Consider the following 72089-nt stretch of genomic DNA (forward strand, 5'->3'; position numbering starts at 1 on the left):
CGGAGCACATTCGCTCATCACTAGAGTCTACAACTTTTTGCCAATTTACAATGACAGCTTTTCCCATGTATATCAATGGAGAGGGGTCCACGTGTCACCGTTGCTACAGATATCTTCCAGTTGTTTAAAGTGGTTACTGACAGACACTTTAAAGTACTGAAAATGGAGTCATGAGATGCCCTATTCTCCTACAAGGCGATGTCCTAGATGTAGGATCTGCATCGATTAGGCATTTATGGTCAATTTTGCGAATCTACCATCAATTCGTAATGTAGTACATCTTCAACACTATCCTAAGGCAGGAGGTCGGACCAACAAAGAGCGTTGGTGCAGACTATTTATCCAATTAATTCATGTATTCTGATCGCTGATAAGCCAACCTAACCAACATGATTAGAAAGGAACCTCTGCAGATTAATACAGTTATAATCGGTGAGGGTCCAAGGAGTTAAAAGGCCACAGGTATTTTTCTTGCGAAATAGTGTTTATTCCGAATCGACACCGTGAGAAAAATGTCAACAAGGCCCTATTATAAGTGAATTCTAGCTGAGTATTACACTGCACGAACATGGACCACAATGCCTGGACTGACCCTGGGTCTCCCGACTCAAAATTACAGACTGATATGTGTCTACGAGGCTGTATGTTCAGCTCGGGAGAACCAGGGTCAGTCCGGGAACTGTGGTCCGTGTACAAACGGTAAAATAAAGTAGGTAGTCCACTGAGCCCGGCAGCAAAGTACAGTTCAGGGGACTAGGAACACTCACGTGCAGTGCAATCCATTTTTTAGCTACTTCACATTCAGCATAGGGTCCTAAGAATGTTTATAGCGGTCTTATTAAGAAGAGAGCATCTTGTTTAGAACCCCGATGTTTACGTTGGATACCAGCTTGCTCGCTGGTCCTGATCGCTGGAGGGGCTGTCTATGTGACAGCTCACCAGCGATCAGCCTGACATGTCCCAGCGATCCCATCCATGCCGGATCGTTGGTGGGATCGCTGGGACATCATTATGTGTAACGGGGCCTTTAGACTTGTAAACATTTTACTGAGAACAGATAAGGTAAATTTCCTCTATTTTTGTCCGATTGGCTGCGAGGACGGTCCTTCGGTAAGTGAACAGGGCTTTGCCTGCCTAGTTTCTTATTACAAACAGAATATTCGGGGAAGGGCTCCTTTAGCACCAGGTTGACTTACAGATAAGAGACAGATTTGGTCTGAGATTTATGAAGAGCGAGGAAATAATTATTTCTTAGCAAAGAGAAAAATATTCTTTATAGATTTTGTTCAATTTTGATTTATCCTTTTTGGCTATACTACAAAGGAGAGAAAGATTTTAAAGGGGTGGTCCGGTCCAAATCGATAAGTCTGCAGTCAATATATATGACTGCAGACTTAAGAATCCCCCCAAGGCAGGCAGTGCATGCTGAGGAGATTCACCAGTTTCTGATCCAGGACCGGAGGGATATGCATGCGTTATACATACTCCAGGCCAGGGGGGGGCACAGTCTCGCTCTCCATACACTTGTATTGAGGAAAGACCGCGCCCCAACTAGTGATGGACCAATGAGTGGGCGTAGCTGATTAGACAAGCGTATGGAGAGTGAGGTCGTGCCCGCTGGCCGGGAGTATGTATAACTCTGGCCCCGGCTCAACCTGGCGAACTCCCGCAGTGAACTGTGCGTGCACTGGGGGAATTAATAAGTCTGTAGTCCCAGCGTGATTGCAGACTTATCGATTTGGACCGGAGCGCCCCTTTAAGAAACTATTTATTTTTAGTGTATTTTCTAATTTAGTGATCCTTCAGTACAGACTTAAAATTCTTCAAGTGAGCATGTAATTACTCCAGGATACTGCTTAGCAGATCTACGTCACGTATTAACAAAACACACACAGCCCGCAATAATAAACATCGTTGTCCTATCTCAGCGGTGCTCATAATGACCCGCGGAGATTATTTACCTTCCTTTTCTCGCTCGGCCGGTTACAGTAAAACAAATATGTAGCCTTCCACAATAGTCAGACCTTTTCAAGTAGAACGGACCCATATTAGCATCTGTTCATTTATAATGGGCTCATCCTGCATTACAGATCACTCCTAGGTGATATATGGATCGGTGGACACCTCCACATTACACCGCCAGGAGCTCTTATGACCTCCCGGTCTAAATTCATTGACATTACAATGGGGTCAGTCCACCATTTGCAGCTAGAACAGCCTCCTCACTTCTGGAAGGTTTTCTACATTTTGGAGGTATCTTTGGGAATTTTTTGAGGGTTTGTGAGGTCAGCCACTGATGTTGGAGGAGGCTGGGTTCACAATCTCCGATCTACTTCATTCCAAAGACGTTGGATGGGCTAGAGGTCCGGGCTCTGAGTGGTAAATCATGTTCTTCCACAGGAAACTCCACCATCCATATCTTTATGGACCTTGTGCACTGGGGCAACGTCAAAGGGCCTTCACCAAACTGTCTGAATGTCTTGTATGCCAAAAGCATTAAAAGGGCCTGTCACACGTAGCGATATCTCTAGCAATATCGCTATAACTTGTGACGTTATAGCGATATCGCTATGTGTGATACTTACGTCCGACCCGCTCCCCCACTGCTTATCGCTGATCGCGCGAGAACAGGCTGGACCGTTTCTCGTCGTCAGCTTCCTGCGGCGCTTCCTGTGGAGAGACGATCGACGCGTGGACGCGGGCGGGAGGACGTCAGGATCGCCGCGTCTGACAGGTAAGCAGCGACCCCCGTCCCCAGCGATGTCGCTGGTGAGATCTGCCTGTGTGGCAGCTCACTAGCGACCACTTAGCGATGCACCAGCGATCCTGACCGCGTCATATCGCTGGTACATCGCTAAGTGTGACAGTACCTTAAGATTTCCCTTCACTGGAATCTCTGGCAGAGAACGAAGCAGACTTCTCTGATAAGATATATTACAAAATTTCTTATTTTCATGTGTACTATTGATTTATGACATAAAAATCACGTGTGGTGGTTGTAGTGATTCTTCTTTGTATTATTTTTTTGGCATAGCTATTGATTATGGCTATGTAACATTTGATACACATCGATTTACTGCTTATTGTGAGGCCCTATTGCAGGACCGCGCTGGTATCAGTCAGCTCGTTAGAACGACACATTCCGAAAAGTTAGGAAAGGCGGATTGAATGGCGAGAGGCCGGATATTAAACACTGGGATAGAATGAAAAAAAATCTGAATTCATTGATAAAGACGTGTGCGTCCCAACACTTATCCATATATATTAGGGATTTGCAAACTGAGCAACAGTAGAACTTACTGTAGCCGCGAAAAGATTCTGACCATACCTATCAAGCGCTGCTGGTATCAGATCCATCAGCAGAATACTGGTTGTCATGTTATAGATTACTTTTAGCCCATGTTCTGCAGGAGAATTGAGTAGGAATTCTTTTTGTTGGCTGCCCGCTGACATAAACCCCTTTAATTCACTTTTACAAGAATAACCTTTAACCACCGAGACATTGCTATGTTTTAGACCTTTTAACTTAATGTATCAAACTTTTGGGTGTACCTGTCCGTCCTACTTTCTCCACCCACACAGTGAGCGATTAGAGGGGCTCTTTAGGTATAAAATCCTGATTACTTATCCTTTTTTTATATCAGATAAATTTTTATTTAACCAAATTCAAGGTACAAAACAATAGAACAAAAATCACAATGAAAACATTAACAATGGTCATTAGTTTCAGAAATTCCCTCCCCCCCCCCCCCCATTACATACAAGAGCAGCAAATAATGCATGGTGTAACCTAAGTTCAGGGTCATCTTCTCTCCACCCAAGGTGTCATGATTACTTATCCTTACGTTTGGTGCTGCTCCAACATCCTACTAGTCAACCCACGGGGGCCAGATGATAATATCGACCGGAGCTGGACAGTACAACTCTGATTAATGTGTAACTATGGAGAGATCATCAATCATATATTCCCGGAGAATCTTGCTAATAGCTTTCTCTGTATGAGATGTGCTGACTGCATCAGAAAGCCGGACTCTATGGACTCACGCCTCAGATTTGTCTATGGCTGAGATCTTGCACACATGCGCAGCTTGATGTCTTGATACTACGCAAAAAAACGTTGTGCATTTATTGGTCCATGTGAACAGGTGGCAACATTTCAGCTCAAGAACAAGTGAGCTTTCGACAGGTTCACTTGCTTTTGGGCCAAAACATTGCCACCTGTTCACATGGACCCATAAATATACGTTTTTGTATGGAATTTGCTATTGAGTCCTGCCCACTTGCTATGTACATATAGACACATTTATAGCAGAAAGGTTTACTCCAATTATTTTATTTTTTTTTATTGTAAGTGGACGTACCGCTCATCTCTAAAGGAACATATATCCTCCAGGTAGTATGGATTGGGACGTGATATTAAGCACGTTGTGCAGAAATGCAGATGATCTCTGGGGGAACCATTTGGCGGCATATAACAGAAGAGCAGCATATCATTTGCCCACATTAGTTATGCTTGGATAGAAGGAGACGTTCAATTCCTTTAATGATACTTTCCCTTTGTAACAGAGGTTCTCATATATACGACACAGCCATCTCATTGTGTCCCACCGCAGAAATGCCTATCAGGCTGTAGCTCCACCATGGAGCCACTTTAATCACGATATTCGTGAACATTATCATTTTTTCCCCTCTAAATGTCTGTATACCAAATCTCTGCATCTACCAATGGAGGCGATTCGGGTCACATCAGGGGGCAGCTGAAAAAAAAAGGTTCTATGTCTACAACATAGAAAAGAAATAAATCTGGAGGGGACAAAAAGCGCAATAGGGTCTTATCTGGGTAGACCGGGTAGCGTGCTCACCTGATAGGGTTGTGTGCACGCAATCACTGAAAGAGGCATAAACTACAGCAGACACACGAGAAAGGAATCAAAGGTGCCACCAGACTGGTGTGGGTTCATCTGCGCTGCTGTCGGTTGATTAGAAGACAGAAATTAAAAAATCAATTGCTGAGGTTTATTGGTCAACGTGTTACGAACTTCTTGATCAGGACAAGAGGTTACTGTAGTTTTGTCCTGATGAAGAAGTTTTAAACTTCGAAATGCGTTGACCAACAAACCGCAGCAACTGGTTTTTTGATTCCCGTCTTCTAATCAGCTCACGGCAGCACAGGTGAACCCACACCATTGCAGGACCTTTGATTGTCTAAAAAAAATAAAGGAAGAGATCAGATCAACTGCAGTTTCTTCCAGATTTCTGCGTGTTGCCTTCTGCATACGGGGAGCACATAATAGATCTTATACCATCGCAGGGGCTTGGATGCTCCTTACCTTATAATGTAACGCAAAAAAGGGGAGTGCGGGAATTCTGGAATTGATGACCTAAGATAGGTCATCAATAGATATAAAATTGGTGGAAGATCGACACTCGGCACCCAGATCAATCAGGTTTTTGCACATCCAGCTGCAGCGGGAGCTGCGAATAGTCCAAAGCTGCAATAGCTCAGCTAACAGCAGCGAAACATGCGGGTGCGGGGACTCAAACATGTCACACGAGCACCCGAGAAACTCTGTGCATACCCGAGCACCCTAGGCAAACTCCAGTAACGAGCACGTGCGCTCATCACTGCTGATCACTTGGAGTGCTGGGTGTTGGACCTATCATAAGAATAGGTTATCATTATAGAAGTCCTGGAAATCCCATATTAGACATTTATAACACATCCACCTCTGGAATCTGACCCCATTTCAAGAATGGGGGTCCTCAGCACTGACATGAACCAGTGGTGAGGGGACTAGGATTATGGTAACAGGTGAGCACAAACTGGACCGTCCATATCCACAAAAGGTAAAACCTATGGATCCTTGTACAGGACACAGGTCAGGGGGATCAAACTATTCTTCCCAAATATGTGGCGTTTGGATACTTGTCCTTGAGAAGAGGCCACTGGACGATGAAACGGTCTGCCACGTGGTATAGGATTTTTCCTGACAACGATAGCGATTCTACGCGACATAAACTTTCCACGTAGATGATGAGGACTTTCTTTATGCCCAAAATGCCAAGAAGAAGAGCAGAGAAGCACACAGGGATACACGTTCCTGGTCCGTTGCATAAGATCTAGAAGAGAAACGCAAGTCACACAGAATTTAACGAGTGACAAATGACAAGTTGTTTATGTATCAGTCACACCAATTATTACATAAAGACGATTGATGTCCTTGGCATGATACCACTGATATAATTAGTGATGTGCCACCCATTGGCGCACACACAAGTCAAGAGTCCATACAAGTTTATCGTGCTTATATTAAGTGACCCCATGATTGGTTTACATGAAAAAAAAACAAAACCGGTATCGGTGCAATTACCGCCGAGACTATGCCAAATCTCATCTGGGCTGTGCTGCATTATACGTGAAGGGCTCTAAGCCTGTAGATACACTCTTGTTGTATGACCCATGACACCCCTACTAAGACTCCTGGTCAGGACGTCCTCATTTACCTGGGGTCACAGGAGCTCCCACTAGGTACAGTCCTTCTTTTAAAGGGAATGCGTCATCAGCTCATGTATTTTCAAATAGCATCAGCTCTGATCGAAGGAGAACGAGATGATTGGGTGACTCAATGCAAAAACTGCCTGACCCTTGTCTTGTGAGGCCCATATCAGGTAGTCAGTCGGCCACGCTGAAATCTGAGGTGTCAGCCAGTTTAAATCTAATGGAGTATGGGGGACTTAATAGCCAAAATCAATAGTAGTCAGAAATTAAGAAATTTTATAATATATCTTAACATAGGTATCGGTCTTCAATGAACACAGATTTTGCCATTACATAGATTGGAGATGATAGTTGGTGCTTATAAATTTCTATGTAGAACTGTGATTATCACTTTAAGAGACATTTCAGCAGAATATTGGTGTCTGCGGATATATAAAAGCCCCAAATACAAGATTTTACAGCTGAATTGAGAGTGAAATATCAGTCAAGGAGGAGAAAGAAGCAGAGGTCTCTGATCAGATGTATTTACAAGGTTGCTGATTTTCATGTGAGTTATTGATATACAGAATACAAATTACAACAATGGTTAGTCTTTAAGTGCACTGGTACAAAGAGGATCAATTTAGTCAGCTACAAATGAAACAAGTGTTTGCTCCCTTTATCGGTCACCGGATCGTTCTCAAGATTACTGAAGATGGCATTGGCAGTAATAAAAAAACATATAATAATAATAAAAACAGAATTAAGATACCATGTCGTGTTAATTCTGTCTGAGGATTTTTAACACTGATTTTACCCATTGCAAAAGCACAAATTGAAATCTTCAACAGATCCATAACAAATTCTGCATGTTTCTGCAAGATGAAAGGAGCACAACGACCGAAATGAGAAAGTATTTTTTGGGGGGTTAAAATGCTGTAAGGATCCTATCACTGATTATCATGGCTGTCTGTTTTTCACTCTCCCCCTGGATTTAATATTGAGCCCTCGGTACACCTTGTATCCAGCATTATAGCATACAGCGATGTCAGACCTTGACCTCTATGTACAGAAGATTAAATGACAACATTTCTGATAACTCCTAAATGTGAATTATCATGTGCCGACCTCACCGACAAGCAGATCAGCAAGCGGAGCTTTGCCGAAACCTACAATTAAGATAACAATAATTGACCCCATTCTTTCTCCGCTTGATTGACTTGTGAACAATCATCTCATGACAACATAATTACAAAGCCGGGAACTTCCCAGAAAAAGACATTTACTTACATTAACATACACACAAAGCTCCACCAACAATGGACAATAAATTGCAAAATGGGAGAACACTTCAGGAGCACAGAACGAAAAAGGAAAAATGTCACTAGCCAAGGGGCTCACTCGCCTGCGATGTCAGACACCGTGCGTGGCTAACGCTAGACCGGCTTCTGGAAGAAAACTAAATAAAGGAGTTGTCCGACCTTACAATAATCTATTGTATTAGAAAAGGAAAAAAAATGAAGGTATTAATGCAAGCTACTCCTGAAATCTGCCCGATCGCCTCATCTCAGACTCCATCTTGTTTCAGGCCGGATTCTTCATTTCTACATTGATTACATATCGGGGACAGAGCTGGCTTCCTCCTACACCGGTGCTCAACGGCTTACTTCAATAGCTAATTCAGTCATGATGGAAGGAGGGGGCTGGCTCAGCTAACCCCCCCATTATCACGTCCCGACACAGAGAGGGGGACACATTTTTCTGTCTCTATTGAAACAAAAGCAGAAACTGAGTCCAGAACTAAGAGAGGAGGTCTAAAAAAAAAAAAAAAGGAAGAGTGGCACAGATGTGATAAATTCGGAGTTATTTTTCTGTTTACACATGAAATAAGTAAAAGAAAACCAGAACAAAACAAACAAAGACCGGTGTTCAGGGCTTTTTTGGGGAAGGAAGGTGGTGGCAGCTCGATAGTCAATCCAAAAAGGGCAATATCTGCCATGGTGGAAGAGGTCAACATGAGAAACCACAATGCTGTTATGAGAGAAGGGTAATGATTTGGCATTGTCAGCCCAAGTACAGATCTTAACAGTAGGTTAATGAATAATCCTATATAACCCAGGCTAGGTCTTTATCAGTAACCAAATATTAACTAATAGGATAAACGCTATTCAGAGATGTAAGGAACCCATTTAAAAAAAAAAAACACAAAAGAAAAAAAAACAAAAAACACTTCTCTACAAGTGAGAGTTACCGTACTGGTTGCTATTGGTAAAATAAAAGGGCTGTATGGAGACTGAAAGCCCCTTCATTAGACAAACATCGGCTGAACCTCTCAATTTAGGGTGGTCCGGCCAACATTAGTCTAATGTATAGGAGGGCCTCAGGACAGATGATGTTGGGGGACAGAAGGATCCAGCATGTCTGATTTTGGACTGAAACATTTTCTCCTCTAAGAGATAAGTCATCGCCACAGATGTCCGGTGGCGGCTTTCTCATAGAGAGCGCATGGGCACTCGACAGAGCGAGTGCTCTTGAGAAACGGGGAGGAGACAGCAGTTGGATGAACTATCATTTGGCCAACAGTTGTCTATAAAGTAAATGGGGGCTTCTAAGCGAACCTACATTAAACTTCTGCCGATCAGTAAATATTTACCCATCGGTGGTCGCTTAAAAGCCCCAGCATGAGACGCGCACTGAACGATCAGTACAAATCACAATAGCAAAGGTATATACCAGCATCCTGTATATCATATCAAAATACCCAGGTGCTATTATTACTGGACCATCAGGGATCAATCGCTGCTATTAACAGAAGGAGAATGTGGAAACCACAAAAATTGCGACCAGAGATCCCAAGTAATTATGTATTAATTCACATCTTTATTGAAAAAGGACAGAATTGGACAAATGGGGGACATGTGCAAAAAGCAAAACAAAGTGCAGCAGTGCAGAAAAACGCGCAGGACAGCCACAGTCAAAAAAGAAGGAAGAAGTTGTTATCTAGACATACAGATCTATTTTTACATATATCAGGAGGCATACGATGCACAAGGGGTGCTTATATTCAAGTTTGTGAAAAATCTCAAGGAATGAACGCCAAAGGATCACCAAAAACCGCTTTATGGCAAAAATGATAATCACCACACAAGACAGGTCTGTGCTTATCAAGTGTTATCCGTATCTGCACAGTATATATAAATTATTAGGCTACACTGCCAATGTGACTATTATGTACTGCTGCCATAAAGCGAAAAAAGCACCCATTGTATCATGGAGACCTATGATCGCTCCCACAGGGGAGCATATGTACCGCCCACCCAAAAGGGGTTAATACTCCGAAAACACATACCTCCACCAATGCCTTCTAACGACCGGAGTGTCTGCATGTACCCCGACACGCGTTTCGGAGCATAGAAACCCTGAGGAAGGAGCTCTATGATCCGAAACGCACGTCGGTGTTACGTGCGGACAGTCTGGTCGTTAGAAGGCATTGGTGGAGGTATGTGCTTTCGGGGTATTAACCCCTTTTGGGTGGGCGGTACATATGCTCCCTGTGGGAGCGATCATAGGTCTCCATGATACAATGGGTGCTTTTTTCGCTTTATGGCAGCAGTACATAATAGTCACATTGGCAGTGTAGCCTAATAATTTATATATACTGTGCAGATACGGATAACACTTGATAAGCACAGACCTGTCTTGTGTGGTGATTATCATTTTTGCCATAAAGCGGTTTTTGGTGATCCGTTGGCGTTCATTCCTTAAGATTTTTCACAAACTTAAATATAAGCACCCCTTGTGCATCGTATGCCTCCTGATATATGTAAAAATAGATCTGTATATCTAAATAACAACTTCTTCCTTCTTTTTTGACTGTGGCTGTCCTGTGTGTTTTTCTGCACTGCTGCACTTTATGTTTTGCTTTTTGCACATGTCCCCCATTTGTCCAATTCTGTCCTTTTTCAATAAAGATGTGAATTAATACATAATTACTTGGGATCTCTGGTCGCAATTTTTGTGGTTTCCACATTCTCCTACTGAACGATCAGTAGTAGATCGCTCGGTGCGCACAATGGCACTGTTCTCAGCAGTGCGGGATGCACTTCTGAACACCAAGATCCTTTGGGCAAACCAAAGAGATCACCTCACCCGAAGACTGAACGGATTGCTTGTTTATCAGGTGATCGTCAGCCTGTTTAGACTGAATGATTACGGGGTGAATGCGCGTTCACGATAATTGTGCGGTTTAATGCACCGCAACGGAACGCTCGTTTCATGATCATTGTTGCAGTGTAAACAGGCTGCTGATTATCTAATGAGAAAAATGCTTAATTTATCTTTTGGTTTTCCCAAAGGATCATCATGCTCGGCAGCACGTTGTCGGCACCATTGGCAGCCATAGTGTACTGAACGATAGATCACAGAGCAGTCAGTGCGCATCTGAAGCCCGGTCTGCCTATGTAATCAAACTTTTAAGTGACTGTTGATCAGTAAATATTTAATGATTGGAGGCTCCAAAATCGGCTAATACAAACGAATTAACTATGGGAAAAAGTGTATGCAAATTAGCTCTCCTCAAGAATGAAGAATACTCTCAATATACCAAATTATTATTTTCTTTTAGAGAACGAACTTGCATCTTTAAAAGCCAGAATCGGACAGCTTGCCATGATCATGAATCTATGGAACTAAAGAAGCGTTTACATTTCATACGTTTCTCGGGTTCTAAGATCTGGAACCACCGTGTGACGAGCTCCATAAACGCACCGCCCCAGATCTAGGAAACCAGACCGGCTTGTACTGGTGAGCCGAATGACGTCAGGTCACAGAGAGCGCGTTATCACATCTAGTGGGTTCAGGAATGCAGAAAGATAGCAGCATTTCCCCAAGATCTGACGAAACTTCATACTCAGAATCGACCATGTCACTATTTTTGGAAGTAAGGAAAACAATATAGCACTGCCCCCAATGAAGGAGATCTGGGGAGGAGAAAGAAAAATATAAAGGATTTTAGATATATGTAGAAATGCCCCATGTAGGATGATAGTATATCGGCCAGAGACTTGTAAGCGACTCACTAGGTCCAGTACTGGTCTTGGTACTGTATCTGTATGGGGGAGGGTGGATAGATTAAGATGGTCACTGGCACCATGGACTCTGGCGATTACAACTTGTGTACAATGCGGCAGAAAATACTGGAACCATATAGAACACTAACGATGTATAGCCATATGCTACCCTACGTAATGCCAGTATCTTACGGGGCCAGGTACCCTCTTCTATTTGCTTGAATGGAACAAAAAAATAGTGATTCAGAAATAGGGCAAATTCATTATCAGCTCACAGCCGCCCATCAGAAGGGCAGGGACAGCGCCTCCTTCATGACTACAGCGGACTTGTTTCTGTAGGTTCGCCATATTATTTGACAGTTCCCATTAACCAAGCATCACCATATTTTTTGTGCCATGAGCAGACTTGTTCCGAAATATTCATGCACATACCGGTTTCTCTGCTAAATACCATTTATTTTTAGATATTGATATGGATGGTGGGTCCGATCCACACAATGTGACTTCGATAAAGCACACACACCAATACACACTACATGAAAGAAACATTTTGTCGGGAACAGTTGACTCTCCTCTCTAGCGGTATCCCAAACCTCTGACAGCAGTTGGAGGGCAAAAAAGGGTAGACATGTTCTTCTTAATCTCCTATGTGTTCTTGCTTTGGAGAACACACAGGCTAAACATTCTAGCAGGGTTTGGGAGGAGTAGGTGATGGCAAAATGACAAACAGTCTAGGAGTAGTTTCGAGGAGTTGTCCAGACACTAAAAGAGAAAAAAAGTTAAAAACATAAAATGCTCAAGTTACCGATCCCTCATGGCCCCAGTCCCACTGCTACTCAGGCCGCCCAGGTCTCCGTATTTCCTGTTGGGTCTGAACAGGTGTGAGACCTAGAGCCAAAAACTTGCTGCACTGGCGAACCAACAAGTCAGCGCTGCGGCCAGTGATTGGATGCAGTGGTCACTTGCGCAAGTGTGACTTTGCCATTTTGTTTGTGGCCGATAAACATTTTAAGGCACAAGTAGGATGTCTTATCATGAGGATATAGGAGTAGGGGGTGCAGCAGATTTCAGACATGTAACATTAGGCAACTGGACATTGAAAAGGAGATTGCAAAAAAAACTGACATTCTGGAATGTTTCCTAGAATATGCCACAGACTGACATATTATCCTACAGTAACTGAGAGGTTAGTGAATATATTTTTTTTTAATGAGATTTGACATTTACGCTTTGGTTGCAAGAAGGTGAATAAAAATAGAATGTAAGAATTGTTAGATTTTTAGCATTTCTCAGTAATCGGGACCATATGTCTGTTCTATATACAGCCTGCCAAGACATAAGTAGTCTGTCTGATGACCGGTAACCTCTCTGCCTTCTATATAAGGCAATATACTGGTGAGCGCATGACGATGTGTGACAAATACTCGGGCTCAGCATGGGTTGAGAGGTGATGACACTATCAAATAACCGATGACGTGAACGTCACATGCCAGCCGTCAGAAAGAAGAGGCGCGCAAGGTTTCTTTTTGTATTTTAAAGTCTGCTGGGTTTTTATCATTTTTACTAATTGGGAAGCATCTTTAAATAAGCTGTATACAGGAGAACATGGCTCAAAGACTCTGATGATGCCATTTATAATGGGTCTTCAGTTTTCACAAAGTCTCCTGCTTTGCACTAATGAGGGGCAAAAACTATGAAACACGTGTATGCAACTAGAGCTTCTGGTTTGGCCTCCAATTCCAAGTCATGAGGCAAAGCCATTTAAAGAGTCAATATTGATTTATTTTTGATTGCTACCCCCAATAGGTGGCAGTATATACATTTCCAGGGGAGCTTTGCATGGCCCATAAGTCTCCCTATGCCACCTTGGCGGTCTCTCAAAATTTAGATGTATCACCCCTTAGATCTCCTCTCATAGATCCCATAGATGAAACTTCTGGTTTGGCTTCCTGTCCCTAGTCATGTGGTTAGTCCCTTTATGGGGTCGATTTTGCCTTTTAGGATTGTTACCTACTATAGCTGGCACTAGAGGTCCTGTCCTCTTCCTCTCACAGTCTATAGTCTAGACGGGGATGTGTCCTATTCCGTCCCATGTAAAAGTAAATGCTCCCATTGCTGGATATGAGGATCATTGCAATATGAAGGAGCAGTTATACAAAGCGAAAACATCTGTTGAGAGAAAGTCATGGGGATGAATTTTGTAAAGCTGATCAAAGACATTAATCTTCTTTCCTTGTCAACAGGGTCTCCTGGAAATTGATTGTTTAGCAGTCTTCTAAATGTCTCGAATATGAAGCAGTTGATTATTTGGATTTTTTACTCATGTGACCCAATAATTGCACTACAGATAAATGGCAGGAGAGGGCTCACCCTCTCTTAAAATAACGTGTGTCTCCCAGCCTGAACAAGTAGACCTAAACAGATACCCAACGACACGAGAGATCTCGGGAAAGTTTGATCTCTGACTACTGAAAATATAAAGAGAAGATGTCGGCCCCGATCCATCGACACCGGCATTTTTCCCTACATCCTTGATGAAAAATGCGCTGGAATAAGACGTGCCAAAGTCATTAAAAAAAGGTGTAAACCTCGTTCAGATGCCGTGCACCGACGCAAGAAATGTAGGATAGGCAAGGGCTGGAATAGGTGGAGGTCATAATTTACTAAATGTTGACTTTGTCGGCTGGGCTTGCCCTCATCTCTTCCCGGCTAATCCTACCTACTTTTCGAAAAGTTAGTCGAATTGGTCAGCACAGGCGTAAAAACATCAAAAGTCTTTTTTTTTCCCTCTATTGCAACTTGTGTAAAATTTGTGATATTTCAAATAGCGTAACTTTACACCAGAATTCTGGGAAAAGCTTTTGGTGAACCGCCCCCATTATTTCTTATAATCCCTTATTCTTTTATACTTCCAAACTCTTATGGTAAAAATCAATGGCTGAACATAGCAGTGATATCATTCATTGGTTTATAACCTGTCACATACGGAAATGTATTACTGGACAAACCTATCAGTAGCATCCAAAAATTTGCTGATGCTGAGGAACTCAAGAGCGATGAATAAAAGATGTCCATTATGTTTCACCAAACCATAAAAAGGGTTTAATATTGGAAGGATAACAGAAAGAGACAATAGATGTCTAATGCTTATTGTAAGGGAGTGAAAAAAAAAAATAAAATGATGGTAACAATATCCATCTACGCCACCAAAAATATTAAAAGGAAAAAACTAATTTTATCTGACTCCATCATGTATCCCCGTCATCCTTTCTTGATTACCAAATAGGCGGCATCTTCATAGATCGTCACCTGTATTTTAGGTGTTTCTGGACATTTACCAGAGACCACAGTGAATAGTTAAGAGTAGTTACCAATATAGAAAGTCGACGACAGTAAGGTGTCATGTATTAAAGGGGTTGCCTAAACTTCTCATGCAGGCTCGCACCACTCCACTGTCAAAAAAACGTAAAAGCCATCCCACCACGTCAAGGCGACCCTATCCGGGATGGTAGTAAACCTTACCATATGTCAAATGACAAATGTGAATAAGGGCCGAGCAGTACAGAGACACCGACTAATGGTCATAAATATAATATATATATATATATTGTAGGGATTCAATTTGCTCAGGCGCAACGGGAGTCAATCAGGAGGCACGTTCCTTTAAAACTTCTCAGGGTTTATTGCTTCATAACCCATAAAGCAGCACATAACACAAGGAATAGCCTTTAGCTCAGGCGAAAGCAAGCATAAGTGTCCATGATTTCAGGCTCAGTCCTGGAGCCTCAGCAAAACACAGGAGGCTTATCCCTCCTCACATACAGCCAATATACATAGGCCTCCCCAAGTCAGCAGCCTCAGCACGTGGTCTTCAGGAAGGTAGCACACCTTCTTCCACCTAGGCCTGCCGGGACCTTCCACATGGCCCAATCAGATCCATGCGCTCTCTCTCATGTGACCTACTCTGGTTACCTTATATGGTCTGTAGCCATGCCCAGCGGGTCACATGGCTATGACCTCATCACAGGTCCTTCAAGCATTCACACACATACTTTATTATGACACTCAAACACACCCCTTGGGTGGGTTTGTGGGCAACTGGCCCGCCCATCTCCCTAGTTACCTGGAGACTTCTCCCTGACACATTAAAGCAGCACCTCAGCAGTATCACTGTTGATCAACACAAAAGCCTCCATCTCAAAGCCACCCACTTTGAGATACATAACGGCCATTCAGTATTCTGCCACTCATCCTTTCTCCTGGGACATCCACACAGCGCCCCCTAGCGGACACAGTGGTTACTACACCACTATATATATATATATATATATATATATATATATATATATATATATATACACACACACATACACACTCACTGGCCACTTTATTAGGTACACCATGCTAGTAACGGGTTGGACCCCCTTTTGCCTTCAGAACTGCCTCAATTCTTCGTGGCAGAGATTCAACAAGGTGCTGGAAGCATTCCTCAGAGATTTTGGACCATATTGACATGATGGCATCACACAGTTGGCGCAGATTTGTCGGCTGCACATCCCTGATGCGAATCTCCCGTTCCACCACATCCCAAAGATGCTCTATTGGATTGAGATCTGGTGACTGAGGAGGCCATTTGAGTACAGTAAACTCATTGTCATGTTCAAGAAACCAATCTGAGATGATTCGAGCTTTATGACATGGCACATTATCCTGCTGAAAGTAGCCATCAGATGCCTGTTCTTAGCTGAGAGGAGTGGTACCCAGTGTGGTCTTCTGCTGCTGTAGCCCATCTGCCTCAAAGTTCGACGCACTGTGCGTTCAGAGATGCTCTTCTGCCTACCTTGGTTGTAACGGGTGGCAATTTGAGTCACTGTTGCCTTTCTATCAGCTCGAACCAGTCTGCCCATTCTCCTCTGACCTCTGGCATCAACAAGGCATTTCCGGCCACAGAACTGCCGCTCACTGGATTTTTTTTCTTTTTCGGACCATTCTCTGTAAACCCTAGAGATGGTTGTGCGTGAAAATCCCAGTAGATCAGCAGTTTCTGAAATACTCAGACCAGCCCTTCTGGCACCAACAATCATGCCACGTTCAAAGGCACTCAAATCACCTTTCTTCCCCATACTGATGCTCGGTTTGAACTGCAGGAGATTGTCTTGACCATGTCTACATGCCTAAATGCACTGAGTTGCCGCCATGTGATTGGCTGATTAGAAATTAAGTCTTAACACACAGTTGGACAGGTGTACCTAATAAAGTGGCCAGTGAGTGTGTGTATGTATATATATATATATATATATATATATATATACACAGTCATGGCCAAAAGTATTGACACCCCTGCAATTCTGTCAGATAATACTCAGTTTCTTACTGAAAATGATTGCAAACACAAATTCTTTGGTATTATTATCTTCATTTAATTTGTCTTAAATGAAAAAACACAAAAAGAATTGTCCTAAAGCCAAATTGGATATAATTCCACACCAAACATAAAAAAGAGGGTGGACAAAAGTATTGGCACTGTGCGAAAAATCATGTGATGCTTCTCTAATTTGTGTAATTAACAGCACCTGTAACTTACCTGTGGCACCTAACAGGTGTTGGCAATAACTAAATCACACTTGCAGCCAGTTGACATGGATTAAAGTTGACTCAACCTCTGTCCTGTGCCCTTGTGTGTACCACATTGAGCATGGAGAAAAGAAAGAAGACCAAAGAACTGTCTGAGGACTTGAGAAATCAAATTGTGAGGAAGCATGAGCAATCTCAAGGCTACAAGTCCATCTCCAAAGACCTGAATGTTCCTGTATCTACCGTGCGCAGTGTCATCAAGAAGTTTAAAGCCCATGGCACTGTGGCTAACCTCCCTAGATGTGGCCGGAAAAGAAAAATTGACAAGAGATTTCAACGCAAGATTGTGCGGATGTTGGATAAAGAACCTCCACTAACATCCAAACAAGTTCAAGCTGCCCTGCAGTCCGAGGGTACAACGGTGTCAACCCGTACTATCCGTCGGCATCTGAATGAAAAGGGACTGTATGGTAGGAGACCCAGGAAGACTCCACTTCTTACCCAGAGACATAAAAAAGCCAGGCTGGAGTTTGCCAAAACTTACCTGAAAAAGCCTAAAACATTTTGGAAGAATGTTCTTTGGTCAGATGAGACAAAAGTAGAGCTTTTAGGGCAAAAGCATCAACATAGAGCTTACAGGAGAAAAAAGAGGCATTCAAAGAAAAGTACACGGTCCCTACAGTCAAACATGGCGGAGGTTCCCTGATGTTTTGGGGTTGCTTTGCTGCCTCTGGCACTGGACTGCTTGACCGTGTGCATGGCTTTATGAAGTCAGAAGACTACCAACAAATTTTGCAGCATAATGTAGGGCCCAGTGTGAGAAAGCTGGGTCTACCTCAGAGGTCATGGGTCTTCCAGCAGGACAATAACCCAAAACACACTTCAAAAAGCACTAGAAAATGGTTTGAGAGAAAGCACTGGAGACTTCTAAGGTGGCCAGCAATGAGTCCAGACCTGAATCCCATAGAACACCTGTGGAGAGATCTAAAAATGGCAGTTTGGAGAAGGCACCCTTCAAATATCAGGGACCTGGAGTAGTTTGCCAAAGAAGAATGGTCTAAAATTCCAGCAGAGCATTGTAAGAAACTCATTGATGGTTACCGGAAGCGGTTGGTCGCAGTTATTTTGGCTAAAGGTTGTGCAACCAAGTATTAGGCTGAGGGTGCCAATACTTTTGTCCGGCCCATTTTTGGAGTTTTGTGTGAAATGATCAATGTTTTGCTTTTTGCTTCATTCTCTTTTGTGTTTTTTCATTTAAGACAAATTAAATGAAGATAATAATACCAAAGAATTTGTGTTTGCACTCATTTTCAGGAAGAAACTGAATATTATCTGACAGAATTGCAGGGGTGTCAATACTTTTGGCCATGACTGTATATATATATATATATATATATATATATATATATATATATATATATATATATATATATATATATTAGTCTCAATCGTGATATATAGTATTTGCTGTATTGGGCTGTTTTGGTATCTTTCTTTATTCTTGCAAGTGGTGTCAAGCAGCTGCCATAAAGGCTACAGTAACCAATTTATGGTACTACACTCAGCTGATAGATATCCTCTGACTATTAGTAAACTCCTTCATAACGTTTATAGCTTTAGAAAGCAGCTGTTAACAGACATTTAAAGAAACCCTGGTCATATGTCAAGATCAAAATGTGTCCGGGAGCTGAGTAACCGTCTCCATACGTAGCAGCTGGTCTGTAAAAAATAATCTTCTGAAAATGCTTAAACTCATGACTAATTTTCTCAGGTTTTCCACATTACAAATACCATTGTAAGTGATGGTACGGTGAGATCACAGTCTATGTTGGATTTGGGGGTTCCTTGAACCAAGACTTGGTTGAGCTCTCCTTGAAGATCACAGTCTAGGTGGCCTGCAGGGTTTTTGAAACCAAACAAATTGTCCCGTAAAAAATTAAACAAGCCAAATATCTGAGCACATTATTTTCGTGCTATAAGACAAGACTACCCAATATTTTCCAAACCAGGCGAGTATTCTGTTGTTGGCTTGCATCTTTGGGTCTTCAGGCACTACCGCTAAGAGTGGATTTAACTCTGGTCAGTGGGCTCTGCCCATGGATCGTGTCCTATTTTTACTTTATAGGTGAAGCCCAAGTTGTAAATACATTCAGACCTATGATATGAATGATCAAAGCAATAAAAGGGATCAGGCATGAGATCAGGGAACGGTTACCACCCAATAATTCGATTTGCCCAGTTTGAAGCCTACCACTCACAATTGATGATTTTGGATACAGCCTGGTAAGGTCCATTTACACACTCTGACAATTAGTGAACAAGAATTTGTAAGAACGCTCATTTCCAATACAAACATGATCATTTAACTAATGAGGAAAACGCTTATTGTGTTGGATTATTTATGCCGGCATAAATATCACCATTGTCAACAGCACATCGCCAGGTGTAAACAGTGGACGTGCCGCAGGCGATACGCATGCCGTATAGGTACTGTCACACTTAGCGATGCACCAGCGATCCCGACCAGTGATATGACGCGGTCAGGATCGCTGGTACATCGCTAAGTGGTCACTAGTGAGCTGCCACACAGGCAGATCTCACCAGCGACATAGCAGAGGTCGGGGGTCGCTACTTACCTGTCAGACGAAGCGATTCTGACGTCCTCCAGCCAGCATCCACGCTTCGCTCGTCGGCGCCACAGGAAGCCCAGCAGGAATCGCCCGACGAGAAACAGGCCAGGACGTTCTCGCGCGATCAGCGGGGGAGCCGGTCGGAGGTAAGTATCACACACAGCGATATCGCTATAACGTCACAAAACCAGTGACGCTACAGTGATATTGCTAGCAATATCGCTATGTGTGACGGGCCCTTAAGTGGACGGATCAATCGTAATAATGATCGTTCTGGCCCCATACAGTTTATGTTAGCCCATGTGAATGGATCAAGAAACAAGCAATGATTGGTGGGTTGTATATATTTGATCTGTGCTAGTTTTTTGGGCTGAAATTGTCCCATTTTTAGAAAATGTGACCATAGCACTATGAATAAGTATGAGAATAGGATAGCTGAAAAGCATAACTTTTCTTTATAAGAACATTTCATGCTTCCATACAACTCCTCCAATAGTATAGATATGAGAATAACAGGCACGTAAAAATGGTTGGCTGATGTTTACAAGGGAAATGGATAGTACATGTCCCGCGATTTTCTTTTCTATATATCATAGGTATAGCAATAAGGGTGGCCGAGGTTACAGCGGTAATTGCCCCCATGACTGAGGGCCCCACTCTCTCCAATTAAAGAAGAAAGCAGTGGTTGAATGTGGCATCCTATTATCGTCCAATGATATACTAAAGGGGTTTTTACAAAAACATTTTTCCAACATACAGGTATTGAATGTAAATTTTTGCTTGTCTAGGTGAGTTCACTGAAGATCTCACGATCAGGGGGCGTAAAGTTCCCTGTGTGAATGGACCTGTCGTGAGCATGTGAGAATGGAGCAGTGGTCAGACACACATGCTCATTATCACTTCATTGACACACGAGACCTTGGGACCCCTGTTCTACTGATCAGAGCTGATCCAACAATAGGAGCCAAGCATTTATAGGTGATATATTGTTTATAGAACAACCCCTTCTATTCTAGGCTCAACAATGTCACTATACGAAGGAAGACACCATCTTTATAGCATATACAGATCTCACACAGTGAACGTAGCATTGTCTGTGCCAGGGCTAGGTTTATCAGGGATCCTTATCTAGAGCTATAGTAAAGCCCCCCATACACTTTAGACAGCTGCTGTCCCAACAATGACTTGACGTCTATCTCCCCCAACTCACCCATGCACAGTTAGCTGGCCAAGCACTCCTATGCTCATCATATGAAAGATGTTACCAGACAGCTCTGGTGGCAGCTTATGTCAGGGAAGACAAAAGGATCGGCAGTCCAAAACAGGACATCTGGTCCTGACAATCTATCGGGGACGGTTGGGAAGCCCCATAGACATTAGACCGAATCCATCGATAGGTTACTCTAATGTGGATGGGGTCACTTCTTGAGACATTGTTCAGCTTCTAATGGGTGTGATTAGGTATTAAAGAGGTTGGTCACTACTTTATTATTGATTGCCTAGGCCTAGTCTAGGCCGTCAATATCTGATCAGTGGAGGTCAGACACCCGGCACTCAGCTGACCAGATGTTACTGCCAGAAGTTCTCGAATGCTGCCGGAACACAGCAGCTCCATCAGGCTATGCACCCACGTTTGCACAAAAAAACGCGCTTTTTTATGCGTTTTTTACAGGACCATCCTCCTGCTCATAGAATATAGTTAGAAATGCGGATTTTTCCGCAAAATTAATGAACATGCTTCTTTTTTTACCGCGATGGGTTTTTTCGCGGAAAAAAAGTCATCATGTGCACAAAAATTGCGGAATTCATTACAAAGAATGGTATGCTTCTTGTATGCATTTTTGAAGCGTTTTTGCCCAGAAAAACGCTTAAAAAACGCGAAAAACCGCTCAAGTGGGTAACCAGCCTCAAAGCTATAGTGGCAGCGGCCGAGTATTGCAGATCCACCTCCTATACAAATGAGTAGGAGGTGAAACCGGCAGCGGCCGTCAGTTTCAACGGAGCTGCTGTGTTCCGGCTGCATTCAAGAACGTCCGGCAGCTGCTGGTAACAGATGATGGCAGGAGTTTCGCAGTGCCACCTATTAGATATTGATGGCCTATCCTAACGATCGGAAATCAATAAAAAAAAAAAAGAAAGTGGAAAAAAGTTGAATAGCAACTAATGCAAGTAAACACATTCTGACAATGCATCTATGGGGACACGTGACGTGAAAACTGCTTTTGCGAAAAAGTTTTATATTTATTAAAATTTCAAACTGGAGCACTCTGCAAATGAGAAGAAACCAAAAAAAAACACAATACCCCCTCAGATCACTACTATTCTGGGAAAAACACAGCACAAACTTATCATCCACAACACCGGAGTATAAGATTTTCCAAATGTCAGCATACAGAACAAGGGGTTATTATCAGTTCAGCTGCGGAACATTTTCCAGTGGGTTCTGTTCGACAACAAAGGTCTCACAGACTACAATTCGACCACAAACTGCACATGCCGGACCCCCGAATCTACTGCTAGGGAGTTAGGTCATCATTATTATCCAAAATAATGGTCACTAACACGTATGCTAATGTTGCTGCCCTTGATTTACACGTTTCGTGCTCCTGAGATGTCGGTTGTGATAAATAAGTTTACCAGATGAAGTAGCCACTAGGGCATCTTTAATAAGAAATATGCAGTGTAGTTACACTGTCGTTCCTCCGGGAAATGTACAAATGGATTGATAATATGGTGAAGACATTCCCGATGCTGATGAGGTGCGCTCCTACGCACGGTGACATGTCAACATAGATTAAAACTTCTTTCCTCCCCAATTTAGGACAAGGCACCATCTTCAGTGTTGTTCAAAAGTGTTCAGCCACATCCAACTTGGCATGGTTATTGGTCATAACGTTGTCATAAGTTGTTAAACCCCATATTTAGGCGAATCTCCATCAACCTCTATGTCTAAAAAGTAGGATGGCCAATTACATAGGAGGAAATCCTGTAATTCCTTTGCATAGGTTCCCATGAAGACTTTAGTCTAAGTGAGGATCGGCATTAGGTTAGGGTCCTGGAAAACGAGAAACGCCTTACCGTGGCTTCCAGGTACACATAAATTGGCCATTTTATGCGCTAAACTTTATCAATTTTTCATATTTCTAATGCAGTAATGCAATTCATTTTTCATATTTCATGTTTGCATGTTATGGCGCTACAGTGTGCCTCCTTTTTGTTTGAATGTATATGAGTTGGTGACTCTAGGTTAAGCAGCGGTTCACACTTAGTTTTTTTAAATTTTTATCACCATAGACGCACCACACATGACTAGGATATATCCATACTTTTGGTTCATATGACATTTCTTTGGTTTCCCAAGGCCAAAATTGTTGGTGCTTGAAACCACAGACGTAATTATGTCTCCCAATCACCGATATATCCATGGATTATGTCGACATCAGATTATTATAGAAATGGAACGGAAATATTGTCTTTCCATTGTGCCATGTGATGTCCCAGGTATGGGCTGGAGACCACCAGTCTACGGCAGGGGGAATCATCTTTTCCTGCATATTATTAGAACCTCTTTGATGATGAGTAAGTACACAGAGAAAACATTCAGTCTTCCTATACACTGTCAAATCCTTGTTAGTTATTTACCCAGAGGACAATGCTTTCAGGTGTGTAGTAATATCAGATTTTTATTTATCTGATCCATAACACATTTCCCTTTTAGAGATGGCATGAGTGATTTTATTTCCAAATCGTCTCACAAGCCCATGTCACCAGTTTCTCCTTGGGAAGATAACCCATCTGTGTCCCCATTGTCACTACCCTTCTTGCACTGTAAAGCTGGGCTCCCCCGCAGTAGTTTGCCAGTGTCGCCTGCCACCCGATGTAACCAGCTAAAAGGGTTGTGATCGGTCACTACTGTAAAAGTATCTCCATAGAGATATGGTTGCAACCTTTGAAGGACCCATGCAATGGCTAGGCACTCGTTCTCTACGGTGGCATAGGCCACCTCCCTAGAAGTTTTCTGCTCAAATACATGACTGGGTGGTCTTCCCTATGGAATTTATCTGACCAAGATCTGCCCTAAGCCGTAAGCACTCGCATCAGTTTGAACCAGAAACCTTCCAATAAAATCTGGAGCTTGCAACAAAGTGCAGCTCCAGATTTTAGTGCAGAAAGAGAGCGCTCGCAACTTCCGACCATTTACCGTATCCATTGGAGGCAGCTTGGTATTGGTTACGTCAGTCAGAGGTTTTTATAGGGCACTACAGTTAGGTACCAACTTCCTATAATATCCCACAGTATCTAAAAATCACATAACCCATTTTAATCTTTTTGGGGGGGTTAAGGGCCAGGCTGCGATGGCATCTAACTTCCCCGGCTCTTCAGAGGTCCCACACCCACTTGCTGTCCTCGATATTGCACCTCCATCATGCCTTTAGCACTTTCCAGGCTTGACTGTCAGGCCAGAAGTTTGGATCCACCAGAGCAATTGAGTCACGTGGGACTAAACACTATATATCCAGTTATGCTAATGCAAGCCCTTCAGGGCGCTCTAGCAGCTGGTTAATAAAATGCTACTCTTGTAAACCTCCTTAAAGGAGCCAATCGGTTGATGGATACGGCAGCATGAATCAGAGCCTGGTTGCAAGATTGTTTGAGAAAATAATGCTTGAAATTCCAGCAGAGAACCATAAGAATACTTTCCCCGGCGCCACTCCAGGAGATTGACAGGTGTCTCCCAGGAGTGTTGAGAGGAGAGACATGTCAATCAAACAGAGCGGTGCAGGGAATAGTCGGCTGGGGGACGGCACAGGATTAGTCCATCTCTGCTTACGGTTCCCGGCTGAATCTACAAACTATAAAAATGTATATCGTGCAGCCATTCTCCGATCCATGCTGTCCTGGGCAGCAGGAGTCAGCAGACAGGCTCCCTATAAGACATATGCCAACGTCTAGTCCAGTGGCCAACGTAGTTCCACACACTCATAGGCTTTGTGGGGTTTTTATGTAATTTAAAACAGATACACATGCCATGGTAACATCTGAACATTGCCAAATAATTCTGCCATTCTGTGCCTTCATATTACTACCATACAATGCCTAAAACAGCCAAACAATAGCCAAATATTCCTAGGCTCTTTGTCCCTAGAAGCAGAGGCCCTGGACAGCTGCCCAGTTTGCTATCTCGTAAAATAATCCCTACTAATAGGAAAAACTGCACTGAAACCCTATAACCCAGTTATACGTCTCTCCTACCCGATTCATTTCGTATAAATACATTTCCTCCTACTGTACACAGTTTGAAATTAGTTATACAAGTCTCTGTGGCCAGCAGGGCTTCCCATCTAATTTCAGCAGTAGAGTTTACTTCATACAAAGCCAATCACTGACTGCTCCACCTTGGACTTAAGTAGAGGCTTCTGCATGTACGGCTGAACAATTCGGAAGAACCACGAGGAAACACGATGAATAGAGCAGTGTTTTACAGTGCGAGCATTGAAATGCCAACAGCAGGTCACGCTTTACAATTTCCCTTCCTTAAAGGGCAAATCGGACCCACCATAGAGGCGGCCTTCATATAGGAGCGGGGAGTAATGTTAGCACAGAGATATATGTGGAGAATCCCAGACGATTTATGTCAGATGTCAATGTAGGAAAGTATTCAATTCTGTCCCATGCAAAAAAAACATTGCTCTATTCTGAAGGCTATGTCCTGGGTGATCTCAGGGATCGCCTGGTATTCTCTCCATATAGCGGTTGTATAAAGCCGAGATCAGGCGTACAGAGGAGATGGAGACATCACACGGACAGCCATTCACTTGCAACCTGTGGAGGACTGGATGAGGCTTCCCCCAGCAATATCAGAGGAAAGAAAATCCAGACCTGTGATGATCAGATGATCGCTGCCATAAACCCTACAGCATCCTGCAGCGGACATCCACCATACGCACTATATTACCCCCTGTGGTCCTTACTGCTGTTAAAGGGTTAAGAGAATCCATAACCTAAGAGGAAGCAAAATTTAGCCATACCTATTTATATACTGTATTATGCAGAGCAGGAACGGCGGCATTTCAGGGCTCCAGCCGGCATTGTATTATTCTGATTCTTTACAAAGGCTAAGAATAACAGGCAGGCAGAAAATACCGTAGGCTCATACTGCGCCGGCATTGTATGCAAGCGACAGGCAGCTTTATAAGGCAGGCAAACAAAAGCTGGGGGAGGAAGCTATCGGGTAGGGAGGGTCTTACATGCTACACCAGACCCCTAATATACACGGATATGTGTAATAATAATCTTAATAATAATAATCTTTATTTTTATATAGCGCTAACATATTCCGCAGCGCTTTACAGTTTTGCACACATTTTCATCACTGTCCCCGATGGGGGCTCACAATCTAAATTCCCTATCAGTATGTCTTTGGAGTGTGGGAGGAAACCCACGCAAACACGGGGAGAACATATAAACTCCTTGCAGATGTTGTCCTTGGTGGGATTCGAACCCAGGACCCCAGCACTGCAAGGCTGCAGCGCTAACCACTGAGCCACCGTGCTGCCCAATAGTAGATATATAGATATAATAGATATAGTAATATATCTAATATAACGCTACAAGCGTCGCTCGGTCCGAAGCCTTTATAGACTGCGCAAGCACAACGCGCCTGTGCAGTCTGGCTCCAGACAGAAGAAGGCATCCCAGCGGTTACAGGTAAGAGGATTGTGTATGGCGCCTGAGATTGCGGTATGCGTAGACAATGCATACCACGTTCTCCGGCGCCATACTTACCTGACCAGGAGGAGCGGTGCTTCTCTTCTCGCCGGAGACCGGGGCATGAGTGTGGCATCGGAATCGCACATGCGCATAACGCTATCGGGCGCCATTTTACTGAAGACACATTTGCAGTTTGTCTTCAGCAATATGGCACCGGACAGTGCGGTATGGGCATTAGTGTACTCCAGCGCCGCACTCCTCCCCCGGCCTCCGGCAGAACGGGACAGCGCTGGAGCACAGAGAAGAAAGGGGAGTATGTATGTATGTATGTATGTATATATATATATTTTTTTTTTTGTACGTGTGCAGTTTAATAGGGGTGAGGGAGACCATACATATCAGGATAGGGGGGTGAGGGGACCATGCATATCAGGATTGGGGGGTGAGGGGGTACCATACATTCTACGATAGGGATGCGGGGGGAACCATGCGTACCCGAATAGGGGGGTGAGGGGGACCATACATTCTAGGATTGGGGGTGATAGGACCATACATGCCAGGATGGGGGGGTGAGAGGACCATGCATACCAGGATGGGGGGGGGGGGGGGTGAGAGGACCATGCATACCAGGATAGGGGGGGGGGGGGGGTGAGAGGACCATGCATACCAGGATGGGGGGGGGGTGAGAGGACAGGACCATGCATGCCAGGATAGGGGGGGGGGGGTGAGGGGAGCATGCATACCAGGATTGGGGGGGGGGGGGGTGAGAAGACCATGCATACCAGGATTGGGGGGGGGGGGAGAAGACCATGCATACCAGGATTTGGGGGGGGGTGAGGGGACCATGCATACCAGGATTAGGGATGAGGGGTACCATGCATACCAGGATTGGGGGGGGTGAGGGGTACCATACATCCTACGATAGGGATGAGGGGGGACCATGCACACCAGGATTGGGGGGTGAGGGGTCCATGCGTTCCAGGACTGGGGAGTGAGGGGGACCATGCATTCCAGGGTTGCAGGGTTGGGGGGGGGGGTGAGGTGTCCATGCGTTCCAGGATTGGGGAGTGAGGGGGACCATGCATACCAGGATTGGGGGTGGGGGTGAGGGGCACCATGCATACCAGGATTGGGGATGAGGCGTACCATGCATACCAGGATTGGGGATGAGGTGTACCATGCATACCAGGATTGGGGGGTGAGGGGTACCATACATCCTACGATAGCGATGAGGGGGGACCATGCACACCAGGGTTGGGGAGGGGGGGGGTGTGAGGGGACCATGCATACCAGGAATGGGGATGAGGGGTACCATGCATAACAGGGTTGGGGATGAAAGGTACCATGCATACCAGGTTTGGGGATGAGGGGTACCATGCATACCAGGATAGGGATGAGGGGTACCATGCATACCACCAGAATGGGGGGCAGCACATACCAGGATGGGAGTACCATATACCAATAAAAATGCTCGCCACCCGGGTGTAGAACGGATTCAGTATTATATATATATATATATATATATATATATATATATATATTTATTATTAGTGGTATAGCCAACACTCCTTCCTCCACTATACAGTAAAACTGAAGTGAAGGTGTTGACGCGAATCCTCCCAGGCAATTAAAGGGGTTATTCTTCTCTGGGGACATTTTTCTTGATGTATATGCTTGTATTTGGGGGTTAAAAATATATATTTTTGCAATTGGGTTTCATTATAAATTTTCACCGATTGGCTTTTCCCTATGCACTCAACTTTAATGTGGTCATAAATCAGCCGAGATGAGTTCGGAAACAGACAAGAAGAGAGATGTACAAAGTCCCAGTCAGACAGTCATAGCGGGCTTACTGACGGACTCAGTTAACTCATCAGTTCTTGAGGTTGCTCCATTGCACCTGGCGTAGGACATACTATTACGACCTATGTTAGGAAGGGGTTAATTGTATCAGATAAATAGACCTGTGACCAAAGTTACAGATCGCCTTGCGGTCATCAATACAGCAATAGCCGTACCTACCACATCGGGCTTCAGCCGAAAAGTTAACGGAAGAGAGTAAAATAAGGACTGGAGCGTGGTCAGAAAGGAAGAACTCCAGGATTGTCGCACTTCTCTGCTTCTGGGGATGCGATGGATGGTATACTGGAGAAAAAAAAACAAGGAAGAAAGGTACCATTTATTTATAAAGCACGGCAAATAAAAGTGGAACACTGCCCAAAAATGAAAATACAAACAGGATGTATCATTCAAAGATTGATTATTTAAAGGAGAAAAGCGTGGAAGGCAGAAAAATACAGCAAAATAAAAGTTAGCATTCTAGAGCCCAAGTGCAGCACAGGAGGAAACTTGGAAGGTTTTTAGATTGGTGGATAATAGTTATCGGTCATAAACAGAGCGTAAGGTGGGAATGGGACTATTATCAGACATGGGAAACAGATACAAGAGGGACATAACTACGGCTTACTAAGGATAGCCAAGGCATAGTCTGCAGTCTACACATTACAATTTTGTGCCACCTAGGGGCAGAAAAAAGAATTGCAGCACAGTAAATAAAATCTACTACAGAATGAAGACAATATGTAAGAACAGTGATCAGTGAGACTGCTGGAGCAATACACCTCCACCGATTACCTTTCATGATTTCACTATAAATGTAGGCGCCCTGTTTCTTTGTCTGACCGCTTAGGATGCCTCTCCAGCAATTAACAGCAGCATCTAAGAGGTTAATGACGGAGATCGGAGCCACTTTTTTTGCACCTGGGCATTACAGCGTGATATCAGCCGTGTGTGTTCTTTGTGGCGTGTGAAGGGTTTAAGAACTAAGCAAATCTGAGTGGATTATGTGCCCAATCCTTTAATCAGGCAATTACAAGCTAAATAAAAACCACAGCAGCTGGATAAAGAAATAAAATATATTATATATATATATATTATATACACACACATATACATACACACCAAGCCATGAAGGATTGGCACCAGAGGTTACAAGTATGACCTGCCTGTTGTGTTCCTTGGTCTTCATGATGCTCTCTGTGCCTCAAACAGAACGGTGCATTTATACGGAGACTTGATTACACACAGGTGGATTATATTTATCATCATTAGTTATTTAGGACAAAATTGGATCATTCAGAGATCCACAATGAACTTCTGGAGTGAGTTTGCTGCACTGAAAGTTAAGGGGCCGAATAATATTGCACCCCCACTTTTCAGTTTTTGAATTTCCACAAAAATTTAAAATAACCAATAAATTTCATTCAACTTCACAATTGTGTCCCACTTGTTGTTGATTCTTCATCAAAAATTTACATTTGGTATCTTAATGTTTGAAGCATGATATGTGGGAAAAGGTTGAAAAGATCCAGGGGGCCGAATACTTTCGCAAGGCACTGTACGTTACTTCTTTTCAACACTTTGCCTCTTTGAAAACCTGAAGTGTTTGAAAGAAGCCCAGAAGTCTGAGCATATCATCAGCAAGTCGTTTTCCCATAGAAATGAATAGGATAAATCATTTGAGTCTTTCGTTAGCGCTTCTTCTGGCATTATTATAAATGGAGTTGCTCAAAAACAGCAGGAAAAAAAGATTAAGTGTGAACATAGTCTTAATAACCTCCTAACCTGTGACGGGATTCACTTGCTCTGATAAGCATTAGGCAGCGTACAGACAGTTAATGCAGTTTTGGTCCAAACAAGTGCAGTTTTTATTGCTTTCCACAGTTTACACAACAGCAAAACAACAAAAACAGCAAAACAACAAAATCAGAAACATAAATCCCTCGGCTTCTCGAGGCGCTTGTTTCTCTTTTCAACTTCAAGACACATCCAGTCTGCTCAACCTCCCCAGCTGACTGCCTTAGATGAACACCTAGCCTGTTTATATGCAGAGCTAGCCAGGTGTACTAATCAAAGCCTGCAGAGCTAGGAATTAACCCCAGCCTACACCTCATTTAAAACTTAATCAGTTTTGCCAGAACAGTTGTGTGCAGCTGATAGACATAACGGTGATGCAGTGTTCCTCCCAAATACCCTCTGCACATAGAATAGAGGAGGTGTACGCAGCCCGCAAACTCTTGTTCTGCCAGAAATGTAAGGCTAGTTTCACACTAGCGCTTTTGAGCGCAGCGACGGCCTGCGCACGGCTGCCGCTAAGCCCCGCCCCCCTGCCGGTAGCTCCGCCTACCGGCGCATGACGCTGCATGCGTCCTGCGTCCCCTATCTTTATCACTGGGGGCGCAGGGCGTGCGCAGTGTGCGTTTGGCGGCGCATGCGTCCTTTTGACGGTGCGCCGACCTGCGCCAAACGCAACCTGCTGCAGTTTGGTTGCGCTCGGCGCACCGTCAAAAAGGCGCATGCGCCGCCAAGCGCATACTGCGCACGGCCTGCGCCCCCAGTGACAAAGATAGGGGACGCATGCAGCGTCATGCGCCGGTAGGCGGAGCTACTGGCAGAGGCGCGGCAGGGGGCGGGGCTTAGCGGCACCCGTGCGCAGGCCGTCGCTGCGCTCCAAAGCGCTAGTGTGAAACTAGTCTAAGTAAACCGTAAGCCGACCTTATACATACTCTGATTTAAAGAGTGTCCCATGACTGTAAACCATACATAAAAAGGAAGACTGGTTAGAACGACAGAACTAAGTCTTTTGTGACATTTTTACACCTGATTGTATAATCTGCACTGATATCCGGATGTAACACAAGCAGATTTTGCAGGGGATTCACTGAGGATAAATCCATGGCGGAAAAAGTAACAGACTGTGGAGTTTCATCAGGGAATTTGCTTGTCCTTAGCGATAGGTTAAAAAAACAAAACAAAAAAAAACCACAAGGAGCATGCGCCAAAGATCAAATAGACATCTGATTTTTCAAAGGCTATGGACACTTGATATAGAAAAATGCATTTCTACATTTTGGAACCGCAGCACTAAGTTTCAGGCTGTGATACACATTCCTTAATTTGATTTTACACTCCCTGATAAGCAGTTTGCAACATGATCCAGGTTTCAAAATTTTTCTCCCAGTAATACATGCTGGATGTAAGATCTGTTTGTCTCGCTCAGTAAAATGCAATTAATTATAGGTTAAAAAAAAAAAAAAAAAAAAAAAGAAAAAAAAGCGATGTACCCTGGACACTGGCAAAGGATGTCAATGACCATCAGGATAAAGGAATTTACTCATACATATGCATTTCGGAGTTGAAGAAAAAGTTGAACCAACACCGAAACACACTGCATGAATTAATTCCTTGATCCTGACAGTCCTTGATGTCCTTTGGCAGTGCCTGGGTTACATCGCTATTTTTACCTTCAAAACCTAAGACAGAAACAAAATGAACATATAGTATACCCTGCTTTAAGTAAAAGGGTAAAAGCAATAATAACAGGATACTTAATAAATATAATTTTTGATCAAAAAAAGCATAAAAGCCATCCCACCAGTGTCAAGGTGTACCACAATAGGAACTTGTCCTAATCTCTAGTATTAAATCCTTATCACGTGTCAAAGTGATGTCAATGTGAATAAGGACCGATTAGGACCAAGTCCCGACTGAATCCCCAGCAAATGGGAAGCTATATAAACGTTATGTCCAGCTCAAAGAAAGGAGGCCGCACCCTTACCTGCAATAAGTGCAGAAACCTGAAAGGTACCAAAAATGTGAACTAGAGTGTAAGTTGGTATGCATGCAAAATAGGAGCATGTTCACACTGGGCATTAAACAGACAAAACCCAATGCAGGTTTCTGCACTTATTGCAGGTAAGGGTGCGGCCTCCCTTTCTTTGACCTGGACATAACGTTTATGTAGTTTTCTTATTTGCTGGATATCCATTCGTGACCCGGTCCTGCTCTGCCCTTATTCCCTTTGACACATGGTAAGGTTTTAATACTAGAGGTTAGGACCATCCCAATTGTGGTGCACCGTGACGCTGGTGGGACGTCTTTTACAGTTTTTTTTTCGATCAAAAACTGTGTTTACTAAGTGCCCTGTTATTTATTTGCACTATTGCTTTTACATACAGCAGGGTATATGTTCATTTTGTTTCTGTCTTGGGTTTTGTCTGTTTAATGGCCAGTGTGAACATACTCCCTCTCCCTGGTTCCATACTGGCAGTTGCAGTGCGCATGCGCGGTCGCACTACCGCATCCGGGTCCGTTTCCTGGCGTCTATGCCCTCTGCGTATGACCGGGGGCCCGGCTCACTTGCAGGCTCCCGCGCATGTGACACGGGCATGACGGCCGAGGATCAGTCGCCGAATGATGGTGACGAGATGTGCATGCGCCACATCCAACACTGCTATTTGCTGTGAGTGGTACATGTGATGGGCACGTGACCCCACGGCTGGGGAATATAAAGGTCCTTTATGGCATTTTATATTATCCCCTTGAGAAAGCACAAGAACACACACACGCGACATGCGCGTTAGTGTCTGTCCACCATCCTGATTCCTCCTATATCTAATAGGTAGGAGGCACACTCTTTTTTTTTGGGTGTTACTTACCTGTTGGTCATTCAACTTATGGATTAAGCTAACCATTAATATCCCACCCTCACTCTTACCTCATAATACCTATGTGGTCCCACTATAATAAGTGATGGGAGCATTCAGGACTGATGCTTTCTCCCTGTCTGCATATCTTAACTTTTCTATAAAAATATCTTTGTTTGAGGATTTGTACTGCCATATACACTTGCATTAAACTTTTGCACTTTTAGTCACAACTCCTTGTTCTCCAGTTTAGAATGGATTCCATGGAGCGAGTCTCCCAGGTGCCTGGCTCTGATGCACCAATGATGGTGCCTTCATCCCCACACCGTATCTGGGTTTATGTTTGTTCATATGCTCCTATTTTGCATACATACCAACTTATAATCCAGTGCATTTTTTTCCGCTCATTTTTACCTTCAATTGCATATCTGTCCTCCACCCAAAGAGTGTGAGATCAGTGGCCGGAGCAGGAGCCACACACTGATCCCTCATCCACGCATACACAAATTGTGCCGTACACGACATATCTAGGTGAGCAGTTATCTCCAACCGCATCTGCAATCATAACCATGGAGCGTATTTCTCTACTTTTTTGCATCTCAATAATATAGTATGCAAGGTCTGAGCTCTGATGTGTCTGTACAGCTTAATTCCTGCACCGATTTCCCCTTCTACTGACAACAATACAGCCTCTGTGTGATCAGCTTTTTCCTGCATCGATGTAACCATGATGCTCCCTGCATGTGTGTTCTGTTCCCTATCTGCATTATGATACAGTGCAAACAAAAAACACAAATATCCTAAACTAAAAAGTAAAAAAACTGCAAATAATGCATAAAGGTAATAAGGGTATTTAGTAAACATAATTGTGATCAAAAAAATGTACAAGCCATCCCGCCACGTCACGGCAACCCTTGTGGGACAGTCCTACTCTAGTATTTAAAACCTTTTCACTTGCCAAGTGACGTGAATGTGAACAAGGATCGAGCGGCTGAACCACTAGTAAAAGCATAGGCCAGACAGGATGGTTTTCCCAGCTCAGAAAGAGGGCGGTCACACCCATATATGCACTGAATGCACAATGAAATGAATAAAAAACTGGAGTTTATTTTTTACTTTTTGGTTTAGGATATTTGTGTTTTTTGTTTTCTCTGGTTAATGGTCATGTGTTAATATGCACTTACATTGTGCATACACATTAACTTACTTTTTCAGTTCAGACTCCAGTTTTTCTAAGCATTCAGTGCATATATGGGTGTGACCGCCCTCTTTCTGAGCTGGGAAAACCATCCAGTCTGGCCTATGCTTTTACTAGTGGTTCAGCCGCTCGATCCTTGTTCACATTCACGTCACTTGGCAAGTGAAAAGGTTTTAAATACTAGAGTAGGACTGTCCCACAAGGGTTGCCGTGACGTGGCGGGATGGCTTGTACATTATTTTGATCAAAATTATGTTTACTAAATACCCTTATTATTATTACCTTTATGCATTATTTGCAGTTTATCTTTTACTTTTTAGGTTAGGATATTTGTGCTTTTTGTTCTCTCTGGTTAATGGTCATGTGGTAATATGCACTTACATTGTGCATATACATTAACTTACTTTTTCAGTTCAGACTCCAGTTTTTTTATTATGATACAGTGCAGTCTGTCTCATTGCCCCATACCCTTCCAAAATCTAATACAGCCTGCCCTTCTATATACAACCTCCTCGCTCTCACTGCTGGTAACTAACACAGCGCTGAGGGCAAACTGATGAAAAGCAAATGAGCTCTGTCCCCGTGCCTACAACCACCAGAAGTCGTGCCTGTCGGATGTCTGAGACAGCAGGACGGCCGGCTATGCAACAGAGCTGCACAATTTTGCACCAAGGTAGAAATCGTAACATACCGTAAAGATGAGTGCAAATGTGGTAATAGTATTTAATATGAATCAGTCACCAGATTTCAGGATACAAACTACATAAAAACAAACAAAAGCCAGCTCACCAAATGTAGACCGCAGACCTCGGAGCTTCGTCTGGACTGACGTGTGATCAATAGGAAAAAGCAATTAGTTCCAGCTGCGTGTAAAAATATGGGAATATGAATTCATTTTCTCAGATTCCAATCCTTTTTATGGACAGGTGGCATGGTATGGCAGATATATCGATGATACATCTCCATCCCAAATTAATAGGGTATCTGCCATACCTGCCTTTATGTCATATGTAAATTCTAACCAATATAATATTAAATTTACGCATGAACATAATATGGAACATATATCTTTTTTGGATTTGGATTTATTTGGTGTTGAGGGGGAAATAATCTCTACGAAAACACATCATAAACCCTATAGTGGGAATACTATTTTACATGCAACCAGCAGTCACAATAAACATACCCTTAAAGCAATACCAGTAGGAGAACTCACAAGGGTTAAACGTAATTGTAGTGAAGAGAGTAATCTAGATAGTGAACTGGAACATGTAAAGAAAAAATTAAAAAATCGCATGTATCCGGATTGGTCTTTGAATCGAGCACAACAAATAGTAAAAAATAAAAAACGTAATGAAATGATTTTTTCTAGTGGCAACGCAAATGAGACAGTTATTGGAAAGAAACCGTATATTTGTTTTCAGTTCAGTCGCCAATTTCCACAAATCAAGGGAATCATTAATAGATATTTGCCCATTTTATATGAAGATAGTAAATTGGCAGATATATTAAAGCCAGGTATTAACATAGTATCGAGAAGAGCACCTACATTGGGAGACAAATTATCACCTAATTTATTTTCTCTTAAAAATACAACTAATAAAACCTGGTTAACCTGTAATGGTTTTTTCAGATGTGGAGCTACAAAATGCAAAACATGTAGATATGCAAATGTTACAAAAAAATTTTCTGATGCGGCAAATAAAGTGCAATATACCATAAAACAATATATTAATTGTAATTCAACTAATGTAATATACAAGATAGATTGCACCATTTGCAAATTATCATATATAGGGTGTACATCTAGAAAAATGAAGATGCGCATTAGGGAACATCTACATGATATTGAAAATATGAATAACATGAATCGTAATATATCAGCTGTGTCGCAGCATTTCATTAGGCACCATGCTAGAAACATCTCGAGTTTTAAAGTGCAAGGAATAGAACAGGTTAAAATTCCTTTCCGCAGCGGAGATTCAAAGCGACGCCTGTTAACAAGAGAGGCTTTTTGGATTTATCACCTAGATGTCCGATCCCCGAATGGTTTAAATAAACGAAATGACCTAATGCTTCATTATTGTTGAAAAGATAAATATTTTTCTTTTGCAACATGTATTTTAACTTATTTTGTACATTGCTATGTAATTTTAATGAGTTAATTGTCATGTGATTGTTTTTGTGCATGTCATTGGATCAAATGCAGTATATATGCAGCTGAGATCAGTGTATCTCTATGGCTCTGACAAAGATCTTACAGATCGAAACGCGTTGCCATGTCCGTGTGTATGGCATACTATGAAGATGACATAATTTTAATGTTGAAATAAAGAAGAAATTTTTTTACACGCAGCTGGAACTAATTGCTTTTTCCTATACAAACTACATACATTACTAAATTGATCTCATTGACCTGATGAGACTGGTATACTTACTTTGAAAACCTAAGTCACAATCACTGTATAATCCTGATGTCAAAATAATATAGAATTAAACAGATTATGAGTCCAAGTGTATTGAGTCCCAAAGTTTCATATAAGATTATAAGGCCGTTCTGACATAGATTGTCAAAGCAATTACACCAGCTTCATCAGGTCTTAGAGATCGATATAACGGTGTATACATTTTGGATTGTGAAATCCAGTGACAGATCCGCTTTGATGCAATTATCTGCACTGATAACTGTCAGTCAAATAACATTAATCCCGAGTTATGGGCCGGGTAATGGGCAGTGTCACCTGCAGGAATCAGCGGGGACAAGCTACTTACCTTTGGTTCTGTAGATGTCTTTTCCTTAGACGTTTCGAATGAATGAATCTTCTCTTCACTCATCTTATCAGTCTCAGCCAAGACATAGTGTATTGGATAGTACGATGTGGACAGGACGCTGAGAAGTCTCAGGATTTCAGTGGTGTGTCCACCTAAGAAGCAGATACAACGGGAACATACATTACTGAAGATCAGAGGTCACATGAAGATGTGTGCAACAGGGGAAAATAATATGGTCAAGTGCTCGTGGATTGGAGATGCTGCAGATTTTACCTGTGGATTTAAATGGCTAAAATCCACAAGAAACAAGTGGATGAGATTTAATAAACTTCGTCCACAATCTGTGTTTTGGTTTTTTTCACATAAAGCAACATGTCGGTTCTGCTGTGGATTCGAGGCTTAATGTCATTAATGGGCAAAAGTTACAAATTTACATGTTCTTAAAAATTCTCTCCTATCACAAGAACAGAGGGATTTTTAATTCCATTGTTTATGGCTCGTTGCCTAGGACGTCACTCACCGCTGCAGACTAGCAGTGGTGGTCGGTCTCCTTGGCAAAGAGAACAGTGCTTACAAGCTCCTTTCGATAGAGCTTGCAAGAATTAATCTGAAGCTGACTGGTTCGCTGGGTGCAACCAGCTTCGGGTGCCCATAAGCCTCTCCAAAGCTGCAGAGACAAGCTGCCCCTGCTTGCAGCAACGGGGAGAGCATAGTTCAGAACAGCGGTGGTCTAAACTGTCAATCAGGAGGACCTTCTCCCCGGCAAGCTGGAAGCTATAGAGCGGTGAACTCCTAAAGATAGAGAATTAGACAAACCCTTAAAGGACAGATTTGTGGCAGACAATCCATAGGGGCTTTAAACGGGAAAAAAACCATCTGCAACCAAATTATCACGTATTTACGACAGAAATGAACTACAGTTACTGACAGGAGTACTTTTCTTGCAGTAGAGCATGGCATCTAAAAGCTGTGCCAAATTCATAGGCACTCTGGCTCAGGAGATCTGTCAGGTACAAGACACCAAGGGCCGATTCATCCAACAGTTTGTGCCTGAAAAGTGGAGCCGTCGCTAAATGTTTGTGAAACGCGTCGTATTTGCGAACACCTCCTAATGGGTTTGGCGCATCTTACTCCAGTGCGCCAATCATTAAGATTGAGGAACGAACTATAAAACTCCAGTCCGGATCAATTGAAGCCCAAATTTATTAAGTGTTTTAGATTCTTTTTATGATTTGTTTGGCAAGGGGGTGTGACCTAATTAAAACGGGTTAACGACAAATGGCGTGGCTAAATTCGCAAAACTTTGCGCCAAAAATTGTGGTACACATTTCTGGCATAAGTCAGACAGATTTATCACAGTGTCTGAACTAATGTGTTAAACGGGTGCACGTCCAGACGGTCTACTCTGAGCGTTCTCTGCATCAGAACGAGACAGAATTGTCATAGAATCATAGAATCGTAAAGTTGGAAGGGACCTCCTGGGCCATCTGGTCCAACCCCCTGCTCAAAGCAGGATTCGCTAAATCATCCCAGTCAGATGTCTGCCCAGCCTCTGTTTGAAGACTTCCATTGAAGGAGAACTCACCACTTCTCGTGGCAGCCTGTTCCACTCATTGATCACTCTAACTGTCAAAAAGTTTTTTCTAATATCTAATCTGTGTCTCCTCCCATTCAGTTTCATCCCATTGCTTCTAGTCTTTCCTTGTGCAAATGAGAACAAAGTTGATCCTTCTACAATGTGACAGCCCTTTAGATATTTGTAGACAGCTATTAAGTCTCCTCTCAGTCTTCTCTTTTGCAAACTAAACATTCCCAAATCCTGCAACCTTTCCTCATAAGACAGGGTTTGCAGACCGGTCACCATTCTGGTCGCTCTTTTCTGAACTTGCTCCAGTTTGTTGATGTCTTTTTTAAAATGTGGTGCCCAAAACTGGACACAATATTCCAGATGAGGTCTGACCAAAGAGGAGTAGAGGGAAATAATGACTTCACGTGATCTAGACTGCCTTGAGCTTCTGCTAGAAAATGCACAGAGATAAATCTGCACAATTCGATGTGGATTTGCGGCACAGATTTTCCCATGGAAATAATCTGCAGGAAATACAATGTGTGAATTTGCCCTAAAGGCACGTTCCCATACGGCAACTACATTCTTGCTGTTCCCAGCTTTGTGAAGCGAGCAGCATCGTAGATTTGAAAATCTGCATTACAACGATTTAATCAGCAGAAGTCACTGCGGATTCCTCCCTTTGCAATGCAGAGAGTGAAATGTGCAATAATAATGCCTATTACATTTTTTTTTCAGCTGCAATACCGTCTCATGGGAGCGTGTCCTAAGGGTCTGAGCAACGCTTGCAAATAATTATGAGATTTTCCAGACATAAATTTTGCAAAGTATTACAGTGATCACTGGAAATAACATTTTATGAAATCTCACACATACATAGCTAGGGTTGGACTGGCCCATCAAAGAACCGGAGAAGCTCTCGGTGGGCCCTGGCTTCTCCTTCAGGAGAGTTTATAGTGCAAACCATGCACCTGCTATGGGGCTCTTGAGTGGGGGAGAACCTGGCGCCATCATCTGGATTTCAACAGTATCTGAACAATCTACGTGATAACTGATCGAATCAGCAAGCGGAGCCGAATCCTAACATGGTGCATCTTACGGCTATACCACTTGATACTGTGCCTGATAAAAATTAGTTTACGTCTGGGAAAAAAAAACAAAAAAAAACAAAAAAAAACCACTTTAGTGATACTGCGTCGGTTTTGTATAGGTGAAGGTGAGCCCTCGGAATTAAATCCTCTGGTGGGCCCAGTGTTCTTCAGTCTGACATTGTCTGATGGAGGAATTCACCCTTCACCTGCACAGAATGAGGACTACTGCCTTATTCTAATGGGTGCACATTTTTTTTTTTTTTTTAAATCTTTGCATATATCACCCAAACTAAGGATTCCCCCTCCCCTGGAGGCCTTGGTCAATCCTACTCAGTTTTTCCCAGCTGCATCCTGAAAGCATAGCTGTGCTAGGTCTAGAGCAGAGATTCTACAGTCATGGCCAAAAGTTTAGAGAATGACACAAATATTTATTTTTACAAAGTCTACTGCTTCATTTTTTCTAATGGCAATTTGCATATACTCCAGAATGTTATAAAGAGTGATCAGCTTAACAGCAATTACTTGCAAAGTCAATATTTGCCTAGAAAATTAACTTTATTCCCCAAATCACATTTCAACATCATTGCAGCCCTGCCTTAAAAGGACCAGCTAACATCGTTTCAGTGATTGCTCCATTAACACAGGTGTGGGTGTTGATGAGGACAGGGCTGGAGATCAATCTGTCATGATTAAGTAAGAATGACACCACTGGACACTTTAAAAGGAGGCTGGTGCTTGGCATCATTGTTTTTCTTCTGTTAACCATGGTTATCTCTAAAGAAACACGTGCAGTCATCATTGCACAAAAATGGCCTAACAGGGAAGAGTATCGCAGCTAGAAAGATTGCACCTCAGTCAACAATCTATCGCATCATCAAGAACTTCAAGGAGAGAGGTTCCCTTGTTGCCAAAAAGGCTCCAGGGCGCCCAAGAAAGACCAGCAAGCGCCAGGACCGTCTCTTAAAAGTGTTTCAGCTGCGGGATCGGGCTACCAGCAGTGCAGAGCTTGCTCAGGAATGGCAGCAGGCAGGTGTGACTGCATCTGCTCGCACTGTGAGGCGGAGACTCTTGGAGCATGGCCTGGTCTCAAGGAGGGCAGCAAAGAAGCCACTTCTCTCCAGGAAAAACATCATGGACAGACTGATATTCTGCAAGAGGTACAGGGAGTGGACTGCTGAGGACTGGGGTAAAGTCATTTTCTCTGATTAATCCCCTTTTCGATTGTTTGGGACATCTGGAAAACGGCTTATTCTGAGAAGACCAGGTGAGCGCTACCACCAGTCTTGTCTCATGCCACCTGTCAAGCATCCTGAAACCATTCATGTGTGGGGTGGCTTCTCAGCCAAGGGAATGGGCTCTCTCTCAGTCTTGCCTAAAAACACAGCCATGAATAAAGAATGGAACCAGAATGTCCTCCAAGAGCAACTTCTCCCAACCGTCCAAGAGCAGTTTGGCGATCAACAATGCCTTTTTCAACATGGAGCACCTTGCCATAAAGCAAAGGTGATAACTAAATGGCTCAGGGAACAAAACATAGAGATTTTGGGACCATGGCCTGGAAACTCCCCAGATCTTAATCCCATTGAGAACTTGTGGTCAATCATCAAGAGACGGGTGGACAAACAAAAACCTTCAAATTCAGACAAAATAAAAGCATTGATTTTGCAAGAATGGACTGCTATCAGTCAGGATTTGATCCAGAAGTTGATTGAGAGCATGCCAGGGAGAATTGCAGAGGTCCTGAAGAAGAAGGGTCAACACTGCAAATATTGACTTGCTGCATTAACTCATTCTGTCAATATAACCTTTTGTTACTCATAATATGATTGCAATTATATTTCTGTATGTGATAAAAACATCTGACAAACACACATAAAAACCAGAGGCCAGCAGATCATGTGAAAATATAATATTTGTGTCATTCTCAAAACTTTTGGCCATGACTGTACTGCAAGGTAAAGAGCCTCCTTTATTACAGTCCAGGGAGCTCATACCTGAAAGCAATGGTGTGCCTGACTGCTGGTAAGTAAGAGGAGCGCAGGATGGCGCTGTATACAGGGGGCTGAGAGGAGACCGATGCTTCAGGATGGAACTGTGTGCACATTGGTTCAGATTAGTTTAGCTTTGTTTGTTGCCAGCTGCTGAGAGTTCGGTGATGTGAAATTGCAAATGACACTATTGATGCATATGACAAAAGATTATCTTCTGCTTTATGCATCAACAGAGCAGAATTTGCAGTTTTACATCACTGATCTGCCTACAGCAGGAAACAAAACAACTCTGCACCGCCATTGTGGAGGCGGGCAGGACAGTTGTGCCAGCTAACGATGTAAAGATCTCACAGGTAGCTATATGAATGTGGATGGCAGAAGATAAACTTGGAGAATAACAAACACTTCTCCTCTTAAATTATGATAACTCAGACTGGAAGGTACAGACCGCTCCATCTGACACTTGGCATTCGGCTTGGTGATGTAAGGCTGACACGTAGCTGATGGGACGCCAGTTATGGAGTCAGCAGAGCGTTGGTGACTTCTCTGCCCTCAGCATTCAGTGATCCCGGTCGTTACGTGGTCTCCACTTCGTGGCCGTGTTGGTGTGGATCACTGTTCATTTTAGAGGGAAGAAATGTTGCGAACGGACTTGTGACCCGGTGGCTCCTACCTGTCACACACGCATGGTGACGGGGCTCTACAGCGAGGGGCCAGGAGACTGAATCAACCCCTGAATAAGGATGTGTGTCCTGATACGTCGTGCCTCTGGAGATGAAGAATCCTGAGCATTCAGCCCCCGGTACATGGCGGCCGCTCCCGGGTACATGGCGGCTGCTCCCGGTACATGGCGGCCGCTCCTGGGTACATGGCGGCCGCTCCTGGGTATGACTTGTCCTGCCACAGACTGGCTACAAATACATCTATGTAGCGATTTCAGAGGCATGCTGCAGCTTCTCTGGCTAAAAGCAGGGGGCTGTGTGAGACCCCATGTACCCCGTCCATGCAGCCTAATAGAGGGGCTGAGGAACAGGACCCTCAGAGCAGCCCTGCTGTGGGATCCTGTCAGCAGGTAACTCAGGGCCCCCTATAACCCTAATAACACGTGACATGACACGCCCCTTGCACTGCACCGCTGTCCTGCGCGACCACCCTGCAGCATCCCCTAACAACTCACCAGAGCCCGCCACCACCAGCAGGCTGACATGGCCTCTCCTGCCGGGTTTGTGGTCTCCGGGTCCCCGCAGCACCAGCGCTATCCTGAGCCCCAGCGCTAGGACCGTGAGCAGAAAGCCGCCCCCCACCGGCAGCAGCCACTCCATCAGCGGGGGACCACCGAGCCGCCGTGGAACGCAAGACACTTCCGTATTGGTGACGTCAGGGGATAGCGTCCTACCATGGAGACGTGTGCCCATACTGATTGGCTGACGTCACTCACGGGCCCCGCCCCATCTTAAAGGCACGCATCCTCACAGTCGGGCGCATGTGTCTGGTGCGCAGTATTGTGCCTGTGGTATTGGTAACAGTTCTGCTCTGAGTGTACTGGAACCTCTGTACTGTATCATGTCCATGGATCCCTTAGATGGGGGCACGTGAGATGCCATGGTGGTGTGGTACTGGCAGTGACGAGGCGCGAGACGGTTTATGATGTGTGTGCAAAAACTGTAAAGCGCTGCGGAATATGTTAGCGCTATATAAAAATAAAGATTATTATTATTATTATTAGTGCTTTTAGTAATAAAGTTTATAGGCCTAGAGGGAACTGTCCTCAGTCATAGCCTGATCAACCAAAGGGGTAACGAGTTGCCCTCGCAGGGGCTCAATACAATCAAGAACGAACAGGGTAGAACACGACTACGCCCGGCGAAGGCCGGTCACTATAGGGCCGCGGTATGGCCGACTACAAGTCCTTAACTATATACAGTCATGGCCAAAAGTATTGACACCCCTGCAATTCTGTCAGATAATACTCAGTTTCTTCCTGAAAATGATTGCAAACACAAATTCTTTGGTATTATTATCTTCATTTAATTTGTCTTAAATGAAAAAACACAAAAAGAATTGTCCTAAAGCCAAATTGGATATAATTCCACACCAAACATAAAAAAAGAGGGTGGACAAAAGTATTGGCACTGTTTAAAAAATCATGTGATGCTTCTCTAATTTGTGTAATTAACAGCACCTGTAACTTACCTGTGGCACCTAACAGGTGTTGGCAATAACTAAATCACACTTGCAGCCAGTTGACATGGATTAAAGTTGACTCAACCTCTGTCCTGTGTCCTTGTGTGTACCACATTGAGCATGGAGAAAAGAAAGAAGACCAAAGAACTGTCTGAGGACTTGAGAAACCAAATTGTGAGGAAGCATGAGCAATCTCAAGGCTACAAGTCCATCTCCAAAGACCTGAATGTTCCTGTGTCTACCGTGCGCAGTGTCATCAAGAAGTTTAAAGCCCATGGCACTGTGGCTAACCTCCCTAGATGTGGACGGAAAAGAAAAATTGACAAGAGATTTCATCGCAAGATTGTGCGGATGTTGGATAAAGAACCTCGACAAACATTCAAACAAGTTCAAGCTGCCCTGCCGTCCGAGGGTACAGCAGTGTCAACCCGTACTATCCGTCAGCATCTGAATGAAAAGGGACTGTATGGTAGGAGACCCAGGAAGACTCCACTTCTTACCCCGAGACATAAAAAAGCCAGGCTGGAGTTTGCCAAAACTTACCTGAAAAAGCCTAAAACATTTTGGAAGAATGTTCTTTGGTCAGATGAGACAAAAGTAGAGCTTTTAGGGCAAAAGCATCAACATAGAGTTTACAGGAGAAAAAAGAGGCATTCAAAGAAAAGTACACGGTCCCTACAGTCAAACATGGCGGAGGTTCCCTGATGTTTTGGGGTTGCTTTGCTGCCTCTGGCACTGGACTGCTTGACCATGTGCATGGCATTATGAAGTCAGAAGACTACCAACAAATTTTGCAGCATAATTTAGGGCCCAGTGTGAGAAAGCTGGGTCTGCCTCAGAGGTCATGGGTCTTCCAGCAGGACAATAACCCAAAACACACTTCAAAAAGCACTAGAAAATGGTTTGAGAGAAAGCACTGGAGACTTCTAAGGTGGCCAGCAATGAGTCCAGACCTGAATCCCATAGAACACCTGTGGAGAGATATAAAAATGGCAGTTTGGAGAAGGCACCCTTCAAATATCAGGGACCTGGAGCAGTTTGCCAAAGAAGAATGGTCTAAAATTCCAGCAGAGCATTGTAAGAAACTCATTGATGGTTACCGGAAGCGGTTGGTCGCAGTTATTTTGGCTAAAGGTTGTGCAACCAAGTATTAGGCTGAGGGTGCCAATACTTTTGTCCGGCCCATTTTTGGAGTTTTGTGTGAAATAATCAATGTTTTGCTTTTTGCTTCATTCTCTTTTGTGTTTTTTCATTTAAGACAAATTAAATGAAGATAATAATACCAAAGAATTTGTGTTTGCAATCATTTTCAGGAAGAAACTGAATATTATCTGACAGAATTGCAGGGGTGTCAATACTTTTGGCCATGACTGTAGTCAACTTAGCCGTCCTGACGTCCCTCTGGCATTCTGGATGGTGGTTCTTCTGCGTGGCAGCCGCTGGGCCCAGCTGCTGAAGAGTTGACGTAGTCTTCGAGCGTTCCAACGCTCTGGTGACACCGGGGCACCGCAAGCCCTTGAGAAGTCCTTGGAAGGATGGACTGCGGCCCCTGGACTGGGGCAAGCGGCAGCGATGCAGGGTGGCGATTGGCAGGCCACCTGGGCAGCTAACAGCTGTGACGGGGAATCCGCAGCGAGCAACGGCCCAGCCCTTGACGCAGACCGGAGCGGGACAGTGGTGGCCGCCGACGGCACTGGACTTGTCGCGGCCACGGGTGGGAGCAGGGCGGGTGGCGGGAGACAGGCCACAGCCGCGGGCTGGAGCGAGGCGGCAACGGCCGCGGGCTGATGCGAGGCAGCGGCTGCGGGTTGAAGCGGGGCAGCGGCTCTCGGACAGTCGTCTGGGTGCCGTCCCTCTGATGTCCTAGGTGTCCGTCTCTCCTGGCTCTGGTAAATCGCTTTGGCTCTCAGTTGCTCCCATGGTCTCCTGCCACTTCTGTCCCAGTCTGCTGACTCATCGTGACCAGCGTTCCCCGCCCCTTTTATTCTGGCACCTCCCAAAGCCCATCTGTCTATCTCAACAGTCCGTCCCTGAACTCTGTCCCCCCAGGAACAGTTTCCCCCGGAAATTAGGTGACGGTCCCCTTGGTTCTGGCCCGGACACTCGGCGGGGGCCCTTCTCCCCACAGTGGTCACTGCAGAGCAGCGATCTGGGCTCAGATCCTGTGATTGCCGTTCGTTATAATAATGGAGTGTGCCCACTGGAACAAGGTGGCTGTCTGGGGCGAGGACCACCTATGATATCTACATGCCACCTTGATGACCATGTGCCGCCATGACGTGCATATACTTTTGTGACATCCGCATGCCACCATGACTCACGTGCCGCCATGACGTGCACATACCGTCGTGATGTCCACATGACACCATGATGTGCAGATGTCTAAATGAATTTTCCATTTATCAGAACCTAATCTGATATGATTCGGGGTGGACCAAATACATCAGATAATTTCCATTTTGAATAATATTCGCTCGGGCTGTACAGTGTCACCGACCATTATATGCCCAGGACACGACCACTGCATGCTGCCACTTTCATATTATTAATAATGAATATGTATCGGCGCCTCCTCACTCGTTTCTCATTCACTTCAATAGGAGCTGAGCTGCAGTACTGCGACTACTGCCTCCTTTCTGACTCCTGCACCCCACTCATCAGCCCGAGGGTGTTTACAGTCAGCTCTGCTTCCTACCAGCTTACTTAAATGTGCAGGTTTGTAACCCAGGAGAGGCATTTATTAGAGGATAGGACCCATCAGAGAAGTGTCACCTTGTCACGGTTGATGGGCTCACATGACATGGCCGATTTATGCTCTAAGAACCTTCGCTTTTGTAATTTAAAAAAAAAAAATAGAATTTTTTAAAATTTTTTATTACAGTTTACTCCTCAATTATGATAGACTTTGTGTTCGCATATGTGTTGGTCTCTGCAGAGTGCTGCTGCAGTCCTCGTTTTTGCAAGTTATGTATTCATTGCAGTAGGCATCTGTTCACACTATATGGAGGTGCTGGTCAGGTTTTTTGTTCTATACACTTCACGTAGTGTTTTTCCTGACAAGTATTGCGATACTTCTGGGCCATAGAGCGCAGTGGCGTATGCCGGCGCATGCGCAATAGTGATTTTATGCTTTGCCCACAGCTGGGCAAAGCATACTGCGCACGCGCGGGAGGACATTTGAATGCGCACGCGCGCTAAGTCTGCGTGAATGCAGGAATTACACCAAATAAATGCATAGAGCAAACCAGGAGGGGGGAGAGAGGAACAATAAGCCCCGCCCATCAGACCGGACCGCGGACATTTACATACACCGCGGGAGGACTATGAAAGGTATTTATTGATCAAAGACGTGAAGTCAAGGGGTATGAAAAGTACTGGTATAATGCATAGTTGACACTGAATCCAATCATATTTTTACTTGACATGCGAAAAAAGTGGTGACAGATTCCCTTTAATAAGTTATACAGTCACGGCTGAAAATGTTGGCACCCTTGTTCCAGAAAATGAAGTACCGTATTTTTCGGACTATAAGACGCACCGGACCATAAGATGCACCCCAATTTTCAGAAGGAAAATAGGGAAAAAAATAATGTATCAAATGGGGGTCCATCTTACAGTCTGAATTCAGCTTACCTGGGAAGGGATCCGGCACAGGTGGAGGAGTAGTCACAGGGGTCATTCAGTGGTCCAGGCTCGTGCGGTGGCGGCTCTGTGCTGGGGCAGGTTGGTTGTGCTGGGGCTGCTGTGCTGGGGCAGCTTTGCTGGGGATGGGGCAGCTTTGCTGGGGCAGGTGGGCTGTGCTGAGCTGGGGCAGGTGGGCTGTGCTCCGGTGCAGGGGCGGCGGCTCCGCCGGCATTTCCTCGCAGCCCGGAGGCCCCCGCGGTGGCCTCCGGGAACATGGACGCCGGGAAGATGGCCGCCGGTCGGGGACGGCGCATACGCAGGTTCAGATCTCGTCCCGAGATCTCGGGGGACGAGATTCAAATCTCGACAACGAGATCTCGACATCCGGATTTACTGCGGATTTAAATCCGCAGCATGTCAATTCTTTGTGCGGATTCCCAGCGGTTTGGCACCTGCTCCATGATCAGATGTCAAACCACAGGGGAAACCCTCAGGCTAATCAACAGAAAATCCGCAGATAAACCGCAGGTCTTTTGACCTGCAGATTTACCTGCGGATTTAGACAAATCCATGCGAAAAATTCCGCATCAGAATCCGCAATGTGTGCACTACCCTTAGTATGGAACACACAGACACACAATGCAAAGATTGAGTCAACTTCTGCCCTCTTCTATCTGGTATCAGGGGATATTTTCATATTGACTACACAGGTTACTTGCCACAAGTGAGTTTGGACGAGCATCACATGCTGAAAACAAAGTTTACCCACAATTTTGGAAAGGTGCCAACAGTTTTGACCAAATCTTACACTTTTCTCAATTCATCAATCTGCATAGAATGGGACATTTCTCCTTTATACAGTATACAGAGTGGAGAAAATAAGTATTTGATACACTGCCGATTTTGCAAGTTTTCCCACCGACAAAGAATGGAGAGGTCTTTAATTTTATCTACACTTCAACTGTGAGAGACAGAATCTAAAAATAAAAACCAGAAAATCACATTGATTGATTATTACATAATTAAATTGCATTTCATTGCATGAAATAAGTATTTGATCATCGACCTACCAGCAAGAATTCTGGCTCTTCTCACAGACCAGCTAATTTTTCCTTAAGAAGTCCTCCTACTCTGCACTCATTACATGTATTAATTGCATCTGTTTGAACTTATTACCTGTACAAAAGACACCTGTCCACACAATCAATCACACTCCAACCTCTCCACCATGGCCAAGACCAAAGAGCTGTGTAAGGACACCAGGGACAAAATTTTAGACCTGCACATGACTGGAATGGGTGTTGTGAACTCATTTTCTGGTCTGCCTCTGGTTTCTGGTGAGGGAGCTGGTTGTGCTGACAGAGGAGTTGTGAGTTCTCTTTGCGGGCTCCCTCTGGTGGTGGCAGGAGGTAGTGAAGCTGATCTAATTAACAGATACCTGCCACCTGATAATAAGGAAGAGGAGTGGACATCTGGAGTCTCAGACTGGATTTAAGACAGCCGACTCCCTATTCCCATGCTGGTGATTTTTTCCTGCCTCCTGAGGTCATAGTTTCCAGCTCAGTTCCTGCCATCTCAAGCTAAGTTGTCTTTGCTAATGTTCACATTTGATTTGGTTTGGTCTATTCAGTTTTTTTGTGTGGTCAGCCAGCCCCGGCTAGGGCTGTGTTGAATTTCCACTCTTATGTCACTGTATGTGCCAGTTTGCTTTTTGTCCCTTATTAGATTGGCCTCTTTTTGCTCTGTTCTCAGAATATGCCAGAGTGCTGATATAGTGGGAGAAGTCTAGTGACTTCAGGGTATTTTTTGCTATCAGAAGTGTTGGACATTGTTGCAGGGTTTTTTGGCGTGATTGCAAACGGTATCTTTCCTTTCCTGTCCTTTCTAGCTAGTGTGGGCCCCATCGTTTGCTCAGCCTATTTTCCTACCTGTGTTCGTGTTTTCATCTTGTCTCACCGTCAATACATGTGTGGGGGCTGTCTATTCCTTTGGGGTCTGCTCTGGGGCAGTTTTAGATTTCCCCTTTTCTTGCTTTAGGCTTATTTAGTCCTTCGGCTGTGAAGAGGCGTCTAGAATCATCATAGGTACGCTCCACGGCTGCTGTTAGTTGTGTGGTTAGGATCAGGGGTCTGCAATCCGCGTAGTTACCAACCTCTCTGGTTTTCTGTGACTTGGCTTGGTCTTGTTTTCCTCCTCGGTGACCCATTCATAACAGATGGGCTATATGACACTAGGCAAGCAGCTTGGTGATAAGACAACTGTTGGCACCATTATTAGAAAATGGAATAAATACAAGATGACTCTCAATCTTCCTCGGCCTGGGGATCCATGCAAGATCTATCACCATGTGGGGTAAGGATGATTCTGATAAAGGTCAGGAATCAGCCCAGAACTACACAGGAGGACCTGGTCAGTGACCTGAAAAGAGCTGGGACCACAGTCTCTCACATTACCGTTAGTAACACACTACGTTGTTATGGATTAAAATCCTGCAGAGCACACAAGGTTCCCCTGCTCACACCAGCACATGTCCAGGCCTGTTTGAAGTTCACGAATGATGATATGGATGATCCAGAGGAGGCATGGGAGAAGGTCATGTGGTCAGATGAGACAAAAATGTAACTTTTTGGTATCAAGTCCACTCGTCACTTTTTGAGGAAGAAAAAGGATTAGTTCACCCCCAAAAACTTCATCCCAATTGTGAAGCATGGTGGGGGAAACATCATTCTTTGAGGGTGCTTTGCTGCAAAGGGGACAGGATGACTGCACTGTATTGAAGAGAGGATGGATGGGGTCATGTATCGCAAGATTTTAGCCAACAACCGTCTTCCCTCAGTAACAGCACTAAAGATGGGTCGTGGCTGGGGCTTCCATCATGACAATGACCCGAAACACACAGCCAGGGCAACTAAGGAGTGGCTCTGTCAGAAGTACTTCAAGGTAATGAAGTTGCCTATCCAGTCTCCAGACCTGACCACAATAGAAAGTCTTTAGAGAGAGCTGAAACTCAATGTTGCCCAGTGACCCCCCCGAGACCTGAAAGACCTGTATGGAGGAGGGGGCCAAAATCCCTGCTGCAATGTGTGCAAACTTGGTCAAGATCTACAGGAAACGTCTGACCTCTGTATTTGCAAACAAATATTTGTGTACGAAATATTAACTTCTGCTTTTCTATTGTATCAAATATTTACGTATTTTTCGCTTTATAAGACGCTCTGGATTATAAGACGCACCCCAAATTTTGAGGAGAAAAATAGGAAAAAAAGTTTTTTTTTAATAAAATGGTGGTCCTTCTTATAATCCAGGCGTCTTATTGCTTACCGCTCTGTCCCCGGGGTGCTGCCGCCCACTCTGTCCCCGGGGTGCTGTTGTCCACTCTTAGTGTTGCTGGGTGATTCCGCCGCCACGCTGGGTCCCCGGGTGCTGCCGCCGCGCTTGGTCCCCCGGGTGCTGCCGCCGACGCGCTGGGTCCCCCGGGTGCTGCCGCCGGGCTCTGTCCCTTGCTGCGTCGGTGGCTCTGACGTTCCTTCCATGCCTGTGCGTGGATTGCTTCCTGGAAAATGGCCGCCGCGCAAGCGCAGATGGAAATCTTGGCATTGAAATCTTGGGATATGAGATTTCAGCGCTGAAATCTCATCTCCTGAGATTTCAATGCCGAGATCTCATCTGCGCTTGCGCGGCGGCCATTTTCCAGGAAGCAATCCATCGCACAGGCATGGAAGGAACGTCAGAGCCCCCGACGCAGCAAGGGACAGAGCCCGGCGGCGGCAGCACCCGGGGGACCCAGTGCGGCGGCGGCAGCACCCGGGGCACCCAGCGCGGTGGCGGCAATTAACGGACACCCGCAGCGGCAGCACCAAAAAAGGTATGTTTGCATTGTAAGACGCACCCCTATTTCCCCCCCAAATTTGGGGGAAAAAAAGTGCGTCTTACAAAGGGAAAAATACGGTATTTCATGCAACAGAATGCAATTTAATTATTTAAAAATCCTACAATGTGATTTTTTGTTTTTTTATTTCTAGATTCTGTCTCTCATAGATGAAGTGTATCTACGATAAAAATTATACATCTCTCCATTCTTTGTAGGTGGGAAAACTTGCAAAATCGGTAGTGTATGAAATGCTTATTTTCCCCATGGTATACAAACTTCCTATGAGCAGTCATAGATTTCAGCTAAAACTTTTGCCATTTTTTGGCTTCATAAATTTGTCTCACATCCATATGACATCCGTGTGACATCAGTATTTATATATCAACAATATAAAAGTGATGTGGTCAAATACAGTTTCCTATGTTAATGGCACTTTATATGTAAAAATTGTATGCAATATTGATGAATTCATATGAGATTTTTTTTTCTTTGCTCCTATAGGTGAGTCTCATCTGATATGGAAGAAATTAGTGCATGCTGTAGTTTGAGAGTAGTCATCTGAATTACATTGGTCAGTGTGCTGTCTGATTTTTACACGTCCATATAATACACTTGCATGAACGTTCTCTAGACTGGACATAAGCTACAAGTCTGCTACAACCTCTTTAAAAGTTGTTGACCACGTTCCTTCCTTTTAACCCTTTAACATACAACCCCTGGCAAAAATTATGGAATCACCGGCCTTGGAGGATGTTCATTCAGTTGTTTAATTTAATAGAAAAAAAGCAGATCACAGACATGGCACAAAACTAAAGTCATTTCAAATGGCAACTTTCTGGCTTTAAGAAACACTAAAAGAAATCAAGAACAAACAATGTGGTAGTCAGTAATGGTTACTTTTTTTAAACCGAGCATAGGGGAAAAATTATGGAGTCACTTAATTCTGAGGAAAAAATTATGGAATCATGAAAAACAAACCAACAAAAAAAACCTCCAGCACATCACTAGTATTTTGTTGCACCTCTGGCTTTTATAACAGCTTGCAGTCTCTGAGGCATGGAACTTAATGAGTGTCAACCAGCACTCTTCATCAATCTGGCTCCAACCTTCTCTGATTGCTGTTGCCAGATCAGCTTTGCAGGATGGAGCATTGTCATGGACCATTTTCTTCAACTTCCACCAAAGATTTTCAATTCGATTGTGATCCGGACTATTTGCAGGCCACGACATTGACCTTATGTGTCTTTTTTCAAGGAATGTTTGCACAGTTTTTGCTCTATGGCAGGATGCATTATCATCTTGAAAAATGATTTCATCATCCCCAAACATCCTTTCAATTGATGGGATAAGAAAAGTGTCCAAAATATCAACATAAACTTGTGCATTTATTAAAGATGTAATGACAGCCATCTCCCCAGTGCCTTTACCTGACATGCAGCCCCATATCATCAATGACTGTGGAAATTTGCATGTTCTCTTCAGGCAGTCATCTTTATTAATCTCATTGGAACGGCACCAAACAAAAGTTCCAGCATCATCACCTTGCCCAATGCAGATTCGCGATTGATCACTGAATATGACTTTCATCCAGTCATCCACAGTCCACGATTGCTTTTCCTGAGCCCATTGTAACCTTGTTTTTTTCTTTTTATGTGTTAATGATGGCTTTCATTTAGCTTTACTGTATGTAAATCCCATTTCCTTTAGGCGGTTTCTTACAGTTTGGTCACAGACGTTGACTCCTGTTTCCTTCCATTCGTTCCTCATTTGTGTTTTGTGCATTTCCTGTTTTGGAGACATATTGCTTTAAGTTTACGGTCTTGTCGCTTTGACGTCTTCCTTGGTCTACCAGTATGTTTGCCTTTAACAACCTTCCCATGTTGTTTGTATTTGGTCCATATTTTAGACACAGCTGACTGTGAACAACCAGCATCTTTTGCAATTTTGTGTGATGATTTACCCTCTTTTCAGAGTTTGATAATCCTCTCCTTTGTTTCAATTGACATCTCTCGTGTTGGAGCCATGATTCATGTCAGTCCACTTGGTGCAACAGCTCTCCAAGGTGTGCTCACTTCTTTTTAGATGCAGATTAACGAGCAGATCTAATTTGATGCAGGTGTTAGTTTTGGGAATGAAAATTTTACAGAGTGAGTCCATAATTTTTGCCTCAGAATTGAGTGATTCCATAATTTTGCCCCTATGCTTGGTTTAAAAAAGTAACCATTACTGACTACCACATTTTTTGTTCTTGATTTCTTTTAGTGTTTCTTAAAGCCAGAAAGTTGCCATTTGAAATGACATTAGTTTTGTGCCATGTCTGTGATCTGCTTTTTTTCAACAAAATTAGACAAATGAATGAACATCTTCCAAGGCCGGAGATTCCATAATTTTTTCCAGGGGTTGTATTTCCAGGGCCTTTGTGTTTCTTGTAAGCAGAGCTCAGATTCAGCAATGTCATAATTGCCAGTGTGCAGAGTCACAGGACTGACCACCAGGAGGCGCTGTGCTGTTACAGCAGAAAGACATTTAACTCCTTCACTGGCAAATGACTGGTCCCAGTTTTATAAGGATTGATGGAATCCATCCATCTGTAAATAATGTGTAGCACAATCCGCTCAGTGACTGTAACATTATAATGTAACCACAATTGGTTGCATTGCTTGTTTTGATGAAAGTGTTATTTATTTTTTGTTGCTGTATTTGTAAACACAGAGGACATCTAAATTTATCTTCATTGATCCTAACCACATGCAAATGATCCAGCAGGTCTACCAGTGATATCTGCAGCTTGCACATGGAAATGCAGGAAAGGGAGGTGTTAGACATGAATGGGCAGGGCTGGCAACAAAGGTGGCAGCAGCCACAGAGCCAGGCTGCAGATCACAGCAGGTGCCACATGACTAGCATCAGCTGTATTGCCATACATTGTATAGCTCTGTCTTCAGCAGCATCCCCTATTCAGCTTTCATCACTGCCTCCTCCTCCTCCTCCTCAGTGAGGCCCAGGGAGGGGGCAGAGATCTCACTCACATACAGCAGTGTCTAGGAACAGAGCCTCTGCCATAGCCTGGATGTGAAGCTTCTGTGCCTGGATCAGCACTGAATGCAGCAGCCAGCATGGTCTCCCTGCAGCCAGGACAGCAATGAGCCCCTCACAGATTCACCCTGACCTGCATGTAGGACCCCCACCCACAGGTAATGCACTGCTTGCTTGTAGGCCTCCTGTATGTTCACCAGGCTGTAGGATTGTCATAATGCATGCCTATCGGTATGAATTATATACATTTCTGGGTTACATTGCCTTCCTTTCCTTCCTTTGTTCCCAACACATTCCCACACTTGTCATCATGGAGTATTATTCATTCTCCAATGTAGGGGGTGGGGGGGATGAATTACTAATTCAGGGTCTTTTTTCCAATTGGAGCAGTGTCTAAAAATGATCGCTTTCCTCACAATTGAGCGTACTGTTACGTAACGCCACTATTATAAGGTAAGCGCTACCTGGGACTACTCCAGGCCAGTTCTTTCGCTCGTGCGCCATTTTTGTTTGTGATCGCTTACTTTTTTTTCTCGAAAAGGTTGTACGTCTGACCGCTCTTTAGGATAGAAAAAAAGAAGGGGAAACTGAGGTGTTTGTAGAGGTCTTAGAAAATGACGCAACTCATTCATAAAACTAGCTCCTGATGGCAGCGCCAATGTTTCCTGTGTGTGTAGGCCTCGTCGTGGAGCGCAGCATTAAAATCCTTATTTTATTACATACACACAATATAAAGTGAGTTATACAAGGATGATGATCTACTGTATAAGATCTACTATCAATGGAGCTTTGCTGACATTTAATTCTATGTCTATGGGTTATATCTGTTATAGCTTGCACATCTATGCGCACCCAGGAGTCGTCAGTACATGGGTCCATTGACACAGACTCTCTGACAAAATATAGCTCGTTCTCGGGTCCGGTATTAGGCTAGGATCCCTCACATACAGCGCTGTCCGCTGAGCTCTTCGTCAGGTTTTCGGTTAGAATCCCCATAAAACCGGATTTTGATGGAAACCACCACAGAAGCGCCAGTGGAGCCATTCACATCAATGAAGCCGATGGAATCACTATGGACACTGTCTGGGCTCCATTCCGGTTGTATACTTCTCTTTCAGACATGCACAAAAACGTGGTCTGTAAACAATATATGTGGGATACTTCCACTGAGATCTGAGGATTTATTCCTTTCGTAGAGCTTTCTGTGTAGCGCTAGGTCCTCCAAAGTGAGAAAGACAGTCATTGCCACTGCTCCCCTCTCAGGAGCATACCGAACAGAAGCCCCCTTTACTATTGAACTCCGATTTAATTCCCTAACTGTGCATATGGAATTTGGTTTTCTAACTTGGACAAGGCCTATATATAAAGTGTGTGGAAACTGTAGAACCACTTACCTCCTTGGCACCATCTGCCAAATATTTATAATGGACAGCACCTTGGAGAGTATAGAGCAGGCTCAAGAGCTGCGCTCGCTCCACGTGAAGTCAGAGCTGGCTGTAATACACAGCCGGGCTCCTGCTGTGATCAGAGATCACCAATCCAAGCCGCTAAGCTGTTTAGATGCTGCGGTCAGTAGCAAATGTGGTATTCAAGCTCATTCAGGTGGATTTCGGTCTAAGCACAGACTGATAAAGCATGGCCTGTTCGTATCTCTCCCAACCCGAGTGCTACAGCTGCATAGAATATATGAACCTGTCACACTCAGGTCAGGAGAACCGCCGCCTGTCCATGCCCTGCTCGGACATCTGAATGAGCCTTTAGGCTAACTTCAACTATCTGTGAAATGCTGTGCTTAGGTCACAAAACGTGATGGAGTCAGTAAGCCCAGGTAAGCCAACTCACCGGTTGGGCAAGTTCTTGCGATCCATTCATGGCCTGTTTAGGTATGACGATCACGTTTCCATGCACACTTAATGATCGTTGACACTATTGTTTTGTGCCTATACAGTAGAACACACAGTGATATCGGCAGCACATGTGTTTATACAAGGTCATAAGCTACCGAAAATAATGATTTTTAAATGTGTGCTTTGCTTGTTCATCGGGTGATTGCCAGTTTAGCACCCGGCACCTCCACCAATCAGCTGATATCCCCGCTGGAGCTGTGGTGCTCTGCTCCATACACTGCTTGCATCCGGCCGCAGTCAACCGCTTATTGATTGGTGGCGGTACCGGAACTCCTTTTAACACTTCTCCTGTCTATATATACACTCACTGGCCACTTTATTAGGTACACCATGCTAGTAACGGGTTGGACCCCCTTTTGCCTTCAGAACTGCCTCAATTCTTCGTGGCAGAGATTCAACAAGGTGCTGGAAGCATTCCTCAGAGATTTTGGACCATATTGACATGATGGCATCACACAGTTAGCGCAGATTTGTCGGCTGCACATCCCTGATGCGAATCTCCCGTTCCACCACATCCCAAAGATGCTCTATTGGATTGAGATCTGGTGACTGAGGAGGCCATTTGAGTACAGTGAACTCATTGTCATGTTCAAGAAACCAATCTGAGATGATTCGAGCTTTATGACATGGCGCATTATCCTGCTGAAAGTAGCCATCAGATGCCTGTTCTTAGCTGAGAGGAGTGGTACCCAGTGTGGTCTTCTGCTGCTGTAGCCCATCTGCCTCAAAGTTCGACGCACTGTGCGTTCAGAGATGCTCTTCTGCCTACCTTGGTTGTAACGGGTGGCAATTTGAGTCACTGTTGCCTTTCTATCAGCTCGAACCAGTCTGCCCATTCTCCTCTGACCTCTGGCATCAACATGGCATTTCCGGCCACAGAACTGCCGCTCACTGGATTTTTTTTCTTTTTCGGACCATTCTCTGTAAACCCTAGAGATGGTTGTGCGTGAAAATCCCAGTAGATCAGCAGTTTCTGAAATACTCAGACCAGCCCTTCTGGCACCAACAATCATGCCACGTTCAAAGGCACTCAAATCACCTTTCTTCCCCATACTGATGCTCGGTTTGAACTGCAGGAGATTGTCTTGACCATGTCTACATGCCTAAATGCACTGAGTTGCCGCCATGTGATTGGATGATTAGAAATTAAGTCTTAACACACAGTTGGACAGGTGTACCTAATAAAGTGGCCAGTGAGTGTATATATCCATGTTCTACCCAGGCTTGGACTGGCCCACTGGAGAACAGGAGAATCCTCCGATGGTCCTCTGTGCAAGAGTGGAATATGGCTGCTTCTAGAGGTATTTTTGTCATAAATATTTTTATGACAATCAGATGTGTGATGAGTCCCTGACTACTAAATTCTCCACGGGACTAAATAGATCATTGATTTTTCTTTTCTTTTTTTTAATGTAGAGCTCGTTCATTTTTTCATTTTAATAAAGGAGAGTCAGGAAAATCTCTCCCTAGGAATATTTAAAGGTTTACACACCCCTTATTAATTATAATGATATATGAGCATCCATCACTGAGTTGGGGAACAACAAGTACTTGTTCTCAAGATCACAAGAGCACACACAGTACTCAACCCTATTAATACAGTCTTTTATAACTCTACCCCGGAGCACTGATAGTGAAGACTATTGACAACATAGGGTTGACTATTTACGCAAGTGTTTTACATATTAGATGAAGCCAAGAATGTATAACTGGTGGAGAAAGGTTGAATTTGATGGACCTGCGACTTTTATCATGTGTAACTATTGTGGTGTGACAGGTGATCGCGTGGTTAATGGGAGATATGTCACATGGAGGGATGCTCCCTGCGATGCAACCCGGAGTATTTTGCCTATAGTGTACATGAGCACTAAAGATGTCATTTAGTGCACTGGGTGCGGAATGTACTCCGTTTTGCCTGAAGATGTGTATGTTCAGAACCTGTGGTGAAGTCCTGACCATGTGACCAGCTCATGTGGTCCATACCTCACCTATGGGTGTGGTTACAGGGCTATGTAATTAAGGTGTTTGGCACATGTGAGGGAGACTGTGAGGAAGTCTGGCAGAGTGTGGACAGACTTCCATGTGTCCAGGTGCGACACTACAGAGAGTGGTCTGTGTTCCAAGGAAGGAGAAGCCTTCCTGTGTCTGCGGCTGCAGATAGAGCGCTGCTCTGGACATTGCCCTGACCTGTGTGCACAGGACCTGAGGGAACACAGCCCAGCTAAGGACTGTTTATGTGCTGTCTCTGGTTTATGGAGTAATAAACCCTGTGAAATTTTAAAGGAACGTGCCTCATGTTTGACTCCCGCCGCACCTAAGCGAGTCCGAATCCTTACAATTGGTGGAGAATGCGGGCAGCGATTCCCAGGAGCACAGACGGTATGGAAAATCGTGAGTAATACTGACCGAGGTCAGAGGAAATGACTGTATGGAGATTTGTGGGATGCCTATGAGGAGAAAAGGTACCCGAGAACCTGTGTGGCTGACACCAGCAGGTAACGGACAGGAATCCGTGTTGCACTGACCAGAGTCAGTGAGAGACTGTGCTTGTGTTTTTTTTTTCCCTTTTCCTCGCTTCTCTGCAAAAAAAAAAAAAAAAAAATCCTGAAAGTGCTTGCTGTGGCTCAGTACGCTCACGAAGGTCTCGCAGCGCGGGGACCTGATGTTTTTTCTTTTTGGGATCTCCTATTTGAGCATTGGTAGCAGACGCTGTCTGTCTACACCATCCTGCTGCAGCTTTATGGCATATGACTAAGCGGATACAGTAGTTGTGGCTTTACACAACTATTAAGGGTGAGTACCCTGTATTATGTCCTTATACCCATTATACCTGCACTGGTAAGGCCCTATGGGCGCGCTTTTGTGGTTTTTTTATCTTTGAGGGTGACAAGTGGCTTCCGGTGGATCGGCGGGTCCTCGAAGATGACGCAGCAGGAGCTGCAGAGACACCAGCAGCTGCTTGTGAGCGACGGCAGGAGCTGAGGCAGTGCCAGAAAGAAGTGGTGTCGTGCTTAAAGGGCCAGTACCAGCCTGAAGGAAAAAAAAAAAAACTGTACTGTGTGAACTGTGGCCTAAGAGGTTCTGCAGGACAGACATGGGGAGATCCCGAAAAGGGGTGGAGTCCCAAAAGGGGGCGGTGGCCCAAATCGGGGAGGTAGCCCGTAAAGGGGTGGAGTCCCAAAAGGGGGCGGTGGCCCAAATCGGGGTGGTAGCCCGTAAAGGGGTGGAGTCCCCAAAGGGGGCGGTGGCCCAAATTGGGGTGGTAACCCAAAATGGGGTGGAGTCCCGGGAGGGGGTGGAAACCCAAAGCGGGGTGGTGGTCCAGAAAGGGGCCAAGTTTGAAGAAGTGACAGCACTGGGTGACTCAGTAGGTACGTCTGGAGTACCGCAGTGTATGTGCAGGTCTTTTTCAGAATGTGGAATATCCTTTCCAGGTAGTAATGACGGGCCACAGATGTGTACAGTGATGCTGCACCGGGAAGGAGCCTTTGGTCGGCTGGAATCAGAGAATCAGGTGACTCTGACAGGAACTCCTCTCACTTTCTCTCTGTCGGAGAAAAACGTCAGGGTTCGCTGTAAACACGGGGTCACGGTGAACTACGCAGTAGACAGAGTAGTGTTTGAGGGGACCAAGGGTGGTGAGTGCCAAGGTGGAGGGATACCACGGGACTTAGTCTATGCCTGGGAGAGGGGCCGGGACTTTGTTCTGTTTGATGATGTTTTGTCGGACGATGGAGATGCTTCGACTGTGGGGCCAGCAGACACTGAGATAGTGATGGCTCCTGACATGGACAGGTCAGAGGTAGAACTGACCAGAAGAAAAAGTACAACTGCCCAACTTAAGGACCTGACGTCTCGTGATATGACGGATGGTGGGCTGGGAGATGAGACGATTGTGAGTAGTTCGGTCAGTGAACCGACACTACAGTGCCCCTTCTGGCTGGATGGAGAACGGGTGATGGGATTGTTAGACCCTGGGAGTCCGGTATCTGTGCTAAAAACCACTCCTGGACGTTCTGTGTCGCCTGGGACGGTGACGAGAGTGAATGGCTTTGGTGGGGACGATAAAGAACTTTTGACAGCATACCTCTACATTGACACGACTGAGAGTTCCACGTACCATGTAGTGACAGTAGACCCAGACTTACAGTATACTATGGTAATAGGGCGGGACTTAGAAGCCCTGTGGGACTGGTGGACAAAAGGAGAAGTGTCTGTTGATATAATGTGTATGGGAGGTAATGGTGTGAAAAGTCCGCCTCCTAAAGTTGACAGGCCTAAGTTAAACATGACCAGAGAGAACAGTGCGTCGGCCCCACTTACGGACATGATGTCACCTGACGGGTACCAGAGAGAGACTGATAGTGGTGTGGTAATTAAAAAGAGTGGACCTGACACCCGAACAGAGAGCAACATGAACATTTCCCATGCGGTGGGGTGTGACACAGGTACCAGGCGTGACTGTAATATGTTATTGCCAGTAGCAACCACTAGGGCTGAAGACAGTGTTTGTCAGACAGAAGCACGAATCCAGTGTAATGACAGTTTGCCCCAGGTAGAAGCGCACCTACGAGACTTGGAGCAAGGGCGCGAAGAGATGTGTCAGCAGCTGGCGAGGGTGTGTCTGAAGGTGGCGAGTCTGGAAGTCGCCAACTCCGCGCAGGTGGAGCGGTTGCACCACCTAGAGGCCGAGCTCTTGGCAGGCAAAGCACTGAGACAAGTGACTGAGCACAGAGTGGATGAGCTGGAGAAGGAAGTCTCTGAGCTCAGAGGTCACCTGTCAGCGTGTAAAACCATGAACAAGACCCTGTTGGAAGATATGGAGGTGCTCAGAGAGGCCCAAGAGAAGTATCAACAGGAGATTCTCAGGAGAGAGGATGAGCGTCGCTACCTGGCAGAGGAGCGAGATAAAGTTCTGCAAGAACTCAGTGGAGTAGGAAAAGGTCTTCTACGGGAGAAGTGGATTGGCGAAGACGTACAGCAGCCGTGCCCGCCTGATAGCAAGGCAGAACTGCCAAAGCCCATCTTGGAAAAGGGTCCTGAAGACTGTAAATCTCAGGAAGATGGTGAGCCAAGGGCTGCACAAGACAGTCATCCAATCGTGACAGATATCTTGAGGGAAGTGTCCGTAGGGAACCCAGAGCCATCTGTTCAGGATGAGAGCAAGTCCACGACCTTCAAGGTTGTAATTGAAGTACCAGAAGACATGCAGGAAGCCTGTGCTGAGGAAGGTGTGCATAAGGCCTTTAGGAAGGCTATAGAAGCATGTAGTGTGATCTGGGCACCAGAGACGAAGCAGCTGGTCATACTGTCATCTAAGGAAGTCACAAGGAAGCGGGTTACTATCCTGAGGGATATGCATCTACAATGCCTCCGCACAAGGCAGATGATCCTGTTGGGAAAAAAAGAAGCCGCTCGATGTCTAGAGTGTGCGAGGAAAGTTCAAAGTCAGCAGGGCATTGCAGAAGACATCATTCAAGTGCCCGGAGGTCTGGTGAGGAAAGTCATCGGAAGGTTTGGGAAAGTGATGCAGGACATGGTGAACAGGTCTGGCGTGATGAGAGTGAGGATTCCGGCTGATGACGAAGCCCAGGACAAGGATGAAGATGGGATGGTTCCATTCCTCATTGTTGGGTCCATGGAGAGCCTTGGGAATATCCGGATGCTCCTGGAGTATCGCGTGTCATACCTGAAAGAAGTAGAGCAGCTAAGACTTGAGAGGAAGCAGATCAGTAGAGAGCTGGAGGAAATGGAAAGAAGATGGCTGCCTCCTTCAACTCGCGGTATAGAAAGACAAAGAGGTTCACTTAAGACTGGAAGTCCTAAAGATGGAGATAAGAGAGTACATAGAGATAAATGGAAGGGCTGCTCTCGGGACCTTATAGACCTTAGGAGAAATGGCCAGCAGAGAGAGGACAGTAGGTGGCCTGATGGAAGAGGAAGTAGTGATGCCTCAGTTAGCTCAGAGCTGAGTGACCTAGGCAGGAGACCCTGTAGAAGACGTGGTGACAAAGAGTCAGTCCAGACAAGAGGTATGGGGGCAAGGGAGTCGCAACACCATACTGACCGCCAGGGATGCGGGTGGTCTGACGTGGGCCCATCTTTATCAAAGAACAAGACAGAGTCGGATAAGGGACGCCTACTGAAGAGTTCACTAGCAGGGCCTGACTTTGATAGACGATTTGACTGGCAGAGACGACCGAGAAGGATCTCTGGTCGAGTAATAGAAAGTGCCAAGCCCCACGGCTTTAGGCAGAGGAGGGGGATATGTGGTGTGACAGGTGATCGCGTGGTTAATGGGAGATATGTCACATGGAGGGATGCTCCCTGCGATGCAACCCGGAGTATTTTGCCTATAGTGTACATGAGCACTAAAGATGTCATTTAGTGCACTGGGTGCGGAATGTACTCCGTTTTGCCTGAAGATGTGTATGTTCAGAACCTGTGGTGAAGTCCTGACCATGTGACCAGCTCATGTGGTCCATACCTCACCTATGGGTGTGGTTACAGGGCTATGTAATTAAGGTGTTTGGCACATGTGAGGGAGACTGTGAGGAAGTCTGGCAGAGTGTGGACAGACTTCCATGTGTCCAGGTGCGACACTACAGAGAGTGGTCTGTGTTCCAAGGAAGGAGAAGCCTTCCTGTGTCTGCGGCTGCAGATAGAGCGCTGCTCTGGACATTGCCCTGACCTGTGTGCACAGGACCTGAGGGAACACAGCCCAGCTAAGGACTGTTTATGTGCTGTCTCTGGTTTATGGAGTAATAAACCCTGTGAAATTTTAAAGGAACGTGCCTCATGTTTGACTCCCGCCGCACCTAAGCGAGTCCGAATCCTTACACTATGAAGAATAAAGACAGTCCTCGACATATCCAAACTTTCAAAATTGAAAAGCTACCCCCTCGGTATTGTTATTATTATTTATTTTTATTATTATTTATTTATATAGCGCCATTAATTCCATGGTGCTGTACATGAGAAGGGGGGGTTATATACAAAGGTATAGATATCGTTAACAGTAAACAAATTTACAATGACAGACTGGTACAGAGGGGAAAGGACCCTGTCCTTGCGGACTTACATTCTATGGGATAATGGGGAAGAGACAGAAGGTCGGGGGTGCAGCAGCTCTGGTGGTTTTGAGGTGGCAGCTCACGCGGTGGTGAGGTGGCAGCTCAGGCGGTGGTGAGGCGGCAGCTCAGGTGGTGGTGAGGGGGCAGCTCAGGCGGTGGTGAGGCGGCAGCTCAAGCGGTGGTGAGGCGGCAGCTCAGGCGGTGGTGAGGCAGCAGAATGGTATTGTTCTCTATAGTCCGCTTCAACAATGGAAAAGCAGTGCATGTAAACCCAAACTGTGTTCAGATGTTTGCACCTGCTTTGCACTGTAATTATTTATGTAATTTTTGTTCCCTAATTTAATAGTTTGCCTTCATAGGTGATTGTTGGGCAGCATTGAAAAATGTGCGTATTGCTGCATTAGAAAAGGCACTTCATTTGGCAAGTGACCATCCTGGATCTCCGTGCTCCTGTGGAATCAAAAATGGTTACCAGAGTTGGCCTGGCCCCACCCGTTATATACGGTGGGCTCAGATTCTACAAATGTAATAGGCGTCAGTGCAAAACAGAGGCCATCAGGTCCAACCTAGCTCAGATTAATCTGGAGCTGATTGATCCAATGCACAGACTACATGGAACACAGCAAGATTAGGCAAATAGAATCATAAATTCCAGCATCCGGATTATTATTATTATTATGGATTCATGCCTTTTATAAAACATATCCTCATTTAAAAACCTCTGAAGTCACCATACAAAATTGGTAAAACGCTTTTCAGAAAAACATCCTTTGTCATTCCATAAGCTTTATTTTATAAAAGGCATGGATCCCTATGCTGGAATCTTATTGTTCTGGCTTTACAAAGGATCGTTTGTTGCTGTGAATCGTAGAAAGTTATAGACATGTGGTGGTGAAGTCTTTTGTAGATAAGTCTTCAAAAAACTCTGGTGGGACCAGAAGACCTCATTCACCTACTGACGGTCACTCTTCATTCTGATGAACTCTCCAGCACTTCTCTCTAGATTTGTCAGGCTGGATAGAGGAATAAAAAGCTGGATTTCTTCCGTAACTGGTGCGGATTGCCGATATATAGTAGCAAGTTGGCTGGTGCTTGTTTAGGCTGTGTCCCGCAATGAGTTTTTTGACGCTGCATATTTTCGCTGTGTCTAAGGATACTTGCAGACGATCAGTAAACGCAGCGTCCAGATGTTACAGCATAGTGGATGGGATTTCAAGAAATCCCATGCCCTCTATGCGTCTATGGAATCCCATGCCCTCTATGCGTGTACGGAATCCCATGCCCTCTGTGCGTCTACGGAATCCCATGCCCTCTGAGTCTACGGAATCCCATGCCCTCTATGAGTCTACGGATGCCCGCGGCTCACCCGCGAAGATGGACGTGCATCATGTCTCTCCAGACCGCAGCATGTCCATTTCTCTTGCGAAGACATGAGTCACCTGCGGTGCGCGTTTCACGTCCGCAACGTGTCAATTTCTCTTGAGGCTAGGCTGATTTTTATGGGCGAATTTTCCCCACGGACTTGCGTTAGATGTGGAGGATCCGCAGGTAAATAAAGAACCTGTGTTTGCGCTGCAGAAACAAACCAATCAAGCAAAATAGACTAAAAACCAGCAGCAAAAAACACAAGTAAAAACACCCTCAAATGCCTATACCTAGGGCCCTACTGTGAGCGTTCGGTCCCCACACTGGGTGAGTATTGTTAGCAGCACATTCTCTGCTACAGATGTGCTGTAGACCGTGATGATTTTCGGACTCACGTAAACGATCGAGTCGACTGGAGAAAGAGCATTTTGCTCTCTTATCGGCTGATTGGTATGTTTACATGAGCCAATGATGGGGACGAAGAGTCTCGGGAACGCTTGTTCATCTGATTATTGGCCCATGTAAACATACCACCGATCAAGAATAACAGATTTTAGAAGCAGCAAGGACGGTCTTCCAAATGAAGTGCCTTTATCCTGGCAGGATTTGTACAGTATGTGTTACACCTTGAATATTTGTTTTGTAGAAAAGCAAGTGTAACAAGCTTTCCATAGTTAAGTAACAATGTCTGTGCTAAACATACCGGTCAATAGTGTGTGATCTGTGGTCAAAATAACAGGTTGTGAAAGTTCACCTTATATTCCTGCTGAAGATAAAAATATCCTGCCTGATGGTTCGTGCACATGGACATATTTTCGGTCCGGGTGCGATCTGACCAGTGTTAGTCTAGGAGGCCATGCACGTCACATGTTTCCTTGTACTGCACCATGTTTAGGAAAAAAAGTCACTGCTTGCCCAAGCTTGAACCGATATTCGGCCATGCAAGTGAGTGAGTCCGTGGAAAACGTCAGACGGCACTTGGATGACGTTTGAGTGCAGCGCGATTTCCACGGACTGACAGAATGGAGAAAATGGAGTTGTTTTTTTTTTCTCCACCTTCTCATCTGAGAGAATCGGATCACACTCTGATCATCGTGTAATCAGAGTGAGATTTCCGTAGTCGGCCCAATTCTCTTGGATGAGAGAATACAAGATCGTCTGTAGCCTTAAAGTAATAGTGTAATACTTCACCGAGAAATATCGCTTTAAATAAGGGCAGTAAACTTTGTCCTTGTCACTTGTTTCCAGAAACAAAGAAAACCCGTAGAGCAAGTTGAATTTTGCATTTTTACAGTCTGGTTTTGTGATACATCTGGTTTCATGTTCAGAAACAAATATTCACCTGCTGATCAGCAGATGTTGTGGAATGCGTTTCTTGGCTTACTGGGGTAGCTTGCACTATGACAGTGCAATGATATAAGATCCGTCTGTTGACTGCCAGGATCCATATTACAGCTCTGACTCAATGTGATATAACTTGTCCCACACACACATCTCCTAGGACGTGTTCTACCCACATTGTGAAATGGTGAAAAATTACAACTGAATTCCCATTAGCCCTGGTGTCATATTGGACTTATTATTATCCCTTCCTTCATTAGCAAGAATGTCCGGATATTTTACAAACATTTCAATTTTATCAGTAGATATTTACTATTTCATAAAACTAAAAGGCAGTCAATTGGCAAGAATAGGGATGGACTATGCTGTGTGATCAAAGCTCCTCTGGGCTAGGGAACAATTGTGATAACTTGTGTAATTTCCCTATTTCCCATAGAAACAATAGAATACATAGCTATTATCTGAATTTATTGCCCATTTATTTCACACCCACACATTGTCAGTGGGGAAAGAGGCCAACAGAATCTGTGAACTACAATAGGTCATTGAACTACTTATTTTATCTTAATAGAAGAGGCTTCCAAGAGGAGGTCCCCACTTACGACCCATTGGTGGCGTTTTCTGTGGAATCTGTGTCTGAATGATTTTGGTCTTTGCAAGGAGGCTTGGCTTACAGGATCCTCTGGGTCGTGTCTTTCGGCATTTTTACCCTGTGAGCCACGCCCCCTTGTAAAGATCATAAAAAATAGCATTAAATAAAATGGCCCATATCTTTGGAAACTTATGGCGGAATTAAAAACAAAACAAAGAAACAGAATACTCAGTGGGAATAAAATAAAAGCATAACCTGGTCAGTTTTGACCTGGTGACAGGTCCTCTTTAAACTATGGCTCCAACTTCTGGCTACGTTTTGTAATTCCCTGACTGCATTGTTAGTATAAACCTTTGGCGGCCTCATCGGTTCGTCTGTATCCTGACCACTTCATTACCAATCTATAACTACTGTTGGAACTGCAGCCCAGGCAAACTTACGGTATATTATTATTATGCATTTATATAGCGCCATTTATTCCATGGCGCTTTACATGTGAAACGGGGAAATATAGACAAGTATAATAAACGTGTAAGACAAGGGACACACAAGTACATAAGGAGAGGGGACCCTGCCCGCGAGGGCTCACAGTCTACAGGGATGGGTGAGGATACAGTAGGAGAGGGTAGAGCAGGTCGTGCGGTGGTTCAGTAGACCGAGGATCATTGCAGGCTGTAGGCTTGTCGGAACAGGTGGGTCTTCAGGTTCTTCTTGAAGGTTTCCGTTGTTGGTGAAAGTCTGATGTGTTGCGGCAGGGAGTTTCAGAGTATGGGGGAAGCACGGGAGAAGTCTTGTATGCGGTTGTGGGAAGAAGAGATAAGGGGGGAGTAGAGAGGGAGATCTTGAGATGATCGAAGGTTGCGTGCGGGTAGGTACCTAGAGACCATGTCACAGATGTATGGAGGAGACAGGTTGTGGATGGCTTTGTATGTCATGGTTAGGGTTTTGAATTGTAGCCTCTGGGCAATAGGAAGCCAGTGAAGGGCCTGGCATAGGGGGGAGGCTGGGGAATAGCGGGGAGACAGGTGGATTAGTCGGGCAGCAGAGTGTAGGATGGACTGGAGCGGAGCCAGAGTGCTAGAGGGGAGGCCAGAGAGTAGGAGGTTGCAGTAGTCGAGGCGGGAGATGATAAGAGCATATCTCTGTGGGACTGTTATGGGTGAATATATACCCCAAAAAAGCTTATCCAGCTGCCTATCAATAGACCTGACGTTCTCATGCAGTAGAAAGCTTTGCGATTTATATAGATACCTGCCACCAGAATATCTGCACCCTTCGATCCACTCTTTTGATCTAAATGCTGTCGTTGGATAGAGAGTGGGAGGAATTAATAGAACGGACTATCATTTCCTGCTATAGTTTACTTCTAAAACGATGCAAATTATTTGTAAATAAATGGGATTTAAAAATAAATATATAATAGATGTCTACATGCTGTCAGTGAATACAAACTCCTGCTCACACAGCTAAATTTGTTTCAGTGTATGAATATCATCTATTATCCTTTGTATACGGAGATTGGGATAAGAAGACGATTTCCACTGTGGCTTTGTTTAACAAGCAGTGAGTCGCCTACGCTGATACATTGGGGTCAGGATAAGTTTTCAGATTAGTAAGAAACTTGTTTCTGTTCACTGTTTGAAAACAGAAGTTTTCATTAGATGGGGATTTATATTTATCCAGATTGTATATTTATAGAAGACTAGACAATGCGTTTCCCTTTATTTAGAAATGCCTCGTAATGGTTCATTAATAATGGATGGATTCCTTATGGCTGAGGATTCCTGATTGCCTCCAGCTCTCTTCATCCAGCATAAGATGCATAATTACAGACAGAGGGCTGTTATTACACCTAATATAAAGCACCATCGAGGGCTTCATGTCAGATCTCTATCCTCCGGGGTCACAGTGATTGGCAGGGCAGCGTTCTGCTGATGAGAGGTGTTGAAATTTAGTTTCACAGACGAATTGATAGAATGATAAATATGTTGCATTTTCTATAATAAGAAGTATACAGCATACATAAATCATACACGCTGTAGGAAATCCTCACTTGTCATTGAACTGACATATGAGATCGGCTGTGAGTGTTTCTTAAGTCATATAATAGGCTTCACTTTCAGAGCTTAGCTTCAAAATGTAATAGGTCATTGTCTAAACATATAAAAAAAAAAGTAATTAAAGGTGTCCATACGCGTCGGAACGAAAATGCCGACTTGTCCCACTTTCCTTATATACAAGGACGCTTGCACTGGGATGTAACACACAGTATGGGTCGTTTGTGCACTAACCATGTAGGCATGAACGTAAGATCAGATTTGATGATTATATCATTGGGATCTGTGTCTCTTCAGATATGTCACACAAGCAGGTGGCGCACATGGTTCATGGATGCACTGTGCCACCGCCGGGCTGGGCTTGGCCAGGAGTGGCGTAATTTAGCGACTACCTGGTTTTTGCTGTAGTGTCTGATGGTAGAGTCAAGCTTGAGCTGCAGGTAGCCAGGTACCACTCCTAGGCAGTCCTCAGTACTGCAGCTCAGGTTTGCAGGGAGCGGTGCCATGATTCACGTGCCACCGGTGTGACTTCAGGCTCAGGTACCGCAGGGAGAGGTGTCAGGGTTCACGCGCCGCCGATGCGACTTCAGACCCAGGGACCGCCAGGAGCGAGTTTAGGCCCTGGCACACAGGGACCAGAGTTTCGGATTCAGGACCTGGCCACACAAGGGCAAGCGGTGGGGTTCGGAGACTGGGACCTGACAAATCACTAGTTGCACCAGAAACTACATTGACTCAGGCATGGCTGATGGCATTTTGTAAGTGGTGGGAAGCCTGTACAGAGAACGGGAAGTTGGAGATTGGGAGCTCACCGCGTGGTCGGGGCAGTGAGTATGTCAGCATCCCTGCATAGAGGAGGGAGAAGGATCATGCAGGGGCGCCGCAATTAATGTTAGGCCGGGATCACACTTACGATTTAAACGGCTGAGTCTCGCATGGTAATACACGGCGCTGCCGCCGGGACTCAGGAGCGGGGCGTGCGGCCGCATAGCAATACATGGAGCTGCACGCCCCGCTCCTGAGTCCCGGCGGCAGCGCCGTGTATTACCATGCGAGACTCAGCCGTTTAAATCGCAAGTGTGATCCCGGCCTTAAAAGCTAAATTCCCTTGAAAAAATGAAAAATTACTGCTACATTTTTAAACCTCCTAAAAGGCTAACAAAATAAAATAACTTTTTACAAATGGTGCTGATGTAAAGAGAACATGAGAAAAATGTTATTTCTTAATGTTTTTCTTTGGTATAACTACCGTATCTGGATTAAAGGAATAATCGTTCAAAGCTTTAAAATTGAAATTTTTTTTTTTCATACATTTTTGTTCAATTTCTGATATTTTCTATAAATAAACACAAAACATATCAACCTAAATTTACCATTGTCATAAATTATAATGTGCCACAAAAGAAAACAATGTCAGAATCACTGGGATTTGTTGAAGAGTTTCAGTGTTATTGCCACATAAAGTGACAACTGGTCGGATTTAAAAAATTTTTTGGCCCTGTCACTAAGGGGTTAAATGCACAAAACGGCAAAGCAAAAATATGCAACGTGTGCCTGAGATTTCAGTAATTTCATTCTCTTTCTTATCACTTTTTTTTTTTTTTCCCGTTTCAAAAACACAATCTGTGAACAAACCGAAAAACTGAAACTGTCCCAGTCTCAGGAGTTAGAGTGGATCAGCATACATTAACAGTTACACAACATGACATAGGTCCTAGGTCCTTTTGCATTACTTTTTTTTTTCTTCCCAAATATTTTATAATGATGCAGAAAATAGCGCGTGAACTTAGAGGGAACTTTTCGGAGCTTGCTTTCACTTTCAACACTCTAATAAAATGGTTCATTTAACTTTGTATGGCTAAAACTTAGGTAAAAGTGCACTGGAGGAAAGTGCACCAGATTTAGGGTGTGTGCACACGTTGCGGATTCTGCTGCGGATACGCAGCGGACTTGGCCCTGCGGATCCGCATCTGCTGCGGTGTACAGTACGGTTAAAGTGAAGCCAAAATAAAAAACTCTGTGCACATGCTGCGGATTTTTCTGCGGATTCAGATCTGCAGCATGTCACTTCTTTGTGCGGAATCCGCAGCGGTTTTACACCTGCTTCATTATAGAAATCCGCAGGTGTAAGGGTATGTGCACACGTTGTGGAATCTGTTGTGGAATTTTCAGCGCAGATTTTGCTAAATCCGCAGGTAAAATGACCTGCGTTTTACCTGCAGATTTAGTGCAGATTTTGTGCGGATTTCCCCTGCGTTTTAACACTTGCGTATTCCTATAATGGAGCAGGTGTCAAAACGCAGCAGATCTGCACAAAAGAAGTGACATGCTCAGTTTTGAATCCGCAGCAAATCATGCTACTGTACAACACAGCAGAAACTGCTGCGGATCCGCAGGGCCAAATCCGCTATGGATCCGCAGCAGAATCCGCAACGTGTGCACACACCCTAAAACCGCAGGCGAAATCCGCACAAAAACTGCAGAAAATCCACAGTAAATCTGCTCTAAATCCGCAAGTAAAACGCAGGTCATTTTACCTGCGGATTTAGCAAAATCTGCACGGAAAATTCCACAGCAGAATCCGCAACGTGTGCACATACCCTAAGAATGTAGATTTTTTGCTATAATACCGTAGTCCAGCGTTGCCTTCAGCCTCTTCCATTATATCTCATCTACGTTTTAGAAAAGTGGTGAGGGACTGGGAGTAAAAAAAAAAAAAAAAAAAAAAAAAAGACAAAACTCATCATATATGTTTTTCGTAGGTTATAATGGTACTGTATCAAAATAAGGAAATGGTTGCACTCAATTGCATTAAGGCATATCAAACATGAAATATATGAAATGTGAATAGCATGGTGGCTTTTGGAATTTAGAAAAAACATATGAGATACTTAGCACAAAATTTGGCAAAAAGATGTGAGCCCATTCACCAACGTCAAGCACTCCGCCCTTCATCAAGCTGTGATTTTAATTACATCCAATCACTTTTTGGTTCCTATCTTCCTATAAATATAGGCTTTATCTTGTTATTAGCCGGTAGTTCACATGAGGCAGTTAGAATAGGGACCCGTTCAATGACATTACCTTGACGTTGGTGAATGGGCTCACATCTTTTGGCCAGATTTTGTGCTAAGTATCTCATATGTTTTTTCTAAATTCCAAAAGCCATCATGCTATTCACATTTCATATATTTCATATTTGATATGCCTTAATGCAATTGAGTGCAACCATTTCCTTAGTTTGATATGTAAGTTGTTTTTTGGTATGCATCTATTCAGACTAGGATGTGCCGTCAGTTTTTTCTGTCATAATGGTACTGTACACCGCAGCAAAAACTGCAGCGGATCCACAGGACCAAATCCGCAGCGTGTGCACACACCCTAAGACTTCTAAAAGAAGTCCTAGCCGACAAGCTTCTTATTGATCCGCTAGCTGCGGCCATAGGATCATGATGAGAGCAATGTGAATAACA

General features: G+C 44.4%; 2 protein-coding genes across 5 annotated transcripts in view; one reads left to right on the forward strand and one right to left on the reverse strand.

Annotated features, from left to right (window-relative positions):
• Positions 1-4317: 4317 nt before the first annotated feature.
• On the reverse strand, positions 4318-42984 carry ALG14 (ALG14 UDP-N-acetylglucosaminyltransferase subunit). Of its 3 annotated transcripts, none has more exons than XM_073571391.1 (4): positions 42744-42978; positions 36918-37069; positions 28485-28607; positions 4318-6120 (listed from the first exon to the last, which is right to left on the reverse strand). In XM_073571391.1, the coding sequence occupies exons 1-4, from the start codon at positions 42886-42888 to the stop codon at positions 5890-5892; spliced, it is 651 nt and encodes a 216-aa protein (XP_073427492.1). In that variant the 5' UTR covers positions 42889-42978; the 3' UTR covers positions 4318-5889. The 3 variants fall into 3 exon arrangements, with proteins under 3 accessions (XP_073427492.1, XP_073427494.1, XP_073427493.1); XM_073571392.1 differs by lacking the exon at positions 4318-6120 and adding an exon at positions 11982-12309 and having other exon boundaries at positions 42744-42984; XM_073571393.1 differs by lacking the exon at positions 28485-28607 and having other exon boundaries at positions 42744-42984.
• Positions 42985-54108: 11124 nt separating this feature from the next.
• The window catches only part of TLCD4 (TLC domain containing 4), an 85844-nt gene continuing 67863 nt past the window's right edge, over positions 54109-72089 (forward strand). Inside the window, exon 1 of one of the 2 annotated variants that reach the window (XM_073571395.1) lies at positions 54109-54439. The gene's annotated coding sequence lies outside the window, so the exon portion shown is untranslated. Of the gene's footprint in view, positions 54440-71669; positions 71750-72089 lie in introns of those variants that run through there. The other variant, XM_073571396.1, reaches the window with a different exon arrangement.

The sequence above is a fragment of the Dendrobates tinctorius genome, unplaced genomic scaffold (genome assembly GCF_039654945.1).
Source record: "Dendrobates tinctorius isolate UK_male_01 unplaced genomic scaffold, ASM3965494v1 ptg000029l, whole genome shotgun sequence".
Lineage (NCBI taxonomy): Eukaryota > Metazoa > Chordata > Amphibia > Anura > Dendrobatidae > Dendrobates > Dendrobates tinctorius.

What these genes read in the sequence shown, in the direction of transcription:
- ALG14 (XM_073571391.1), bottom strand. Translation starts at nt 42,888, where the DNA reads ATGGAGTGGCTGCTGCCGGTGGGGGGCGGCTTTCTGCTCACGGTCCTA. An exon ending in GCTGGTGGTGGCGGGCTCTG is followed by an intron (nt 37,070 to 42,743) that starts GTGAGTTGTTAG and finishes TCTGCTTCTTAG; the next exon opens with GTGGACACACCACTGAAATC. An exon ending in AGACATCTACAGAACCAAAG is followed by an intron (nt 28,608 to 36,917) that starts GTAAGTAGCTTG and finishes TTTTTTCTCCAG; the next exon opens with TATACCATCCATCGCATCCC.